Here is a 72,089-nt window from a genome sequence, read left to right as displayed (position 1 = left end):
GAGCAGCTATTCGGACCCAAGTTCTAGTATTGAATACATATGGTTCCTAGAATAATGCAACTAAGTTTCCAAACAACTCCTAAGAACGTAATGCATAAAGAGATATATATATATAAATAAATAGTATAGGTTGCAGTGTAATAAAGTAGGGGTTATGTCCGGGGCTTGCCTTCGTTGGTGGGGCTAGGGTTAGTCAAATTATTTTCTTCCGAACCTTGGTTCGGGGCTTCAGAGAAATCCGCGACGAGAGTTCCGGGGTCTTCAGAATAACCTCCTTCTTGTTCCGGGATCAGCTGATAATCCCCGTCAGCGAGAGTGGTCGAGTCTACATGATATGCAAGATGAAGTTTAATGGATGCATACATTTGTATTTCAATTCACGATAAAGTTGCAATTCCATGTAAAGGATGTTATATTTCGATAAATAACTTAGTTACCCTGTACTGGGCAGTCATTTATCGAGCATTATATGTTTTATCTAAATCCATTAAACAACAGGGTGAATTACATTGATTAACTAACTAGTAGCATGAAGCAACAAGTGGGGTGGTTCTTAATATTTATATTAAAGAGCTTTATAAATTGACCTCATTAATTATTTATATGAACTTTAAGTTACTATTACATTATAAATCAATTACATTATATCCAATTTATTTAACATCTAATTCTTAGTTGAAAACTTAATAATATGTTGCAATAATACAAAACAGAACCATAATATATTTTTCATGATTTTTGAACATTTTGAAAGTGTGTTTATTAATTATATTAAGGAAACTACACATTATTTCTAATAAAACTAGTATAATAAAGAAATAATACTAGAGCACTAGGTTAATTATTTTTCTTTAATTCTACATATTGAAAGAAAATTATCATCACTGATTTTACCATTTTATAATTTTTCTATGAATTACTATGTACTTTTAAAGCCTACAAGCAACTAACTTTGATATTTAAATTAGATCATCAAACATTCAAAAACTGAAGTCGACCTTTAAAGCAAAGTTGCAGATCTTTGTCTAAAGATTCCAGCAAAATTTAGTTTACTATTTTATGATTTTTCCTTGAAGAGATATAGTATTTCTAAGTTGGCAGCCATATTTACATAAGGAGGTCCCTCGGCACTATTCAACTGAGTCTACTCCTTTACACAAAACCCCCTGGACTTCTATTTCTTCTAACCCGAAGCCCTTGGCCGTGAACTCGAACAGGGCAAGGTGGAGGCGACCGTGTTCCGGCGACGGTGGTCACCGGCGGCGAGGTTCAAGGGCAGGGAAAGGCTCAGGGTCTTACTGTGGTCTCATTGCGCTACTTGTCGTGGACGGGGATGGCCGGAACAGTGGAGTTCGACTTGAGCCCGAGGTGACGGCGGAGGGGTCACCGTCAACGGCGGAGCTCCGGTGGCGAACGTTGGCAACCGACCTGTGCAAAAGCTTCAGTGAGACACGGGGAATGTGTAGGTGCCATCAATTGGATGAAAACAAGCTGGATCGAGGGGGATCGACGGAGACCGATGCGGCGGCGGCGAGGAAGAACGCCGGCGAGCGTCGGGGAGGCTCTGTAGTGCACTAGGGAACCAATGGATGGGTCGAACAGCTTCAGGACGATGATGTGGTGCTGGCCAGAGAGTTGTGGTGGCGTGAGAGTGCCCGGAGCGAGCTGCCCACGGTGGAGGCCGAAAGCGGCGGCGGTGGCGCTCGTCGGGAACAAGGCTTCAGTGGAAATTGGGGAAGATCAGTGGGTCGTCGAGCACGAGCAAGACACGGGGAAGCTGGTGCGGATGTTGGTTGGGGCGGAGGAGGTCCGGTGTGGGCTGCCCACGGGCGTGCTGTGCGCGGCCGGAGAGGAAAAGGACGACGGCGAGGAAATGTAGCTCGGGTGATGGGAAATGGACGCTGGAAGTAGCAGAACAGCACATAGGGGTTGATGTGGTGCTGCTGCGTGCGAGAGGGAGAAGGTTGAGGCTCTGTGGTGAGCGTTCCACGGCGGTGAGGAGGTGGCGGCCGGAGGAAGCTCAGGGATGTCGTGGCGCGCGCGCGTGCGGCCAGGAAGGGAGAAGGAAGCGGCCGGAACGGAGGGGAGATGACGTGTGGAGGGTGTAGCAGCTGGAGGTGGCGCTCGGGAGGTCTGCGCCGACGGTGAGCGGCGGTGGCAGGGCGGAACAGACGGGGAAGCGGCGGTGCCAGAGGAGGAAGAAGGCAGACGGGAGTCAGAAGGACTCGTTTGTAGTTCCCAAAAATTCCAGGGACTCCTCTGTAAACTAAAAATTCCCAATGATACAAAATCCTAATGAGAAAAATGTCTAAAGCAAAGTTGTAGAGAATTTCAAATCCTACAAGAATGCTTTAAGGTTCAAGTTCAAAATCTCAAAGAATATAGTTATATTTTAAACTTTAGAACATAATTCAAATTATAAACTTTGCCTTGTAATTCAAACAAAATGCTTTAATGTTTGGGGTCTCTTTGTAAGTTTTTCTGCAGTAATCATGACTAGCTCTTTTTACACTTTAGTCCTTAGGTAAAAACTAAGTTTTACTTTTATCTTTTTACCCTTTCACATGTAAATCCTTATATCTTTATATTAATTACATAAAGGTCCTTAATTTCATATAAAGTCTATTCCCCTTAGGTTTATTTAACTTTGGCTCTTTTCTTTTCTATAGCCATCTGAAATTTGACACGTAAGAACATTTCCACACACTTGCACATGAGAATTTATAAAACTCATAATTTACAAATATACCCTTATTGCTTTGTACAACTTGTATACACTATAACCTGCTTACATATAATACACCCAAACTTAGTATCTAGTTGTCTAACTACCTGGATATTACAATAACGAGAAAAGAGAAAGAAAGGTGATCAAGTTTTCATAGAGCTGAGATCACAATATGAGATCAGAACATGAGGACGATAAATATCGGTGATATTCATCACAAAACTTTGGGGATAACAAGTAAAGATAGCACAAGAGACTGATAAGTGATGTTTGAAACATTTCTGCTTAGAGTTTATTATCTGAATGACTTAGATGATATTGATTGCAAAACATGCCTATTTATACCAATGCAATCAAGGAATAATGATAAAATGCTTCAGTTCAAAGTGCAATGCTCAATATGTAACTATGAATGTGATGCACTGTTGAGATGTATGATTGCAATGATGGTGCAACATGAGGATGGAGAATTTCATGCATGACTGAAATGGTGCATATGACACAATGCAATTATCATGATGCTGACCAAATGATGCATACACTATGATGCAAGGATGATGATATTTGCAATGTATGCACATATGAAATGCATGAAGTATGATGCATACCCTCATGAGTTGATGATGCACGTGACTCGCACCCTACAACCGTTCTCTCACAGCTAACACCTGGACAGTCCTATATCCTTAAATGAGGATCAAAAGTTAGGACACTAGTAAGGTTGCATAGAAAGAGATTGCAGTGGGGTTACGTCACATAGACCTAGTCACCAGTGCGCTCCTAATGGCTCAATCATGTGACTGCAGTGCACATGAGGCCTTAGGTTCCGACACGGCATCATGGTCATGTGATTAAACACCACCACAAAAGAGGAATAACAACCTTATAGTGCCAACAGCAGCAAGATAGGTCTTAAGAAGCCGAAGACAACCTAAAGCTGTACAGGAGGCACACTCGTTAGTTAGTCTACAGGCTTTCGATGATGATGCAACACCATGCATTGACCAAAATGGTATATGTTATGATGCATGACTTTTTGCTGGGAGAATTGTATCCAAAAAGTAATTATGGTCATACATCTTTTTAATTTATCCAAAATCATCTGAGCAAAAATGGAGGGTACAATTTTTCGGATGTTGTAACCAGAATAGCCAACAAGATATGGTACAACATCGAGAGAGGACAGATGATTCACTAAATATTGGATCCAAGGGTTTGTTGACAACTATCAAGATTTAACCCTCAAGGAAAAGCAAGATCAAGGGTTTGATTTAGTTGTCAAGCTAAGATCGGTGATAGGATCAAACATAACCCATTCCACTTGATTCACAAAAGGCGTTCTCAACTCTAAGTTAGCCTAGCAGATTACGTTGGCTCCTACCACACAAATCAAAACAGGCATTCAGATACAAGCACATATTTCAGTACATCAACGTAACAAACAAAGCAATTAGGTCAATCCAAGACAACATGATGTATGCACGTTCTATCGTCCTCACAAACAAAAATAACTGCCAAGTAATCTTGGTCTTACGTGGTTAAGTACGGTGGCATCATATAGATACGTCTCTCCCTATATATATACTAGTCGTTCTTACGTTCAAGCTTACGTAACGAGGTATATATATATATTGAACCTTTCATGCCAGCATGTCATGAAAGCGCCCCCAATCATTACTGTTCACTATAGAAACAGCATCTGTACAATTACCGCCGTACAGACAACGTTAGCATACGTTATCGAAACAACGTATTCATGGGGGTACCGCAAAATGCGGGGGTATGATCTGCGATCACCATACCCTGCGCCGAACCATATACTCCCAATGTAGTCAATCGAAATTGGTACATTGGCAGCATCTCAAGTAGGCCACTGCTTGAGAAACAGCGTTCGGTTCGCATCACCGACGGGAAGGCCAAGCTCCCTCAGTTGGCTGAGGATCCTTACCTTCTTACCTCATCGTCGAAGGTGTCGTTACAGAATGTAAAGTTGGATTGTGCATGAATTTAAGTTTTAACAGAAAAGTAATGCTGGTAGTTAGAGTTATATATATATATATATATATATATATATATATATATATATATATATATATATATATATATATATATATATATATATACAGCCACCTCTATTTCCCTCATAAGCATTACCCTAGGGCTTTACGTACTAAGCTCAATCCTTAACGAATCCAACGTAGTTTTGCCAAACATTTTGTAGGTCAAACTTTTATACTGAAAGCATTTTTAAGGTAAAATGTATCTCCAGAGTAACCTTATAGCTCTGATACCAGCTGTGGCAGAACCAACCTGAATTATACCGGCTCAAGTACGCGAGTCCACCCCAGAGGGCTCCAACGTGCTTCAAACGGTATAATCCCTTGGCCTGTCGGGTAACGTCCCGATAAACCACCGATACACAGGATCAAATAAGGTTACCTCACACGAAGGTGAGTCCAGAGATACAATCACCATCACATTTTACATTACAGAGAATTACATTACAAGAGGTTCCAAAAGAAATATGAAGTTTCAAATCTAGAGAAAAGAGTACAAACCATTAAAGCTATGGTTCTTGGCAGCGGAAAACATACGCGATGATTACAACACGTCATCAAGACGGATGTCATGCTAAGCTCGGGCACGACATCACTCGGTATCATCAATGTTGGCCGAGGACGGATCCCATTCCACGGACCAATCTTCTGGAAGAGCACAGGGCCAAGATAGGGGAAGAGTAGGACCTTCAAAGGCTTTGCCTGAAAAACATAAAACTAGCAAGGCTGAGTATACTAATACTCAGCAAGGCTTACCCGGGATTGGGTATACTTTAGCCCATAACTAGACTCATGAAGGCATTGTAAAGGCTCTGGGTTTCTTTTCAGCTGAAAAGCAACAAAGAGTATAAACTATTTTTAAGTTTTAGCTTTCATCTTCTAGTTGAGTATTTATTCTAGATTAGCACCTACACTAAGCAAGCAAGGTAGTGATTATCATCCATCAAGATTATCCATCATTAGTTCCACTTCTTACTCAATGTGGCAGAAGGGATAAGCAATCTCAATCCTCGTGAGAGGCGGACGATTCGAATCGAATTTAACCTTGCAAGGTAAACCTAACACACACGCTTGGAATACCAACAGGGCATTCTGAAGCAACCGTTTGCCTTTCATTCCGGGTCGTGGATCAGGTCCACCACAAGCGACTGCAGGACCGTACGCACACCCAATGTGTACAGGACATACGTCTGTAGCGCGACTACAAAACCCGTATTCCTGTCTGCCTTGCAGAACGTACTCCCGCACGTCGGTGCGTGTACACATAACATAAAATCGAGTGGTGGGAGGTATGTCCACTTGCCGGGCCGATTGGTTACTAGGCTTACCGCTTACCATATTTCGCGGCATGTGGCTAGTACTTTCAAAAACTTAGCCACCACTACCACACATTCCGACCTTAAGACTTTTATCAAAATAGATAGGGTAAAACCTCAGGTCATGATACAACACATGACCCTGTCCGTCATCCTTATAGTGGTTGCAGAAATGTAAACATGCAACTCCTATATCGCGCGAGTGACAGGAAATCACCCGACTTCTACCGGTCCTATTAGCGAAGCATCTAACCGATAAGGACTCGGGAGCATTACATTGGATTCCTAGGATTCATGCATCTAGGGTTTCACCTCAATTCTTAGACTTAATGCAAGATATAATATAGATAGACATAGATTGCAGTGTAAATAAAATAATGGGATATGTCCGGGGCTTGCCTTTACTGGTGGGTCTGAAGTCAGTAAGTCAACATCTTCCGAACTTTGGTTCGGGGCTTCAGTTAATCCCTTGGTGACGTTCACTTGATCTTCAGAAACATCCTCTGTAGACTCCAGGGAGATTTCGCAGGTACCGTTGCCGAAAGTAATCGTATCTACATGTAATGCAACATTACATTCAAGTGTGCACACGAAACTATTTTACTTCACAACAAAGTTGCAATTCAACACTCATTTAACACACTATTCACATAACAACTAAAAAGATTTGAAACTAAACTTAAACAGAGCTTTAGGAGGACAACTAATTAGGATCGGCTATTCGTTGAAGATTACAACAGAGCCGATTGAAAATAACAGAGGTTTAGCTGATGGAAAGGTGCATCGGATTCCTAGATGATCGATGAAAGCATTGCTTATTTTGGCGGAAGGATGATTCCTAAAGCAATGGTCTTAACTAAGATGTGCTTAAGTGTGATTCTAGGTAACTAAGTGTGGTTAAGGGTATATGGCCGATAGATATATAGCCGATCTCTCAGTCGATAAATCGGCTGATAGCAGTGTGTGGATATGGAGATGGGAAGACTAAGGATCGATCGGCTATAACCGATATGGAAAAGCAATCAAAATTCGCTTGGATAGGTCGATGGCAAGAACCCTAAGATTGAGTATACACCTTTGATATATCGACTATATGCAGTCGATGTAGGACAAAACAAAAGGATTGTATCGGCCGTAGCCGATACTAGAAAGGTAACAATCGTATCAGCTAATCAGCCGATGGTAGAAGTATCGACTGACAGCTGTTACGCAGAAACGTCATAGACTTAAAGAAAACAGATGCTAAGTGGCTGGGCTGATAGTCTGACACTGAAACACAGCTGCCGAGATGTAGTGGCTAAGCAGCAGATACACAGGGACTAGCAGGAATCCTTATACGAAAAAGGCCTTAAGAAGATTGCAATCAAGACGAGAACAATGTCTTGATGGCAGGGATATGAGCACTCATATGAAAGATTTTAATGAAACATCACATATTTCTATTTAAGATCTATATTCTATGGCTTACTTTTTAGTTATAACACAAGCATACAATATAAAGCACAATAAAACATTCATTCCCTAACATTTGACCTAAACCACACATCAAAGATTTTCAATTCAAGAGCACAACATAAAATTTGTAGGGTTTGACTTAGGATTTCAAACAAAACTGATTTTACCTTTTTATGAACTTCCTACGAAAATCTATGAAATGTAGAAGTTCATCGATTTGAAATACGGAAAGCTTTGGAAATTTTACAAAGAACACCCTAGAATTTTCTAAAACATAGCAATCAAGTCCCTGGTCGGGGAAAACAGATAACAGGAAGTTAACGGCGATATTCCGGCAAAGGAATCCCCGGTATTAAGAAGATTCAATGAATTAGGGCAAACCTTGGGGTAGCCTTAGTCGTGGAGAAGAACAAACGGAAGTGAATTCTCGCGGTGAATAGGATTGGCGAAGAGAAAAACTCGACAATGACGAGACTCCATGGATGACGAAGGGGTCTGCCGAGCATGGTTGCCGTGGGTGGAAAAATAGCCGAAGGAGTAGTCTCCGTGGTGACTCGTGGTCTTGCTCGGCGATCGACGAGAGAAAGGTGTTGCTGGATGTCGTGGACTCCTGGGACGAGATGATGGAGCCGAATGGGTTCGCTATGCCAAATCCTCCGCGAACCTCAAGATCCTCCTGCTCACGGGTTAAGCCTTCACTGCCCATGCGCGTGTGCCGTTGAGACACGGTCGGCACACCCGCGCAGTTGCTCCTTTCGATATCGCCACGCTATAACCGCCGCCTTCGTTTCACCGCTTCTTCTTCCGACTCGCCATGTTACACTCCCACCTCCGCCTTCGCGAAGACCGTGATCTACTTGCATTAGGGCCATGCCTTCCGTTGTCCTCTCCTCGACGGCCTCCGATCAATGCATTGCACATCAACTCGGTCGCGGCCTGAGCTCGCCCAGTTGGAAACTGTCATGCGCTGCACGCCGTCGCTCCGCACGCCGCGCAACTGCTCCTCCTCTTCCTGCTGCTGGACACGCGCTCGTTTCGGCCTCGCCGTATCACATCTGCACATGTCTGAGCCGCGCGCATCCTTGACCCGTTCCCACTTTGCAGGCTCAGCTTCACTTCTCCCGTGGTTAGCATTTCGTCGAACACCTTGGCTGCGTCCTCGATACGGCTACCGTGTTCCTGCATCTCGCGCAACAGATTTCCGCCGCTACTCCTCCTGCGCGTGCCGTTGCTCGGCACGTCGCACTCCAGCATCGCCTGCTCGCGCTCATGGGCCCGCTCTGTTCCGGCCGCCCAACACTTGCGCACACCGCCAGCTTTCGCGTGTCATCGCGCGCACGCTCGCGTCACCCGTTCAGCGTCGCTCAGGTTAGCTCCTGCACCGCCCGCGAACCGCTCCAGCGCCGCTTGGCTCGCGTGCCACTCACGCGTCAGCGTCACGCCTCCCGCGCGACCACTGTCGCCTGCGCTGCACCCTTGGTCCATTCATATCGCATTCCAGTGTTGCCCGAGCTACGCCGGCTTACGCGTGCCGCTCCGCTCCTGCACGCCACCGGTCCCGTGCACCGCTCATGCCGCGCACCTCGCACCAGTGCTTACCACCAGCGCCCGCGTGCTCCTGTGCTCGCATGCCCACGCCCACACACTCCTGCTCTGACGTGTTCCTGCGCCGAGCTACAGCCAGAGCCACCAACTGCTCGCCCAGCTCCCACCGCGGCCGTCTCTCCTGTTCGCGCCGGCTCCCGCCCGCTCGGCTCACACACCTGCCGCGCGCACGCTCCACTTGCGCGCTCAAGCCGAGCTGCCACCGCCGGGAGTCGCTCGCCTGCGCCCTGCTGCTGCCACAGCCCGCGCGCCGTCACCGCCCCAACGCCCAGCGCTGCCGCCCGTTGCACCCACCGCGGCCCGCGCTGCGCGCCTGCGTTGGCTTGCTCCCGCCCGGGCCCGCCGCTCACCTGGGCCGCTCGTCCTGCCGCGCGCTGCCCCAGCGCCGGCCTCCGCTCGCCAGCCGCCGCGCCGGCCCGCGGCTGGCCGCCCGAGCCGCGCGCGCTCGCGCGCACCCGCGCCGAGTCGCGCCGCCGGCCGCGCAGCGCCCCGCGTGGGGCCGCCTGCGCTGGCGCCCGCAGCTGCTTGGGCCAGCCTCTCTCTGCCGCCCGAGACCAAGCGCCTGGCCAGCGCCTGCTGCTCCCTGTGCTGTCTGGTTGGAGGAGAGGAAGGGGAAAAACAGGAAGGGATAGAGATGGAGAAGAGGAAAGGAAAATGGAATTGAACAGAGCTGCTGCCGTGAGGAAGGAGATAAGGGTGCCGGAGATAAGAAAATAGAGGAGAAAGGGGATTGGTTTTCCCCAAGGGCTTATATGTAAAAACAGAAAACTGCAAGGGCCTGACTGTAAAACAAAATTTCCCGTTGATTTAAAACCCAAATGAAGAAATGCCCAAAATGAAAGTTGGAGAGTTTTTCAAACTCTACAACATTACTTTAGGGCTCAAGTTCAAAAACTCAAAACTTTTATTTGTACACATGAATCTTTGAACAAAAGTCGGATTTGTATTGCTTTTGTCCTAAAGAATGAAACTTTATAAAATTCAGGACCTAAATGCAAGCATTTATGACATGTCATGATGACGGGATAGACTCGTCACAATGGTTGGATAGACATGTCATGATGACTTGCACTTTTACACTTTAGTCCTAAGTAAATTTAAAAGTTACTTTTGTAAATCAAACATTTGCATAAAAGGACTTGTACTTTTATAAAATTACGTAAACACCCTTATTTTTACCATTTTACCCAAATTTTTTTACACACTTCAACACACACATTTCAAATGAAACTTTTGGATAAATAAATATATATTTTTACAAGGGATAAAATAAGAAAAGCATGTTTACAAAACCATCTTTTACTCATTTTGAAATTACCTTCATCCAAATACATTTTTACAAAAACAACCCTAGGTTTTTTCTGTAATTACAAAAATACCCTTTTTACTTGTATTTTTAAATTTTCAAAAGTTTCCCATAAACACACATAAGCTTTATACAAACAAACACATATTTCACACTAACAAAATATTTGCCTAGCATTGCAAATACATGAACTGTCACATCATTATCTTCCTATTATCTGTTTTCCCGAACCAGGGACTTGATTACTTCGTTTTAGAAAGTTCTAGGGTGTTCTTTGTAAAATTTCCAAAGCTTTCTGTATTTCAAATCGATGAACTTCTACATTTCATAGATTTTCATAAGAAGTTCATAAAAATGTAAAATCAGTTTCATTTGAAACCCTAAGTCAAAACCTATAAGTTTTATGTTGTGATCTTGAGTGAAAGTCTTTGATGTGTGGTTTAGGTCAAATGTTAGGGAATGAATGTTTTATTGTGCTTTATGTTGTATGCTTGTGTTATAGCTGGAAAGTACGCCATAGAATATATGTCTTAAATAGAGATGTGTGATGTTTAGTTAATCCTTTCATATGAGTGCTCTTATCCCTGCCATCAAGACTTTAACCTTGTCTTGATTGCCGTTTCCTTAAGATCCTTTTCGTAAAAGGATCCCTGCTAGTTTATGTGTTTTTGCTGCTTAGCCAAAACATCTCTGCGGCTATGCTTCAGCGTTGGCTATTAGTTCAGCTGCTAAGCATCCGCTTTCCTTGAGTCTAGGATGTTTCTGTATAACAGCTGTCAGTCGATACTTCTATCATCGACCGATTAGCTGATATGGTTGTTACCTTTCTAGTATCGGCTACTGCCGATACGATTCTTTTGTTCTGTTCTATATCGACTGCACAGAGTCGATGTATCGGAGAGACACCCACAATCTTAGGGTTTTTGCCATCGGCCGACCCAAGCCGATTTTGATTGCTTTTCCATACCGGTCAAACACGGCCGATCGATCCTTAGTTTCCCCATCCTTATCCACACACTTCTATCAGTCGATTTATCGACTGAGAGGTCGGTTTTATACCTATCGATCATATACCCTTAACCACACCCCAATCGGCTGTACGTCACTCAATAGTTGTGCTGACGTAATCGAGTCGATACAACCACACTTAGTTACCTAGAATAACACTTAAGCACATCTTAGTTAAGACCATTACTTTAGGAATCATCCTTCTGCCAAGGTAATCGATGCTTTTATCGATCACCTAGGAAACCGATGCACCTTTCCATCGGCTAAACCTCTGTAGTTTCCAATCGGCTCTGTTGTAATCTTCAACGAGTAGCCGAATCTAATTAGTTGTCCACCTAAAGCTCTGTTTAAGTTTAGCTTCAGATCTTTTTGGTTGTTAGGTGAATAATGTGTTATATGAATGCTAGATTGCAATTGTATTGTGAAGTAAGGTAGTGTTATGTGCACACTTTGAATGTAATGTTGTATTACATGTAGATGCGACTACTTTCGGCAACGGTACCTGCGAGATCTCCCCGGAGTCTACGGAGGATGTTCCTGAAGACCAAGTGAACATCACCAGGGGATTAACTGAAGCCCCGAACCAAAGTTCGGAAGATATTGACATTTCTGACTTCAGCCCCACCAGTAAAGGCAAGCCCCGGACATATCCCATTATTTTATTTACACTGCAATCTATGTCTATCTATATTATATCTTGCATTAAGTCTAGGAATTGAGGTGAAACCCTAGATGCATGAATCCTAGGAACCAATGTAATGCTCCCGAGTCCTTATCGGATAGATGCTCCGCTAATAGGACCGGTAGAAGTCGAGTGATTTCCTGTCACTCGCGCGATATAGGAGTTGCATGTTTACATTCCTGCAACCACTATAAGGATGACGGACAGGGTCATGTGCTGTATCATGACCTGGAAGTTACCCTGTCTGTTTCGTTAAAAGTTGATAAGGTCGATATGTGTGGTAGTGGTGGCTAAGCGTTTGAACAGTACTAGCCACATGCCGCGAAATATGGTAAAGCGGTAAGCCTAGTAACCAATCGGCCCGGTAAGTGGACATACCTCCCACCACTCGATCTTTATGTTATGTTCACACGCACCGACCTGTGGGAGTACGTTCTGCATGGCAGACAGGAATACGGGTTTTGTAGTCGCGCTACAGACGTATGTCCTGCACGAGTGATGTGCGTACGGTCCTACAAGTCGCTTGTGGTGGCCTGTCCACGAGTCGGAATGAAAGGCAAACGGTTGCTTCGGAACGATCTTTGGATGTTCCAAGCGTGTGTGTTAGGTTTACCTTGCAAGGTTGAATTTCGATTCAGGAATCATCCGCCTCTCACGATGAATGAGACTGCTTATCCCTTTTACCACATAGAGTAAGAAGTATAACTAATGATGGAACAATCTTGATGAATGATAATCTTTATCTTGCTTGCTTAGTGTAGGTGCTAACCTAGAATGGATAATCAACTAGAATGTGAAAGCTAAAACTTAAAAGTAGTTCATACTCTTTGTTGCTTTTCAGCTGAAAATAAACCCAGAACCCTTACAATGCCTTCATGAGTCTAGTTATGGGCTAAAGTATACCCAATCCCGGGTAAGCCTTGCTGAGTATTAGTATACTCAGCCTTGCTAGCTTTATGTTTTTCAGGTAATATCTTTGAAGACCCTACTCTTCCCTGCCTTGGCCCTGTGCTCTTCCAGAAGGTTGGTCCGTGGAATGGGATCCGTCCCCGGCCAACATTGAGGATACCGAGTGATGTCGTGCCCGGGCTTAGCATGACATCCGTCTTGACGACGTGTCGTAAATCATCGCGTATGTTTTCCGCTGCCAAAAGGCATGACTTTAACAGTTTGTAACGTTTTCTCTAAGTTTGAAACTTCGTACTGCTTTTAGAAACTCTTGTAATGGAATTCCTTGTGATGTAAAATGTGATGGTGACTGTATCTCTGGACTCACCTTCGTGTGAGGTAACCTTATTGATCCTATGTATCGGTGGTTTATCGGGACGTTACCCAACAGGCCAAGGGATTATACCGTTTGAAGCACGTTGGAGCCCTCGGAAGTGGACTCGCGTACTTGAGCCGGTATAATTCAGGTTGGTTCTGCCACAGATCCAATCTGTTACGGCTAGTTTCTGGTTATTTGGAGATTTAGTTCAATATGTGCATGATTAGGCCTTGCAAACGAGTTGAAAGTTCCGGCAGTATGTTTAGTATCGGATCGTAGCTCGAATAGAGGTTGCTCTAGGAATCGGCTCTCTGGCTGGTTCTATAGTCTCTGTTTAGATCGTCTGTTCTGATGCTTTTATGTATTCGTTAGGCTCAATCACGTGTAGGATGTTCCGATCGTGCAATGAGGGCTTAGTCGTTGTAGATTGGATTAGATTTATATTTATAAAGCAAGATTTGTTTTGTCGATAAGCATATATATACATTGCCTGTTCCAAAGATCTGATCCGGTATTGATGCAATCGGCTCTCTATAGCCGATACCGGGGAGGAAGTGATGAGCCGATCACGGCTCGGACTAATCTTTACACATGTCTGTGCATACAGGAATTTGATACGTCACACCTTCCTGATCAGGTGCAGGATCAGGTGGCACGCCTAGCGACTTCAAGCCAGGGTGCGCGCCGGATCGCTGGGCCGTTGACCGAGGGACCGGGGCCCACCAGCCGTCCCGGAAGCCTCCCGGCTCCTCGTGTTGCGTGTCACTGCTCGCCGGCGGGTTTTGGCTGACAACAGCCACATAGAGTAAGAAGTGTAACTAATGATGGAACAATCTTGATGAATAATTATCTCTACCTTGTTTGCTTAGTGTAGGTGCTAACCTAGAATGGATAATCAACTAGAATCTTGTAAGCTAAAATTTGAGAGTAGATCATACTCTTTGTTGCTTTTCAGCTGAAAATAAACCCAGAACCTTTTCAATACCTTCATGAGTCTAGTTACGGGCTAAAGTATACCCAATCCCGGGTAAGCCTTGCTGAGTATTAGAATACTCAGTCTTGCTAGTATCATTTTTAGGTATAAGCTTCGAGAACCCCACGGATAGTTCTGCGTGGCCAACTTCTGTTCCACATGGCTGGTCCGTAGAGTAGGACCCGTCCCCGGCTGGCAGTGACCCTCCTGAGTGACACCAGGCCTTGGACTGAGCATGGTGTCAACCTTTGCGACGTATGTAGTCGCGTGTTTATTTTTCCTTCCGCTGTGAGTATGGACAAGCTGTTTGGCTTGTCGGTTTAAACACTGTTTGTATAAGTTTTACTTTGAGTTTGAACAAGGTTTGTAATAATATTTGAATATCTGTAAATTAAAAGTTGATGAGCTGTACTGTGATTGTAAACTCGCCTTCGTGCGAGGTAAACCTGCTTCGATCCTGTTGAACCGTGGTTGTATCGGGCGGAGACCCGACAGACCAATGGGTTGTTGAAGCGTCCTCCCATCAGGGAAGACTTAAAAGTGTCACTTTATCAGTCCCAGGAGGCTGATAACACTTTTATTACATCAGATGGTACATCACCGTACAACTCTACGCGGTAATGGGCAGTGAAGCGCCACTATCGCGAGGATTACAACCAGAACCCACATGACTACACTGGCTACGAACAAAGGATCATCAGAGTCTTGCGCCATGCGGAGCTCCAACGGTGACCTCACCCACAGGCAAGACTGGGTGCAGGACGGAACCCTACTCGTCGTTCTCGGGGATGTAGTCGGGATCCTCCACTGTAGAGTAAAAACGGGGTGAGTACAAACGTACTCAGCAAGTCCAATCACACCCACGGGGGGGGGTTATAACAGAATTAGATGCACAGGATAATCCAAGGATAAAGTTACGGTTCTTTTGCGGAAACACAATTATATGCAAAGGTTCGTTTTAAAAGCATTTTTCAAAACAAGATTTCAAGTGTCTAAGAACGCACAATGTCGATCCTCACGGATCCAAGTTTCAAGCCGCTACCGGACTCCCCGTCCGTCGTAGCACACCGCATCATTGCCGGATACTTTTCAAACAACTCACACCAGTTCAACCATTTCCCAGAGAGAAACACTAGTTATGTGACCACACCGTAACTTGCCCAGTACCGTGGGCACGGCTATTCGAATAGATTTTAACTCTGCAGAGGTGTGCAACTTTACCCACAGGCGGGGTACCACAGCACGAACACCTTAGTGCCGGTGCAGATCCCATCGAAGCCCTTACCCACCGTAGCTAGACCTGACTAGCCACCACGGGATCTATCAAGGGGTCATTCGACCTAACACCGAGGTTTAACCGGGGCATAAGTCACACAGAGCTTATCCCGTCTCCTTGATCACCCGTTGCTCCCAGCTCTCCTGGTGGCTATCAGACTAACTAGTGGGGTTAGGCCAAGCCGTTGCCCATACAACGGTCAAGTGGTTCGCACGACAGGAAGCTAGGTGAGATGTCACAACAACTCGGTCCTTAGGGGTGACAGGACGGACATCTCCCTCCCTTGCCCTACCACACAGGTACGAGCACACCAGCGGCAATCCACACAGAAATGCCGTCCATCCCGTCTGGCTCACTTTCCAAAACCACATTTTATCCCTTCCCACACACACACGCATTTCCTTTATAAACTTGGGTATTCAAGGTATGGTTATCACAACAAGGGTGGCTATCCTACCGTGTTTACGGCACGCAAAACCATGCAGTTTCATAAAACAGGCCACTAGGTTGTATTTATAAAAACTAGGACAAAGATATGCATCAAAGGGCGGAATTGAACTTGCCATCGTCAAACCCTTGCGGAAAGTCCTGATCGGAGCACTGTCCTTCGGGTTCGGGGTCGCAGTACTGGTCCTCAGTTGCTTGGTCGCGGTCGGGAACCTCGTCGTTCACTCCGTGTCCTACGACGCAAACAAACAGACACACAATCAAGCGAAAGAACTAAAAGCTTTTACCGATAGGCTTGAATCGGAAATAATTTAGTTACGGGGTTAGGGGCAATATCTCTGGGTGGTTTCTTAATGGCATGGCTAAAACTATACTAGAAAGGGCGTGGTAAAGTTTCGGGTCAATCGGAGGTCGTTTCGCACATAAAATGACGCGCTAAAGGTGGTTTCAGGGCTTAAACGGGGGTCCAGGGGCTTGCTCGTAAACTTTCTAGAAACAGAAGGGCCTTTTCGTAAATCTTGGAAATATAGAAGGCATAACAAAAAGTGCGAGGGATCTACTTGAAATTAAATTTATATCACGGGGGGGTCTAGTTTTGGAAATAGCAAAAGGAATAGGTTCTTTTCGCAAAGGTGTCAAAGGGTGGAGAGGGCTTTTAACTAAGTAGAGGAGAAGGGAGGGGGTTTTGGGCAAAACTGCCCTTCTTCTTCCTCCCCTCACCACGTGAAACAGAGGAGGGATGGGGAGGCTCGGCCGGCCCCAAATCCGGCGGCCCTAGGGCCTAATCGGCTCGGGCGCATGGGGGAAAAGGGAGAGGGGAGCGAGGGGATCCCGTTCCTACCCTCTCCTTGGGCGGGGGCGGCGCGTAGCGGCGGGCCGGCGTGGGGCAGGCGGCGGCGGCCGTGCGGCTCGGGTGGCGGCGGTCTGGGCGCGGGAGAGGAGGCAGGCAGGGGCGGCACAGCTTGTGGAGGGGCGGGGGCTGCGGCCGGGCCTATTTATAGGCGGCCGGCGGTAGGGGGAAGGCGGTGGCCGGCGGGCGGCTCCTCGGGCGGCCATTAATGGCGCCCGGGGCTCAGTCGTGCACGTGGGGGGGGGGGGGGCCGGGCGGCGGTGTGCGGCACAGAGGGGGGGGGGCGCGAGCGGCGAGGCGGCACAGGGGAGGCGCGGGCGGCAAGGCGGGGCGCGGCAGCGGCACAGCGGCGGGGGGGCGCGGCGAGGCCGGGGCGCCAGCGGCGGTGGCGTGCGCGAGTGCGCGTGCGCGTGGAGCGCGTGCGCGCGCGGTCCGGCGGCGCGGCCGTGTACGGCGGCGTGCGCGCACAGGAGCAGGTGGCGTGCGTGCGGTGGCGTGCAGGTGGCCGGTGCGGCAGTGGGGCTCGGGAGCAGGGGAACAGGGAGGAAGAAAGGAGAAGGGAGGAGGAAAGGAAAAAGGAAAAGGGAAAAGGAAAAAGAAGAAAAAGAATAGGAAAAAGAGAGAAAGAGGGAGAGAAAAAGAATGGGGAGAAAAGAAAGGGAAGGAAAAGACGCGCGCGCCGGCGGAATTCACGGCGGCGACCGCGCGGCGGAACTCGCGGCGGTGACCGCGGCCGGTCGGCCATGCGCGCGCGGCGCTTGCGCGCGGAACGAGGAAAAGATGGCATGAATGCGGTTGGATTCGGTTGCCGGTTTCGGGTCTCGGGAAGGTTAGGGTTTCGAGGGGGTTAAGGATTTCGGCGAAACGAAGAATTTAGCGTGAAAACTTCGGGCGAAAATTTTCAGGGTGTTACAAACCTACCCCACTTAAATGAATCTCGTCCTCGAGATTCGGCTGGCTCCTAAATAGATGGGGAAATTCTTTCTTTAGAGCCTCTTCGCGTTCCCAGGTGGCTTCCTCTTCTCCGTGTCTGCTCCATTGAACTCTACATATCCGTACCTCGGAGTTTCGTGTCCTCCTTGTGACAGTGTCCAGGATTTTGACCGGTACTTCCTGGTATCGCAGATCCGGCTGTAGATCGATCGTTTCCGCAGGCACATGTTCTCCCTCGGGTACTCTTAAACACCTCCTTAATTGCGAGACATGAAATACTGGGTGTATATCTGACATTTCTTCTGGTAATTGCAATCGATATGCTACGGCTCCGACTTTCTTTAGGACTTGATACGGCCCTATGTATCGAGGGGCCAATTTTCCTTGCACTTGAAATCTTCGTGTCCCCGAATGGGTGAGACTTTGAGATAAACAAATTCTCCCGGATTGAAACTTATTTCTCGCCTTCTCTTATCTGCGTAGCTCTTTTGTCGGGATTGAGCTGCTTTCAATTTCTCGCGGATCTCCGCTACTTTTTCTTCTGCCTCTTTTATAAGTGCGGGCCCTACTAGCGCACGTTCTCCAACTTCCGACCACATTAAGGGAGTTTTGCACTTTCTCCCATAGAGAGCTTCGAATGGCGACATGCCCAGGCTGGCTTGGTAACTATTGTTGTACGAGAATTCTGCATAGGGCAGACTCTGTTCCCAATCATTTCCATAGGTCAGGACACATGCTCTCAGCATATCTTCCATGATCTGATTCACCCTCTCGGTTTGACCATCCGTCTGTGGGTGGTATGCGGAGCTAAAATCTAACTTAGTGCCCATGGCTTTATGTAGGCTTTTCCAAAACCTAGATGTAAATTGGGTCCCTCTATCCGAGATGATTCTGCTGGGCACTCCATGTAACTTCACTACATTTTCCACGTAAAGTTTTGCCAGTTTTTCTCCGCCATAAGTGGTCCTTACGGGTATGAAATGTGCCATTTTAGTGAGTCGATCCACAATTACCCATATGGAATCGTGTCCCTTCTATGTCCGGGGTAGTCCCACTACAAAGTCCATTCCTATCTCATCCCACTTCCACACCGGAATAGGCAAGGGTTGCAATAATCCCGCCGGTTTCTGATGCTCGGCCTTGATCCTTTGGCAAGTGTCACAATGAGCCACGAATCTTGCAATATCCGCCTTCATTCCGTTCCACCAATATTTTTGCTTTATGTCCATATACATTTTGGTGGATCCCGGGTGGATAGAGTAGGCCGAGTTATGGGCTTCGTCCATGATCAATTGCCGGAAATCTCCATTCTGGGGTACACAAATTCTATCCTCGTACCATAATGTTCCCCTCTCGTCCACTCTGAAACCTGGCGCTTTGTTTTCTCTAGTTTGCCTGCAGATTTTTACTAACTCCTGATCCGAGCTTTGAGCCTCTCTAATTCTATCCTCTAGGGTTGATTGGACGCTTAACACATGGCTGGAACCTTGAGGGGCAATGTGCACATTTAATCGTGCCATTTCCTCGCGCAGGTTGTCATCCTTGGGTCCATAGGACTTCCGGCTTAAGGCGTCGGCTACTACGTTGGCTTTCCCAGGGTGATACTGAATTTCTAAATTGTAGTCTTTGACCAATTCCAGCCATCTTCTTTGCCTTAGGTTTAGATCCGGCTGAGTGAAGATATACTTTAGGCTCTTGTGGTCGGTGTAAACCTCACACTTATTTCCAATCAGGTAGTGTCTCCAAATCTTAAGGGCATGCACTACGGCTGCTAGTTCCAAATCATGGGTCGGATAATTCTGCTCATGAGTCCTGAGTTGGCGGGAAGCATATGCAACGACTTTCCCGCCTTGCATCAGCACACACCCCAACCCTTGTCGGGATGCGTCACAATAAATGACGAAGTCCCGATGAATGTCCGGCAGGGTCAGCACTGGGGCGGTTGTCAACCTTTGCTTCAGTTCTTGAAAACTTCTCTCGCAGGATTCCGTCCAAGCGAACTTCTTCTCTTTCTTAAGAAGCTCCGACATGGGTCGGGCTATCTTAGAGAATCCTTCAATAAATCTCCGATAGTATCCGGCTAATCCAAGAAAACTTCTGATCTCACTAACGTTAGTAGGTTGCTGCCAATTGGATACGGCTTCAACCTTCTCTGGGTCCACTGCTACTCCTTCTGCGGTTAGAATGTGACCAAGGAAAGCTACTCTCTCCAACCAGAATTCGCATTTGCTAAATTTTGCATATAGTCTGTGTATCCTTAATTTTTCCAACACTACCCGCAGATGTTGTTCATGTTCCTGAACACTCTTGGAGTAAATAAGTATGTCGTCGATAAAGACTATGACAAACTTATCCAGCTTGTCCATAAACACTTTGTTCATGAGGTTCATAAAGTAAGCAGGGGCATTGGTCAGTCCGAAGGACATTACGGTGAACTCAAACTGCCCGTAGCGGGTGACAAAAGCTGTCTTAGGGATGTCACTTTCCCTAATCTTGAGCTGAAAATATCCTGACCTTAGATCGATCTTGGAAAAGTACTTAGCTCCTTTTAGCTGATCGAAAAGGTCATCAATCCTAGGGAGGGGGTACTTGTTCTTAATGGTAACTTCATTCAGTGCCCGGTAATCTACACACATCCTCATACTCCCATCTTTCTTTTTGACAAACAGGACTGGGGCTCCCCAAGGCGACGAGCTTGGTCTGATGAAACCAATCCGTTGCAGTTCTTCTAGTTGCTTCTTTAATTCGTCAATTCCGAGGCCGCCATCCTATAGGGTCTCTTGGCTATAGGGGATGTTCCGGGGATGAGGTCTATGACGAACTCTATATCTCTTTCTGGCGGCATGCCAGGAAGTTCTTCGGGGAATACATCTGGGTATTCGCTTACTACCGGGACTCCTTCTAAAGGCTTGGCTTCCATGCTAAATACCATTGGATCAATCCTACTATCTCGGGTTCGGCAGATCACTTGTACTCCTTCGTGGTTTGTTAGGTGTACCACTTTGTCGGTGCAGCCTATGAGACCATCGTGTCGGCTTAACCAATCCATCCCAAGGATCACGTCTATTCCCCCAGGCTTAAGTACTACCAAATCTGCTAGAAAGTCTACCCCACTTAAGTTGATCCTTACCCGTGGACAACCTAATTGACAATTGATGTCGCCTCCAGGCGTCCGGGTTAATAGGGGTGTTTTTAGTAGTACTGTAGGTATTTGGTGTTTCTCCACATAGCTCGAGGATATAAACGAGTGTGATGCTCCAGAATCAAATAATACTGTCGCCAGAGCTGAGTTAACTAAGTACTCACCGAGCACTACGCCCTGAGCTTCTTGAGCCTCCTGCGCGTCGATGTGATTGACGCGGGCTCGTCCAAATGATTGTTGCTTCACTTGCTGGCTGTTGTCGTTGTTGCGGACGGGCACTCGGTTGGCACCGGTCAGGGCTGGTCTGGGCCCATTCACTGTGTTGGAGAAGGTCGACGTTGCCGGCTTATTCTTGGCGTAGGGGCAATTGGCGATGAAGTGCCCTGTCTCTCGGCAGTTGAAACAAGCCCTAACATTGTTGTTGTCGGGGGTGGCCTGACTTGCATTGCTTTGCGGGGCCCTCATGGTGTTTTGACTCTTGGGCTGTGCTTCAGAGGCTCGTGACCCGGTCACTTGGGACTGAGTCCTATACTGCATTGGGGCCTGGGATCTTGGTGCAGTGTAGTTGGAGTTTCTCGACTTTTGGAAGCGGTCCTGCTGGCGAGCCTTACTTTCCAAGAATTTGCGTTTGTTGTCCTTTCTTTCTTCGGCCTTGGCCCTTTCTGTGAGGATGGCCTTATTCATCAGGGTGTTGAAGTCCGGATAGATCTGAGGAGTAAGCAAGGTCCGGAGCTCTGGGCTTAGCCCCTTCTTGAACATGTCTTGCTTTTTGTCGTCGTCGTTCACCTCTTCCGGCGCATATCGGGCCAGTTCTATGAACCGGTGGGTGTATTCTTCCACCGTCATATTCCCTTGTTGTAGGGCGCGGAATTCATCCGCCTTGCGCTTCATAGTGGCCGAAGGGATGTGGTAGCGGCGGAACTCCCTTACGAATTCCCCCCAGGTGATGGTAGAGGCATCTTCGGCTGCAGCACAATAGTTTTCCCACCAGGATAATGCTGTTCCGGTGAGCTGGTGAGCTGCCAGAAGGACTTTATCCCGGTCCTGGCATTCGAATGGTTCGAGCTTCCTCTGGATTACTCGCAACCAGTCGTCAGCATCCAACGGGTTGCAGGATCCGGCGAAGGTTGGTGGCTTGGTCCTTAGAAAGGCCGTCAGCTTATCGTTCATATTCTGCCCTCGCGGTTGCCGGTTCATGAGGGCATTTGCCAGAGTCTCCAGTATGAGGGTCTGGTTATGGATGATTTGTGCCAGGTCCCCGAGGGGTGGGGGTGGTGGTAGTTGTTCTCCTTCTTGACTTCCCCCTCGGTTCTGGCTTACTTCCTGTTCTCCTTGGGGAAGATCTTGTTCAACAGGATGTGCTCCGACACTAGCAGCTACGGGGTTCCGGCCACGGGAGGCCCTCGCGACGTTCCGGGGGGTCACCTGTTGATTGGGTAAATCGGGGTTACGTTTATGTGATGTTTAAGTTGTTTAATACGTATATGCGGCGGAATCTACTTCCTGCCAGTAGTTATATAAACAAGCAGCACACAACAACACAACACACAATCATCACAAACAACAGGCACAAACACTTTATTACTGCGGAAAGGGGGTACAGCTTGGGGTAGGGCTAGGTCTCGCACTACTCGTCCAGGGTCATGCCCGAGGGCACGATTTAAACAAAAGGGGCTGGGGTGTACACCGCTAGGGTGGCGTCGGTCATTCTACTCGCGGGGCAGGCCTTCCTCTGGGGCGGAAAGCGTGAGTGATCCTTGGTCGCCATCCTCTGGATTTCCATCGGTCGAGGGTTGCGCCGCCGCATTTTCTTTAGCGGCAGCAGCGGAACTTTCAGGGTTCTCGGGTGGGGCTTGTGTGCTTCTGAAGAGTGTCCCCCATCCTATGACGGGTGTCCCGAGTAAAACATGGTCTTCCCCAATTGCCGGGACTGGTGTTCCACTTTGGGTCCAATCTTGCATACGCCGGTCTCGGGCCTGCCTGAGGCTCTCTTGAGCGACTGCTTCGTTACTGACCGCGGCTGCGGCTCTTGCCTCGGCATGGGCGGCTCGGATCTGCTGTATCCTCACCGCGAGCTCTGCTTGCTCGGCTCGGTGAGTCTGCTCCCTCAGAAGGTTGGCTTGCTCGTCAAAGAGTTGGTCCAGGGCGGCTAGGTAAGTAGCCACTTGGTACAGGGGGCCTTCTTCGTGGCGACGCCGCTCCAGGTTTCTCATGCGCGCTTCCCAGACTGGGGTTCTGATGGCCGGTGGAAAGAACTTCGCTGGTGTAGGGGCGAGGTGTTCTTCAAAAATCCGGCACAAGTAACGGAGTGCTTTTCTGATGGCCAAGGGGTAGGTGTCTTGGTGTCTAAACCCTGTGGTGGTCGCCCGCCAGGGCTGGATGTCGGGGTAGCGGTTGCTCCTGGCGATGACCAGGATCACCCTGCAGCGGAGGGTACCATGGTGCTCGTACTCTCGGCTGTAGTACCTTGGACGCTCCGTAACGCCAAGGTCTTCCAGGGTGTTGATCAAGAGGCTGGGGAATCCAGGCGCAGCTTGGCAATCGCCCTGGGTCCATCCTTCCTCAGCCATCTGAAACAGAAGTAGGGTAAACAGCCTGGTACAGGTGCAAAAGAGAGTAGATGATATTTATTATTACAACAAGGGTGGTACAGTTTTCATGGACACGTGGTCATTAAGGTGGGGTTTTTGCTAGGGGTGCTAATCCTATCATGGGGATTCTTCCTCAGTCCTGATAGAGCGCTTCTTTATTGGAAGGAACCGATCCATCTCATTTTCGGTCTGAGTACCCTTGTCCCAATGGGTCTCCATGGGTTCTTCTTCTTCTTCTTCGATCCACCCGCCTATCCCGTTGCGGTTCTCGTATTCTTGCATCTGGGCTTGGAGGGCGGCTAAGGAATACTCGGCGGTTGCAGCTCTTGTCCGTTGTTCCTCCAGCTCCTGGGTTATCTTTTCAATCCCCTGGATTAGCTTCTTCAGTTGTGCCGACTGTTCGCGGCAGAGTGCATCCAAGCCAGTGAGGTAGATGGACAGGTGGGAGACCGTGTCCTCCAGGTCTTCTTCTTCTCGTCCAAGTCCCCTCATTCGGGCAATCCAAGTGCGTCCACTCCTTTCAGCGGGTGGGAAAAATCCCATAGGAGTCCGCTGAAGATGGTGCCTGTAGAGCACACGCAGCCGTCGCAGGGCTTTGCGGGCGGCTTTTCGATAGGTGTCGGGGAAACGGAAACCAGTGGTGGAGATGAACCAAGGGTCCACATCCGGGTAGCGGGTGCTTTTCTCCACAAAAAGCATTGTGTCACATCGAAGGGTGCCTCCGGCGATGTACTCACGGTAGGCATACTCCGGTGGTTCCATAACCCCGACGCGTTCCAGGCTGAGCAATAGCAACTTGGGGAGGCCGGGCTCTGCGTGGCAGACTCCGCTAACCCATCCATTGCCAGCCATCTGGAACAAGGCAAAGACCAGTGGTGAGTGATTGTGCAGAAAGTTTCTAAACCGGGACAGTTCTAGGGCCTAAAAAGTGGTCTCGCTCCTAGGGTCACGTCCTACGGCCAGCCTACGGCTCTGATACCACCTGAAGCGTCCTCCCATCAGGGAAGACTTAAAAGTGTCACTTTATCAGTCCCAGGAGGCTGATAACACTTTTATTACATCAGATGGTACATCACCGTACAACTCTACGCGGTAATGGGCAGTGAAGCGCCACTATCGCGAGGATTACAACCAGAACCCACACGACTACACTGGCTACGAACAAAGGATCATCAGAGTCTTGCGCCATGTGGAGCTCCAACGGTGACCTCACCCACAGGCAAGACTGGGTGCAGGACGGAACCCTACTCGTCGTTCTCGGGGATGTAGTCGGGATCCTCCACTGTAGAGTAAAAACGGGGTGAGTACAAACGTACTCAGCAAGTCCAATCACACCCACGGGGGGGGGGGGGTTATAACAGAATTAGATGCACAGGATAATCCAAGGATAAAGTTACGGTTCTTTTGCGGAAACACAATTATATGCAAAGGTTCGTTTTAAAAGCATTTTTCAAAACAAGTTTTCAAGTGTCTAAGAACGCACAATGTCGATCCTCACGGATCCAAGTTTCAAGCCGCTACCGGACTCCCCGTCCGTCGTAGCACACCGCATCATTGCCGGATACTTTTCAAACAACTCACACCAGTTCAACCATTTCCCAGAGAGAAACACTAGTTATGTGACCACACCGTAACTTGCCCAGTACCGTGGGCACGGCTATTCGAATAGATTTTAACTCTGCAGAGGTGTGCAACTTTACCCACAGGCGGGGTACCACAGCACGAACACCTTAGTGCCGGTGCAGATCCCATCGAAGCCCTTACCCACCGTAGCTAGACCTGACTAGCCACCACGGGATCTATCAAGGGGTCATTCGACCTAACACCGAGGTTTAACCGGGGCATAAGTCACACAGAGCTTATCCCGTCTCCTTGATCACCCGTTGCTCCCAGCTCTCCTGGTGGCTATCAGACTAACTAGTGGGGTTAGGCCAAGCCGTTGCCCATACAACGGTCAAGTGGTTCGCACGACAGGAAGCTAGGTGAGATGTCACAACAACTCGGTCCTTAGGGGTGACAGGACGGACATCTCCCGCCCTTGCCCTACCACACAGGTACGAGCACACCAGCGGCAATCCACACAGAAATGCCGTCCATCCCGTCTGGCTCACTTTCCAAAACCACATTTTATCCCTTCCCACACACACACGCATTTCCTTTATAAACTCGGGTATTCAAGGTATGGTTATCACAACAAGGGTGGCTATCCTACCGTGTTTACGGCACGCAAAACCATGCAGTTTCATAAAACAGGCCACTGGGTTGTATTTATAAAAACTAGGACAAAGATATGCATCAAAGGGCGGAATTGAACTTGCCATCGTCAAACCCTTGCGGAAAGTCCTGATCGGAGCACTGTCCTTCGGGTTCGGGGTCGCAGTACTGGTCCTCAGTTGCTTGGTCGCGGTCGGGAACCTCGTCGTTCACTCCGTGTCCTACGACGCAAACAAACAGACACACAATCAAGCGAAAGAACTAAAAGCTTTTACCGATAGGCTTGAATCGGAAATAATTTAGTTACGGGTTAGGGGCAATATCTCTTGGTGGTTTCTTAATGGCATGGCTAAAACTATACTAGAAAGGGCGTGGTAAAGTTTCGGGTCAATCGGAGGTCGTTTCGCACATAAAATGACGCGCTAAAGGTGGTTTCAGGGCTTAAACGGGGGTCCAGGGGCTTGCTCGTAAACTTTCTAGAAACAGAAGGGCCTTTTCGTAAATCTTGGAAATATAGGAGGCATAACAAAAAGTGCGAGGGATCTACTTGAAATTAAATTTATATCACGGGGGGGTCTAGTTTTGGAAATAGCAAAAGGAATAGGTTCTTTTCGCAAAGGTGTCAAAGGGTGGAGGGGGCTTTTAACTAAGTAGAGGAGAAGGGAGGGGGTTTTGGGCAAAACTGCCCTTCTTCTTCCTCCCCTCACCACGTGAAACAGAGGAGGGATGGGGAGGCTCGGCCGGCCCCAAATCCGGCGGCCCTATGGCCTAATCGGCTCGGGCGCATGGGGGAAAAGGGAGAGGGGAGCGAGGGGATCCCGTTCCTACCCTCTCCTTGGGCGGGGGCGGCGCGTAGCGGCGGGCCGGCGTGGGGCAGGCGGCGGCGGCCGTGCGGCTCGGGTGGCGGCGGTCTGGGCGCGGGAGAGGAGGCAGGCAGGGGCGGCACAGCTTGTGGAGGGGCGGGGGCTGCGGCCGGGCCTATTTATAGGCGGCCGGCGGTAGGGGGAAGGCGGTGGCCGGCGGGCGGCTCCTCGGGCGGCCATTAATGGCGCCCGGGGCTCAGTCGTGCACGTGGGGGGGGGGGGGCCGGGCGGCGGTGTGCGGCACAGAGGGGGGGGGCGCGAGCGGCGAGGCGGCACAGGGGAGGCGCGGGCGGCAAGGCGGGGCGCGGCAGCGGCACAGCGGCGGGGGGGCGCGGCGAGGCCGGGGCGCCAGCGGCGGTGGCGTGCGCGAGTGCGCGTGCGTGGAGCGCGTGCGCGCGCGGTCCGGCGGCGCGGCCGTGTACGGCGGCGTGCGCGCACAGGAGCAGGTGGCGTGCGTGCGGTGGCGTGCAGGTGGCCGGTGCGGCAGTGGGGCTCGGGAGCAGGGGAACAGGGAGGAAGAAAGGAGAAGGGAGGAGGAAAGGAAAAAGGAAAAGGGAAAAGGAAAAAGAAGAAAAAGAATAGGAAAAAGAGAGAAAGAGGGAGAGAAAAAGAATGGGGAGAAAAGAAAGGGAAGGAAAAGACGCGCGCGCCGGCGGAATTCACGGCGGCGACCGCGCGGCGGAACTCGCGGCGGTGACCGCGGCCGGTCGGCCATGCGCGCGCGGCGCTTGCGCGCGGAACGAGGAAAAGATGGCGTGAATGCGGTTGGATTCGGTTGCCGGTTTCGGGTCTCGGGAAGGTTAGGGTTTCGAGGGGGTTAAGGATTTCAGCGAAACGAAGAATTTAGCGTGAAAACTTCGGGCGAAAATTTTCAGGGTGTTACAACAGGCGTTGTCGTTGTTGTGGCTAGGTTGAGGTCAAGGACGACCGCCAGCCGTTTCGGCTGTGAACCTGGCTCCGGCTCTCACCCACGCGCTCCTCTCGGACGTAGATGCCGGATTTTGCTGATCCAGCTGAATCCAGGCCCTCTGCGCGTAAAGAAGTGCTTGACGCACATTTGGATCATTACTGTGCTCGAGTATGGCCGTGACCCTGGCGATGTTGGCCACCAGAGTCCTGAAGCCCCGCTCGCCTACGGCGGCGAATTCAGGGTCAAGCTCGCGATGCATAGATCGCCTGCGCTCGTTGACCCTCCTCCGCCGGATTGTGCGGGCCCTGTTCCTGGCCCTCCGCGCCTCGCGATCAGCGTCGTTCTCGTCGCCAGCATTGGCTGTGGCCTCATCTTCGAAGACCGCATCGAAGTCGACGATGGGAAAACCACCATCATCCTCGCCTTCTTCCGCCATTAGCACCTGGCCGGAGGCGAGCTCATCAGAGCTCGCGTCGACTAGTTCAGTCGACTCCTCCACCATGGTGGCCAGCGGCCTGCCCTCCTGAAAAGGCAGAGGTTCGAGGTGGGCCACAAGTCGGCCCTCAGCCTCGAGTAGATCGGAGAGCTCCATGCCCCTCCAATGTACGAAGTGCCCCTTCGGTGTGGAGGTGACCATTAGATTACTGGCGCCAAAACAACCCGAAGCCCCCCGACATGCGGTGGTTTCAGGCCCTTCAAGTTGGAGCAAAAAATCCAGGTCCTTCTCTAACGTAGAGAGAGACTCGGAGATGTCAGCCTCCTGAAGATCAGTGGCCAAATTGCACGAAACGAGTCGGGATCAGTTACGTGAATCCTTAGATTGGAACCGAGTTGTTGCAACACTGGATGAAGTCACACCGGAAGCAGACTCCATCTCGATCTTTGCAGTAGAAGCATGGATCGATAAGTCGTCGAGATTATCGATGAACTTGTCGAGGTTGCTGCAAGGACCCGCCGCGGAAGTCTTTGGCTTCATGTCGACGAGGAATTGACGAAAATTGCTCGCACCATCTGCGATGCAGACCCACGAGCCAAAAACGAAGGTTGTACCTTGAGAAGGTACTGACCTGGTGAACCGGAAAGATGCCATCGAGTTCGCCGGTGGATCTTCGATGCACTCCCCTACCTGGCGCGCCAGCTGTCGGTGTTTTACCGGCTGCCCACCGAGGGGTATGCCCAAGGTGGTAAATTTAGGTGAGGAGACGCCGAGATCAGGAACTTGAAGGTGCAAGGAACACAGGATGTAGACAGGTTCAGGCCGCGAGGTGCGTAATACCCTACGTCCTGTATGGTGGTTTGTATTCCTTTGGGTGTAGGATGATCTGATGATCTTGTTTTGAGAGGGTCCCTGCCCTCCCTTATATATCCGGGAGGTCAGGGTTACAAGGATACTAACCAACACCAGCTAAGGAATCGCACCAGAACATATCTCGAGTAGATTCCTTCTGTATTGGTTAGCTCTATCTCCTACTTAAATGGGATAAATAAGAGATAAACGAGATAAATAAGAGATAAGACGGACTTAATCTCTTAAATCTCTTTAAACTATGTTATGTACACAGTCCCGTGGCCCCGGGTCTGACAGGGTGTTCCCCGGTGCAGAGTCAAGATGACTATTCCTTAGCACCCTTTTCGCTCTCAGTGGCAGCCCATCGAGGTTGATGTGGTTGGTTATCATCTCGTCGACACCATCGAGACTGCAGCTCTGGAGGCCATCCACATCTTCTGCAACCAGCACCCCATGGAAGTTGCAGGGTATCCTATCGGCCTATTCCCTGCAATAGATTCTAGTGATCCTGAGTGGAATTTCAGGATAGCCCATTATGGTCACATGTTGGGAGATTCAGCTGAAGAAACACTCCGTGGTACCATCAGGTTTATGAATGTTCAACATCACTATCAAATTGTGCTACGCCGTGGTATGGGTCAATTGACTGGTATAGCTCAAGGCCACTATCGAAATGCTGATCGACAGGTCACCCAGATAATAGAGCTTCAAGCCTTGGTTACCGAGAAGGAGGAAATTATCGCAGCACGTGAGGAGACTATTCTTCACCGGGAGGATCAGATCAATGAGAGTGATGCAATAATCAGTCAATGCAGCACAATTATCGAGTTCCTCCAGGAGCTAGTCCACGACCTTATCCTTGAGGTTGACGACGCCCATGCTCACATCGATGAACTTCAGCAACAGCCAGTACCTCCTATTGTACCCGTAGCACCTGAAGGCGAAGAAGAAGAACCATAGGAAATCGAGGGAGTTTCTGATCTTGACTCCGAGCATAAAGGCCCAGAACCCAATCCTCAGCCAGATCACTCCTCTTCTGGTTGCCAGTCCTCCGTAGGCAACCTCGACGATTTCTAGTCCCTCCAAATCATCGATCTTTTCAGATGTAACTAGTGTAAACTGTTGTGACATAGGTAGTAGGTAGTCTACCAGACCTAGAGCCACTTGTTGTACTATATGTGGCAGGTGTATATATGGCTTGACCCGTAGTAATCGAACCACCCGGATGTCATATGTTAAGGACAACCAGTGTCTGCTTTGTAATCTAAGCCTCGTGTTCTGTTATCTTGATTCAATATCTTCACACCTGGAATGAGTTGATTGAACAGAATATGTGACTTACAAACCTGTTAGCGGCAGTACATCATCTGAAAATAGGAGTAAGAATATGGTTGATAATGGATATCTCCTTTGTTTCAGATGGTTGGAGCTACTCGTGGAACCCCGGAAGGTTTCCGGGCAGATCAAGATAGCGGTTCTCAGCAACCGCCACTAGCCCTGCCAAATCTAGCAGAGGTCATGGCCCGACAAACAGAACTCCTCAACCAGCTAGTGCAGGCTCAGATGGGCCAATTTCATCACCAGTCCCGAGGTCGTGATGAACACCCATCAGCTAGTTACCAAGATTTTCTCACTACTCAGCCCCCGCTGTTCCATAAGGCAGACGAGCCCCTCGATGCTGACGCATGGCTCCGTACTATAGAGTCTAAGTTCACATTGTTGTCTGCACCATGCTTAGACGAGAACAAGGCCCTCTTCGCAGCCCAACAACTTCGCGGCACTGCCCGCATATGGTGGGACCATTACCATGCCATGCAGCCAGCTGGTCATGTCGTCATATGGGATGAATTCCGGACCGCTTTCAAAGCACACCACATTCCAGAGGGACTCATTGAGCGAAAGCTCAATGAATTTCTGAATTTGACTCAGGGAACCCGCACAGTTCTGCAATATGCACAGGTCTTCAATCACCTGTGCCAGTACGCGGGTTATCATGCAGAAACTGACGCCCGCAAACGAGATCGCTTCTGTCGAGGCCTGAATACCAAGCTTAAGGAACGGTTAAATCTGGTAAGGGCCGACAACTTCAATGAATTGCTCAATATGGCCATTACCCAAGAGGATTGCATCTCAGCCCACAGGGCAGAAAAGAAACGGAAGACACCCACTAGACCCTCAACTGCACAACCGTCAAGGTATCCGTTGGTCTAGAACCCTGCTACCCGAGCACTGCCCCGGAATAATCTACCAGGCAGATGGGTAGCCAGGCCACCCCAGCAGGCTCGATTCAATCGGCCACCGACACCACAACCCCAGCAACAACAGCAGCAAGGCCCACGGCCGAGCTTTCCGCCATCCAATCAAGGAAACAACAACTATCGTTGTTTCAATTGCGGCAGCCCGTCCTATTTCATTAAGGATTGCCCTCAACCCAAGAGATCTTTTCAAGGGCAGACATCCAACCCGAACAGCAAGGGCAAGGGCAAGAAGCAGATGGTACAAGTCCGCTAGGGAAGGATGAACTTCATGACTCTTTCCGAACTCCCCGAGGGTGTGCCAATAATGACGGGTACTTTCTCTATAAACTATCAACCCGTGATTATACTTTTTGATTCTGGTGCCACCCATAGTTTTGTCAGTTCAAAATGTGGACCAAAGTAGGCTTGGATCTTTATCCTACTAGTGGAGCCTATATGATAGCGACTCCTGGCGGTAAAATTTCATCAAATCAAATCTATAAAAAGGTGCCAATTCAGCTGGGTAGTAAATTGATCAAAACAGATTTACTGTTATTGGACCTAGAAGGAATGGATGTCCTCCTAGGCATGGATTGGATGACTAGGCACCGAGTATCATTAGATATCTTTTCCCGAACTATGCAGATAAATTCACCTGATCATGAAGCTACCATTCTCTATCTTCCACAACGGGAGTGCAATAACTTTTGTGCCTATGCTGTAGAAGGGATCAAGTTAAAGGACATCCCTATTGTTTGCGAATACCCAGATGTTTTTCCAGACAATTTGCCAGGAATGCCCCCGGACAGAGATATTGAGTTTATCATAGAACTACAACTCGGCACAGCCCCCATATCTAAGAGACCCTATCATATGCCACCCAATGAGCTGGCAGAGTTAAAAATCCAACTCCAGGACCTCCTCGATAAGGGTTACATTCGTCCAAGTGCTTCACCATGGGGTTGTCCAGCCCTATTCGTGAAGAAAAAAGACAATAGCTTAAGGCTATGTGTAGATTACTGTCCCCTCAATGCGGTGACCATCAAAAACAAGAATCCTCTACCCGCATTGACATTCTATTTGATCAATTAGCCGGAGCCAAAGTATTCTCTAAGATTGATCTTTGTTCCGGCTATCATCAAATCAAGATCAGGCCAAGTGACATTCCAAAAATAGCCTTTTCCACCAGATATGGACTCTACAAATATCTGGTCATGTTGTTTGGTCTTACCAATGCTCCAGCATATTTTATGTATCTCATGAACTCTGTCTTCATGCAAGAACTCGACGAATTCATAGTGGTATTCATTGATGACATTTTGATCTATTCCAAAAATCCGAAAGATCATGCAAACCATCTTCACATTGTTCTTCACAGGTTAAGAGACCACCACTTGTACGCCAAATTCTCTAAATGTGAGTTTTGGCTGGATACCATTAAATTTCTGGGTCACACTATTTTCAGTAATGGTATATCCATTGACCCCAGTAAAGTACAAGAAGTGATGGATTGGAAACCTCCAACATCAGTCCATCAGATCCGTAGTTTTCTTGGTCTAGCTGGCTATTATCATCGTTTCATTCCTGACTTCTCAAGAATAGCCAAGCCTATGACTGAACTACTAAAGAAAGGCGTTAAATTCTCCTGCGATAAAAAATGCGAAGATGCATTTCACACCCTCAGAGCACATCTCACTACTGCCCCAGTTCTGGCTCAACCGAATGTTTCAAAACCTTTTGACATCTATTGTGATGCTTCGGGAATCGGACTTGGTTGTGTGCTTATGCAGGACAACCGAGTGATTGCGTGTGCATCGCGAGCACTTAGGACTCATGAGCAGAACTATCCTACCCATGATCTTGAACTCGCAGTTGTCATCCATGCACTTAAGATTTGGAGACATCATCTGATGGGTACAAAGTACCATATCTATACTAACCATAAAAGCCTCAAGTACATCTTCACGCAAGCAGACCTAAATATGAGGCAAAGATGCTGGCTAGAGCTTATCAAAGACTATGATCTGGAAGTACACTATCATCCAGGCAAGGCCAACGTCGTGGCAGATGCACTTAGTCGCAAGGTACATTGCTCTTGCTTATCAGTAGAGGCTTTCAATGAGACGCTTTGTTGGGAGATGAAAAAGCTCAATCTTGAGATCATTCCTCAAGGTAGCCTGAATCATCTCTCAATTGAAGCTACACTTTGGGATAATATTGTTCTGGCACAACAGCGTAACAAAGGGGTCAGAATCATTAAGCAGAAGTTGGCACAAGGAGAAGGAAAGTACAAATGCTTTCGAATAGATCACGAAGGGGTTCTATGGTTCAACGAACGTGTCGTTGTACCTAAGGACCATAAGCTTCGTAAGCAGATATTGGATGAGGCCCACTTGTCCAAATTTTCTATACACCCTGGAAGTACCAAGATGTACCAAGATTTAAAATAGAACTTTTGGTGGACTCATATGAAGCGAGAAATTGCAAAGTATGTCTCGGAGTGTGACATCTGCCAAAGAGTTAAAGCCAGTCATCTCAAAACTGCTGGTATTCTTCAACCTTTACCCATTCCCTCTTGGAAGTGGGAGGGTCTCAGCATGGATTTTATTGTTGGTTTACCCAACACCTCCCAAAGACATGACTCTATTTGGGTAATCGTTGATCGATTAACCAAGACTGCCCATTTCCTTTGTGGTAGAACCAACCTAAGTTACACTGGCTAAAGTACGCAAGTCCTCTCTCAAGGGCTCCAATCCTACTTCAAACAGTGTAACCCCTTGGCCTGTCGGGTAATGTCCCGATAAACCACCGAATGCAGGATCAAACAAGGTACCTCGCACGAGGGCGAGTCCAGAGATACAATCACCAATATATTTTATATCACATACACTTATATTACAAGAGTTTGCAGGAGTAGCAAACGTTCTAAACTGAGAGTCATTCTTACAAACCAGTTTAAAAATTCAAGTTCACCACAGCGGAATTCAAAGTATGATAACTATACATGTCGCTAGTATGGACATCATGCTAAGCCATGGCATGACATCACTCGTTATGATTAGTGTTGGCCGGGGACGGGTCCCACTCCACGGACCAACCATCAGGCAAAGCATATGGCTAAGGTATGGGAAGAGTAGGGTCTTCAGAGACATTACCTGAAATAAAATCATATTGCAAGACTGAGTACTCTAATACTCAGCAAGGCTTACCCAGAATTAGGGTATATTTAGCCCATAACTAGACCATGAAGGCTTTGCAAAGGTTCTGGGTTCAGCTTTTGCTAAAAAGCAACAAAGGGTAGATCCGTAATTTGTTATTTTAGCTTTCAGTTTCTAGTTCTTTTAATCATTCTAGGTAAGCACCTATAACTACTCAAGCAAGGTAGAGTCTCTTTAAAGCATATATCAGTATTACTCATCATAATATTTCTCTTGTTACTCTATGTGGCAGAAGTATTAAGCAGTCTCAATCACCGCGAGAAACGGACGATTCTGAATCGAATTTTAACCCTTGCAAGGTAAACCTAACTCATACACTTGGAACACCGATAGGTCTTTCCGAAGCAACCGTTTGCCTTTCATTCCGGGTCGTGGAACAATGCCACCACAAGCGACTGCAGGACCATACGCACATCCAATGTGCAGGACGTATGTCTATAGCGCGACTACATGACCATACTCCTGGTTGCCCTACAACACGTATTCCCACACGTCGGTGCGTGTAAACATAAAATAAAAGTCGAGTGGTGGGAGACGAGTCCACTTGCCAGGCCGATTGGTTACTAGGCTTACCGCTTACCATATTTCACGGCATGGGGCTAGTACTTTCAAACGCTTAACTGCCACTACCACACACTGTGACCTTAACCAAATTCATCAACACAGATGGGGTATTATTCCTTTCCATGATACTGCATGTAACCCCGTCCGTCATCCTTATAGTGATTGCAGTATTGTAAGTAATCAATTCCTATATCGCGCGAGTGACAGGAAATCACTCGACTTCTACCGGTCCTATTAGCATAGCACTAGTCGGACTTAGGTTCTAGTATTCAGTACATTGGTTCCTAGGAATATACAACTAGGGTTTCCAAACAATCCCCATGAACTTAATGCACTAGTATATATATAAATGTAGATTGCAGTGTAAATAAAGTAGTGGGTTTATATCCGGGGCTTGCCTTCACTGGCAGACGTTAATAAATCCTTCCGAACTCGGGTTCGGGGCTTCAGTTAATTCTCCGACGATGTTCTCGGCGTCTTCAGAGACTTCTACTTCGAGTTCCGGAAGAATCTGATAATCACTGTCGGCGAGAAGCGTCGAGTCTACATGTGATGAAAATGATGCAGTTTAGAAAATGCATAGACTTTTATTCTATTTCGCAATAAAATTGCAATCCAACGAACTTAACATTACATACTAGCAAACAACACAATTTCCCTCTTACTGGGTAGTCATTTATCGGGTATTAACCCATTTACTTAGTTACATTAAGTAACAGGGGTGGTAACCCTAAACATTTAACTAACTGCATGAGGTAGCATATTTGGTTATCTTAAACAATTAAACTAATTACACTTAATAACTTTATTTATTTACCTAGCTAATTATCTTTAATAATTCTAGGTTATCATTTAATTATGGGCTTACCTTGATTAATTAGGAATATAGCATTATTATATCAAGTTCTATTTATTCTAGTTGTTCTACATCTGATTACGGGTTGAAAGTTTATGGACCTGACACTCTACTTAAGAATAACACCACAAAATATTTTCATAATTTTTCATGAACTAGAGCTATTGTTCATGAATTTTCTTTGAATCTAAATTTAAATTCACTACTGGAGCTACACTTGGATTCTGACTCTCAAAGTTTTATCTTGGATTAAGCATGCTGAAGCAAAGCTAAGGTAAAATTTTCAGCTTTAAACATGAAGGAATGCATCTAGAATTAAATTATGAAATTTCTATCAACATACAACAAAGGTACTCGAATTTCTAAGTAATTGAGCAGTAAAGAACTCAAGATTTCTACACAGAGCTACACATGGAACATACAACCTAGGTTCCAAAATTCAGCCACAACACATGCATATAACATGAGATACAAATAAAACACTCATTTCCTAGTATTTAATTTACATTAAAAATTACATACATCCAGCTCAAACTTACTATATAAAAGTAGTCGAATATAACTTAAGGATTCAAACAAAACCAGTTTGGTATTTTTCTGAATTTTCTATAATTTTCTATACATTTTTGAAGTTTACAGCTTTTGAATTGGGGGGGTTCTGAAATCTTGCAGGAAGACCCTTAGAACTTTTGAAATCTTCACACATATGCCCTTGGCTTGTCAGGGAAGAAGAGCAGGGATGTCGCCGGCCAAATTCCAACGAGAGGGATGGCGGGGGGGGTGGAGAAGGGCTGGCCTACGGCCACCATGGGCTCACGGCGCATCCATGGGTGGACTTGGGAGGAAGAGGGGGTGACCGGAGGTGAGGTTCCCACGGCGATCGAGGCGGTGACGGAGAGGAGCTCATCGGCGAGGGGCTTCCCGATGAGGAGGGCGGCCAAGCTCGGGCCTGGTAGCTGCAGCAGGACGAGGGGAAGCTGTTGGGGTGGTCGGAGGAGGGGCGGAGGTAGAGGCTCGACGGCGACAGGAGCTTACCGGCGAGGAGGGGATCGGCGGCGAGGTAGCCCCGGTGGAGGTCTGGCCACGGGGGTGGCTTTGGAGCATCAGTGAGGTGAGGGAAAGCTTCCCAGGGGGTTGTAGTGGTGCGGGGTGGATTGGAGTGGGCTGCCCACGGTGAGCAGGAGGTCGCCGGAGTTGAAGAAGGTGGCGGCAGTGGTGTTCGGGACTCTGAGTGCTCACGGCAATGGAGAGGGAGGGAAATGGGTTTAGTACCGTCTGCTGGTGCTACTGGGCAGAAGAGGAAAGGAAGAGGAGCAAGCACGGGAGCAGGACACGGCGGTGACGAGGTGGCGGCCGGGCGGCGCTCGGGTTGGCGTGGCGCGCGCGCGAGAGGGCCAGGGAGGAGGAGCTAGGGCGGTGCTCGGGCTGGGGGCGACGCGTGGAGGCGAGGGCGGCAGGAGGTGGCACCGGGGAGGAGCTGGTGCGGTGGTGAGCGGCGCTGACGGCCGGCGGCAGAGGAGCAGAGGGCAGAGCAGAGCATGTGCCAGAGGAGGAAGAAGAGGAAAGGAGGTCCGAAGGACCTCATTGGAATTTACAAAAATCTCAGGGACTTCACTGTAAATAGAATTTTCCCACTGATCCAAAACTCTAATGAAGAAATGACCAAAATAAAAGTTGTAGAGTTTTTCAAATTCTTCAACTTTGCTTTAGGGTTCAAGTTCAAAAACCCAAAGCTTGATGCTTTATTTTATCCTTTTGCACTCAAATCAATCTTTATAAAGTTTGTGTCCTTAGTAAGGTGAATTTTATGTAATTTTGGGCTTAACTGCAAACATTTATGACTAGTCATGATTACTTGCATTTTTGCATTTTAGCCCTTAGTAACTTTGAAAGTTACTTTTATAATTCAACTTCTTACATAAAAAGGACTTGTATTTTTGTGAAATTACAAAAATTCCCTTATTTTCATAACTTCACTCAAATTTCACACAATTCAAACCATACACAACATTTTTCCTATTGGCTTGCTATATTTAACACCTAGGGTGTCACAACCTTCCCCCCTAAAAGGAATCTCGTCTCGAGATTACAGGAATGATATAATGAGAGGGTAGATACCTAAGAATTCTTAAGGAAGTTTGGGAAGTTCTTCTGAAGATAGTCTTCGGTTTCCCAAGTAGCTTCTTCTTCCATAGGATGATTCCACTGGATCTTAAACATCTTGATTGTTGCTTTTCTGGTACTTCTTTCCTTGGTATCTAAGATTCTGATTGGATGCTCCTTATAGGAAAGTTTGGGTTCGATGTCGATGCTTTGTGCATCAATAATTTCGGTAGGAACACTGATACATTTCTTCAGTTGAGATACATGGAAGACACTATGAATGGCTGCTAGTTGAGGAGGAAGTTGAAGTCGATAGGCTACGGATCCACATATTTCAAGAATTTCAAAAGGACCAACGTAGCGAGGAGCGAGTTTGCCTTTGATACCAAATCGTTGAACACCTCGAGTAGGAGACACTCGCAGGTATACAAAATCACCTACTTCAAACTATATTGGTTTCCTCCTTTTGTCTGCGTAGCTCTTTTGTCTTGATTGACCTGCTTTTAAATTGTTCCGAATGATCTTTACCTTTTCTTCTACCTCGGTGACAAGATCAGGTCCAAAGATTTCGCGTTCACCAGTCTGAGACCAATTTAAAGGAGTTCTGCATTGGCGACCATATAAGGCTTCAAAAGGAGCCATTTTGATACTTGACTGATAACTATAATTATAGGAGAATTCTGCCAGAGCTAAGTATTTGTCCCAATGCTTGTCGTACTGGATCATGCAAGCTCGAAGCATATCTTCTAGGATTTGATTGATCCTTTCGGTTTGCCCATCTGTTTGCGGATGATATGCGGATCTTCGGATTAATTTGGTCCCAAGAGCTTGTTGAAATTGCTCCCAGAAACGAGCAACAAACTGTGCTCCATGATCAGAGATGATCGTTTTAGGTATCCCATGGAGATGAACGATCTGATCTTGATAGATTTCAGCATACTTCTTAGCATTGTAAGTGGTATGTACTGGAAGGAAATGAGCGGTCTTAGTTAGTCTATGCACAATCACCCAAATGGAATCATGCCTTTGGGAAGTGTTGGGTAAACCTACGATAAAATCCATACTGATATCTTTCCATTTCCAAAAAGGAATAGGTAGAGGCTGCAGTGTACCAGAAATCCTTAAGTGACTGGCCTTAACTCTTTGGCAAATATCACATTCAGAGATGTACTTTGCTATTTCTCTTTTCATATGAGTCCACCAGAAATTCTGTTTCAAATCCTGATACATCTTCGTACTGCCAGGGTGTATAGCAAATTTAGATAAATGTGCTTCATCCATTATTTGCTTAGGATCCCTTAAACCGTAGAATTCCCTTAGGATCCTCTTGGAAACATTTATACTTCTCTTCTCCTTGGGCTAATTGTTGCTTGATAATTTTGACTCCCTTATCATGTAGTTGTGCCATAATGATACTATCCTGGAGTATGGGCTCAACTGCTATATGATTCAGACTACCTTGAGGGACGATCTCTAGACTAAGCTTTCTCATTTCCCAACAGAGAGTATTGTTGAAAACTTCTACTGATAAGCAATGACAATGTGACTTGCGGCTAAGTGCATCCGCAACCACATTGGCTTTGCCTGGATGGTAGTGTACTTCAAGATCATAATCCTTTATCAGCTCTAGCCAACGTCTTTGCCTCATATTCAAGTCCGCTTGTGTAAAGATGTATTTTAGACTCTTATGATCCGTATAAATATTGCACTTGGTACCCATAAGATGGTGTCTCCAAAGTTTAAGTGCATGTATAACGGCTGCAAGCTCAAGATCATGAGTAGGATAATTTTGCTCATGTGTCCGAAGTGCTCTAGAGGCATATGCAATCACGCGATTATCCTGCATAAGTACACACCCAAGTCTAGTGCTTGATGCATCACAATAAACATCAAAAGGTCTGGATGTATCTGGCTGAGCCAAAACTGGAGCTGTGGCAGAACCAACCTGAATTATACCGGCTCAAGTACGCGAGTCCTCTCTTGAGGTCTACCTCGTGCTTCAAACGGTATAATCCCTTGGCATGTCGGGTAACGTCCCGATAAACCACCGAAAGCAGGATCCAACAAGGTACCTCGCACGAAGGCGAGTCCAGAGATATAAACGCCATTACACTTTACATCACAGGCAGATATATTACAGATGCATGTAAAAGTATCGTAAGTGTCCAACGAGGGACATTATTACAAAACAGTTCAAGTTTTAAGTCACAACAGCGGAGTTTGAAAACACAAACACTGTACACGTCGTTATTACAGATATCATGCTAGCCCTGGCATGATATCACTCGGCGGAATCGGTGTTGGCCGGGGACGGATCCCATTCCACGGACCAACCATCAGGCAAGGGTAGGGCCACGGGGTAATAAAAGCTGGCTCATCAGGGAGATTACCTGAAGGAGATAGTTACAAAGCAAGATTGAGTATGCTAATACTCAGCAAGACTTACCCACTCATGGTATACTTAGCCATGTACCTAGACTTATGCAAGCTTTTCAGGTTTTGGTTAGAGTTTTCAGCTGAAAAGCAATAAAGAGTAGATCCTTAATTTCAACTTTTAGTTTTCAGGTTCTAGTTGATTAACCATTCTAGGTAAGCACCTATGTCTACTCAAACAAGGTAGAATCTTTAATCAAACATCATCCTTGATAGTCATAAAATTGCTCTTGTTACTCTATGTGGCAAAGGGATTAAGCAGTCTCAATCTCCGCGAGAAACGGACGATTCCTGAATCGAATTTCAAAACCTTGCAAGGGTAAACCTAACACACATGCTTGGAACACCAAAGGGTCGTTCCTAAGCAACCGTTTACCTTTCATTCCGACTCGTGGATCAGAGCCACCACAAGCGACTGTAGGACCATACGCACTTCCAAAGTGCAGGACGTACGTCTGTAGCGCGACTACAAAACCCGTACTCCTGGTTGCCCAGCAACACATATTCCTACACGTCGAACCAAGTAACCAAAAGAAGCAAATACATGTGGTGGGGGGTATGTCCACTCCTCGGGCCGATTGGTTACTAGGCTTACCGCTTACCATATTTCACGGCATGTGGCTAGTACTTTCAAACGCTTAACCACCGCTACCACACACTGCGACCTTATCCAGTTCAACAACACAGACGGGGTATCATCTCAACCATGATACCTCACAAAACTCCCGTCCGTCATCCTTATAGTGATAACAGGAATGTAAACATTACAATTCCTATGTCGCGCGAGTGACAGGAAATCACTCGACTTCTACCGATCCTATAAGCAGAGCAGCTATTCGGACTCAAGTTCTAGTGTTCAATTCATCGATTCCTGGAATTATGCAACTAAGGTTTCCAAACAATTCCTAAGAATTAATGCATAAAGATATATATAAATAGTATAGTTTGTAGTGTAAATAAAGTAGGGGTTATGTCCGGGGCTTGCCTTCTTGCGTAGGATTGGGGGCAGTAGGGTCAAAGTTGTCCGAACTTTGGTTCGGAGCTTCAGTTAAACCTTCGACAGCGTTCCCGGGGTCTTCAGCTGATTCCACTCCTTGTTCCAGAATGAGCTCGTAGTCACCGTCGGCAAGAGCGGTCGAGTCTATACGAGATGCAGAGTTACAAGTTATGGAATGCATATACTTTTATGTTATTTCACAATAAAGTTGCAATCCAAACAAAAGAACATTACATTTCAACAAACAACCTAACTACCCTGTACTGGGCAGTCATTTATCGAGTATTAATTATGTTATCTAGATACATTAAATAGCAGGGTTAACTATGTTAAATTTTCTAATTAGTGGCATGGAGCAACAGGTTGGGGTGATGCCCAATAATTAAATTAAATCATTTCATCTATTGCTTGTACTATTTATTTATGTGAATTCCATATTGATATTAAATTATGTACTTATAATAACATGTTCAATTGTTTTAGTTGTTTCCCACCTAACCTTGGGTTGTAAATTTATCAAAAAGACTACACAATTATAGAACAACATCAACAAATACTTTCATGATTTTAGAGCATTTAAATTTATGATATTAATTATACAAGATTAACTTATGCATTAATTAAAACTAAACTCATATACTAAGAAATATCACTTAAATGATAGGATAATTATTTTCCTTAAATTCTACATGTTAAAGGAAAATTAACCCAACTGATTTCACATTTTTATCATTTTTCAATCAATTTCTAAACATTTCCTAAGCCCATAAGTAACTAAACTTAACATTTAAATTAAAGTACAAAACATACAGAAACTGAAGTTTATCTCTTAAGTAAAGTTGTAAATCTTTAACTAAGGATTCCAACAAAATTTTGTTTACATTTTTATGATTTTTCCCTGAATTGATATAGAATTTCAAAGTTGATAGCATAATTACATAAGGGGGTCCTTCGGGTACTATTTGTCTAAGTCTAAGGGTGTGCAAATAGCCCCCTGGACTTTCAAGTCTTCTAACATGAGGTCCTTAAGCTGAAGGCAGACGCAGAGCAAGGGAAGGACGGCCGTGTTCCGGCGAGGCAGGTCACCGGCGGCGAGGTCCAAGGGTAGGAGAGGATGCAGGAGCTCACGAGGGTTCTGTTGCACCTCGCGTCGAGGGCTGGGGTGGTCGGAAAGATGGATCTCGACGAGGACCCGAGGTGGCGGCGGAGAGGTCACCGTCGACGGCAAGGCTCCGGCGGTCAATGTCGGCAGGGGACCTGCGCACGAGAACCAGTAAGTCACGGGGAAGGTGTACGTGCAACCAATTGGATGAATACGTGCTAGATCAGAGGTGACCGACGGAGACAAGTGGCGGCGGCGAGGAGAAAAGCCGGCGAGCGTCGGGAAGTCGATGTGTTGGACTAGAGGGCTAATGGATGGGTCATGGAGCTTCACAGGGATGATGTAGTGCTGGCTAGGGGGTTGTGGTGGCGTGGGAGAGCTCGGAGTGAGCTGCCCACGGTGAGACCAAAGGCGGCGGCGGCGGCGCTCGTCGGAGGCGAAGCTCCGGTTGCAATCGGAGGACAACTGATGGTCGAGGAGCACTAGTGAGCTACGGGGAAGCTTGCGCAAGGGTGGATTGGGACGGAGGAGGTCTGGTGATGGCTGCCCACGGGCGTGCCGTGCGTGCCCGGAGCAAGAGGAGACGGCGACGGTGGAATGTGGGTCAAGTGCTCGAAATTGGTTACTGGAACTGGCAGAATAGCATGTAGGCGTTGAATTGATGCCGTTGCGTGCAAGAGATAGGAAGTTATGGCTCTGTGGTGAGTGCTCCACGGCGACGGCTCGGTGGCGGCCGGGCGGCAGTGGCGCGCGCGTGGCGAGCGCAGGAGACGCCAGGGAGGGAGGGGAGCAGAGTTGGGGGAGGTAAGGGGCGACGCGTGGGCACGTGCAGAAGCTGGAGGTGGAGCTCGGTTACTGCGCCGGCGGTGAGCGGCGGTGGCAGAGCGAAGCAGAGGGAAAAGCAGGGCGCCAGAGGAAGAAGAAGCAGGCAGGAGTCAGAAGGACCTGTTTGCAAATTGAGAAAATTCCAAGGACTCCTCTGTAAAGAAAGATTTCCCATTGATACAAAATGCTAGTGAGAAAAATGTCTAAAGTAAAGTTGTAAAGCATTTCAAACCCTACAATAATGCTTTAGGGTTCAAGTTCAAAAATCTCAAAGGATACAGTTTTATTTTAAATTTTTGAACCCAACTCAATTTATAAAGCTTTTGTTATAATTAAGCAAAATGCTTTAATGTTTAGGGTCTTTTTGCCAGATTGCATGCAGTGTAATCATGACTAACCTTTTTTTACACTTTAGCCCTTAAGGGTTTTTACTTTTATCTTTCAACCATTTCACATGTAAACCCTTATACCTTTGTGTTATTTACACATAGGTCCTTAGTTTCCAACAAAAGTCTATTTTTCTTAGGTTTTACTTAACTTTTGCACTTTTCTTCTCTATAATCATTTAGGTTTGACACTTAATAATATATTCACCAAATTACACTCAAGGACTTTTACAATTCACAATTTATAGATATACCCCTAGTTCTTGTAGAACTTGTATGTATTATAGCAAGCATACCTATATCACAATAATACCTAGTGTCTATATCCCTAATTACCTGAATGTTACAGGAGCAGTGGTAAGATGTGCTCTTAAGGCGTGGAAAGATTTTTCACATTTCACATTCCAGGAGAATTGAACTCCTTGGCTATCCGGGAGAAATCTGGAATGAAACGACGGTAGTAGCCAACAAGACCAAGAAAACTGTGAATTTGATGGACCGAAGTAGGGGGCTTCCAATCCATCACTTCCTGAACTTTACTCGGGTCAACAGATATACCGTCCTTAGAGATGGTATGACCCAAAAATTTGACGGTATCAAGCTAGAATTCACATTTAGAGAATTTGGCATACAGGTGGTGATCTCACAAACGTTGAAGGACAATATGAAGATGTTTAATGTGATCTTCAAGATTTTTAGAATAGATCAAAATATAATCGATAAAAACCACGATGAATTTATTGAGTTCTGGCATGAAGACAGAGTTCATGAGATACATGAAATATGCCGGCGTATTGGTAAGATCAAAGGACATAACCAGATATTCATAGAGTCCATATCTGGTGGAGAAAGCTGTTTTCAGAATATCACTTGGCCTAATCTTTATCTGATGATACCCAGAGCGAAGGTCAATTTTTGAGAATATCTTGGCTCCGGCTAACTAATCAAACAGAATATCAATGCGGGGAAGCGGGTACTTATTCTTAATAGTAACCGCATTGAGGAGGCGATAGTCAACACATAGTCTAAGACTATGATCCTTTTTCTTAACAAATAGAGCAGGGCATCCCCAAGGTGAAGCACTTATCCAGGAGTTCCTGAAGTTGAAGTTTTAACTCTGCTAGTTCATTGGGCGGCATAGGATAGGGTCTCTTAGAAATGGGGGCTGTGCCAGGTTGTATCTCTATAATAAACTCAACATCTCTATCTGGGGGCATTCCGGGTAACTCGTCCGAAAAAACATCTGGGTACTCACACACAACAGGAATATCTTCTAACTTGATCCCTTCTATAGCATATACACAAAAGCTGATATACTCCTGTTGTGGAAGATGAAGGATGGTATGTCCATATTCCGGGGAGTTTATCTCAACTATTCGAGAAAAGGTATCTAGAGATACCCGATGTCTGGTCATCCAATCCATACCTAGGAGAATGTCTATTCCTTCTAGGTTTAATAAAATTAAGTCTGTTCTTATTAGAGTGCTACCCAACTGGATTGGTACACCTCTACAAATTTGATTTGATGCAATTCTACCTCCCGGGTTTGTTATCATATATGTTCCATTAGCGGGGTAGAAATCCAAACATATTTTGGTCCCAAACCTTGTACTGATAAAACTATGGGTTGCACCAGAATCAAAAAGTATAATAGCAGGGTGAAGTGTAGAGTGAATGTACCCGTCATCACTGGTGCACCTTCCGGAAGTTCCGATAGAGTAGTGAAATTTACTCTTCCTTGACGGACTTGCATAACTTGCCTCTTGCCTTTGTTCTTGGGGTTGGAGTTGGAGTTGGAGTTGGAGGCCTGTCCGGGGAATGTTCTCCTTGGTTGTGGGCAGTCTTTAACAAAATGTGTTGGACTACCGCAGTTGAAACATCGATTGATGTTATTCCCTTGATTAAACTGCGGAGGGTTCGGCCTTGGACCGAATTGTCGTTGCTGCTGTTGAGGTTGAGGTACCGGTGGCCTGTTGAATCGGGGCTGCTGAGGAGGTCTAGCTACCCATCTGCCTGTTGGAACATTTCTAGGTGGAGCTCGGGAAACTGGGTTCTGAATTAACCGATACCTCGAAGGTTGTGCATTCGAGGGTCCAGTCGATATTTTTGCCTTTTCTCAGCACGATGGGCTGAGATACAGTCCTCTTGGGTAATGGCCATATTGACCAACTCATTGAAGTTGTCAGCCCTGACCAGATTCAAGCGTTCTTTTAGCTTGGTGTTCAGTCCACGACGAAATCGATCTCTTTTCTTGGCGTTCGTGTCAGCATGATAGCCCGCGTACTGGCACAGGTGATTGAAAGCCTGTGCGTATTGAAGTACAGTGCGGCTTCCTTGAGTAAGTGCCAAAAATTCATTAAGCTTTCGCTCAATGAGTCCTTCCAGGATATGGTGTGCCCTAAAGGCGGCCTTAAATTCTTCCCAAGTGACAATATGTCCATCCGGTTGCATGGCATAGTAGTTGTCCCACCAAATGCGAGCAGTACCACAGAGCTGTTGGGCTGCGAAGAGAGTCTTATTTGCTTCGGAACATGGGACGGAGAGTAATGCAAATTTGGACTCGATGGTACGGAGCCATGCATCTGCGTCAAGGGGTTCTTCAGTCTTATTGAAGAGCGGGGGCTGCGTACTAAAGAAATCTTGATAACCAGCCGATGGATGTTCTTCACATCCACATTGAGGAGAACGGAACTGATGTTGCTGGGCCTGCACTAGCATGTCCAGGAGTTCGGTCTGACGGGCCATCACTTCCGCTAGATTTGGCGGTGCCGGAGGTGGTTATTGTGAACCACTAGCCTGGTCTAGTCTGAATCCTTCCGGGGTTCCGCGCGTAGCGCCAACCATCTGAAATATAGAAGTTGTCCATTAGCATTTACCAATACTTGCTTCTACCTTCAGAAATCACATGGTGCCAAAATAACGTATACTGAAACTGAGCAGGGTAATAATCCAAGTCTCAAAGTATTAACTCAACAATCCAAACAGCAACTCAGATTTACATTACCAACTGAAACTTATTCCATCTTACATCATGTTGTTCCAAACCAAACCGTACATAGGTTTGCCACATATATTACAACAAGTGGCTCGCAGGTCATTTAACTACTCACTCCCATGTCACACTATGTCACACTATCTACACCTAGGATGTCGTCAACTCAAATGAGACTAGAAGTCATCGAGGTTGCCCACGGATGACTGACTACCGGAAGAGGAATGATGGGGACTAAGAACAGGATCTCCATGCTCAGAATCGATCTCGGAGACTCCTTCGACTTCTTCAGGGTCTTCTTCTTCTTCTTCACTCTCAAACTCATCAACATCGGGCTGCACTGGTTGCTCATGAAGCATGTTGATATGGTCAATAGCTTGGCCAAGATTAAGATTAAGCTCATGAACTTGCTCCTGGAGAAAGTCAATGATAGTGTCGCGCTGGACAATGAGAGCATCACTCTCAACAATCTGTTCCTCTTGATACTGAATAGTTTCTTCCCGTTGAGTAATAACCTCTTCTTTAGCCGTGACAGTGGCTTGGAGTTCCTCAATCTGTGTATTCTGCCGGCCAACCTGATTACGATACCCTTGGGCTATGTTAGTCAATCGGTATATACCGTGCTGCTGAAGTGTCTGGTAGCGGCACTGTGCATTCATGAATCTGACCGCAGTGCGTAGAGTCTCTCTGGCCAGATTTCCCAGTAAGTGGTCACAGTATGTTACCCTGAAAGTCCATTCTAGGTCATGAGAATCCATTGCAGGAAATAACCCAATAGGATATCCTGCAACTTCCTCAGGATGTTGATCACAAAAGATGTGGATAGCTTCCATAGCTGCCACTTCAAAAGTATCAGCGAGGCGATGCCCAATCACATTAACTTCAATGGGTTGCCATAGAGATAAAGTAGGGTGAGGAGGAACAGTCATCTTCACCCTGCAATGAGGAACACCTTCTTCATCATACTCTACTCCATCATAAGGTGGAGGTTCCGTGTAGCCAAACACCTGGAGAGATTCCCACAAAAGACGAGGAAAACCCTCCCAATGCAAGGCATTGGTATGAGCGTGTCCTGCGGAATCACAAAAGAATCTTGGAAGCTCAGCCATCTGAAACAAGGATTCGAATGGTGAGATTACAAGTTTTCAACCATACACCTTGAGAAGACTGCGGAAAAATGTGAGTTAGTCTGATGGAATGATTGGAATGCCTCTAGCCGGCTAGGAACTCACAAGGTAAAAGAAACAAGATGACCTATTCCGATAACAGTAGAATCTGAAAATCGGAGGATGGTTCTAGATATTGAGGAGGAAACGATAGAGGGCGAATCACTATAACCCAAGGCTGTTGGTATGACTATTGCAAGGCGACACTAGTGACTAACAACACTCTAGTCATCCATAAAACAACAAACCATGCCACTCATTCAATCAAATCAAGGAATATGCATGCACGTGCTATGCGTCCTCACAACTCAAAATAATTGCCAAATATGTTTGGACTTACGTGATTAGTTTCAGTGGCCCACAATATATTCGTCTCTCCCTATAATAGCTAGTCGGATATCCTTATTCGTCTTGACCTATTTAACCGTGGTTAGCGTACCTACAGAAAACCATAATATATATGAACCTTCCATGCCAGCACTCATGAAAGCGTCCTCAAACATTACTGTTCACTATAGAAACAGCATCTGTACAATTACCGCCGTACAGACAACATTAGCATACGTTATCAAAGCAACGTATTCACGGAATACCGCAAAATGCGGGGGTATTATTGCTCATACCTTGCACCTAACCATATACTCCCAAAATAGTCAACCGAAGTTGGTACATTGGCAGCATCTCAAGTAGGCCACTGCTTGAGAAACAGCATTCGGTTTGCATCACCGACGGGAAGGCTAACTTCCCAGTTAGCTGAGGATCCTTACCTTCTTACTTCATCATCGAAAGCGTCGTTACAGGATGTAAAGTTGATTGTGCATGAATTTAAGGTTTAACAGAAAGTAGTGTTGGAAGTCAGAGTTATCTATATACTATAGCCACCTCTAATTCCCTTAAATATCACCCTAGGGCTTTACGTACTAAGCACAATCCTTAACGACACCAACGTAGTTTTGTAAAATACTTTGTTGATCAAATTTTATACTCAAAGCATTTTTAAGGCTAATCATATCTCCAGGGTACACTTGTTAGCTCTGATACCAGCTGTGGCAGAACTAACCTAATTACACTGGCTCAAGTATGCAAGTCCTCTCTCAATGGCTCCAATCGTACTTCAAACAGTGTAACCCCTTGACCTGTCGGGTAACATCCTGATAAACCACCGAATGCGGGATCAAACAAGGTACCTCGCACGAGGGCGAGTCTAGAGATACAATCACCAATATATTTTACATCACAGACACTTATATTACAAGAGTTTGCAGGAGTAGCAAAGGTTCTAAACTAAGAGTCATTATTACAAACCAGTTTAAAAATTCAAGTTCACCACAGCGGATTTCAAAGTACGATAACTATACATGTCACCAGTATGGACATCATGCTAAGCCATGGCATGACATCACTCGTTATGATTAGTGTTGGCCGGGGATGGGTCCCACTCCACGGACCAACCATCAGGCAAAGCATATGGCCAAGGTATGGGAAGAGTAGGGTCTTCAGAGACATTACCTGAAATAAAATCATATTACAAGACTGAGTACACTAATACTCAGCAAGGCTTACCCAGAATTAGGGTATATTTAGCCCATAACTAGACCATGAAGGCTTTGCAAAGGTTCTGGGCTTAGCTTTTGCTGAAAAGCAACAAAGAGTAGATCCTTAATTTCTTATTTTAGCTTTCAGTTTCTAGTTCTTTTAATCATTCTAGGTAAGCGCCTATAACTACTCAAGCAAGGTAGAGTCTCTTTAAAGCATACATCAGTCTTACTCATCATAAGATTTCTCTTGTTACTCTATGTGGCAGAAGAATTAAGCAGTCTCAATCACCGCGAGAAACGAACAATTCTGAATCGAATTTTAACCCTTGCAAGGTAAACCTAACTCACACGCTTGGAACACCGATAGGTCGTTCCGAAGCAACCGTTTGCCTTTCATTCCGGGTCGTGGAACAATGCCACCACAAGCGACTGCAGGACCATACGCACATCCAATGTGCAGGACGTATGTCTGTAGCGTGACTACATGACCATACTTCTGGTTGCCGTGCAACACGTATTCCCACACGTCGGTGCGTGTAAACATAAAATAAAATTTGAGTGGTGGGAGACGAGTCCACTTGACGGGCCGATTGGTTACTAGGCTTACCGCTTACCATATTTCACGGCATGTGGCTAGTACTTTCAAACGCTTAACTTCCACTACCACACACTGCGACCTTAACCAAATTCATCAACACAGACGGGGTATTATTCCTTTCCATGATACTGCATGTAACCCCGTCCGTCATCCTTATAGTGATTGCAGTATTGTAAGTAATCAATTCCTATATCGCGCGAGTGACAGGAAATCACTCGACTTCTACCGGTCCTATTAGCATAGCACTAGTGAGACTCAGGTTCTAGTATTCAGTACATCGGTTCGTAGGAATATGCAACTAGGGTTTCCAGACAATCCCTATGAACTTAATGCACTAGTATATATATAAATGTAGATTGCAGTGTAAATAAAGTAGTGGGTTTATGTCCGGGGCCTGCCTTCACTGGCGGGGTTGGGATCAGAGATGTTAATAAATGCTTCCGAACTTAGGTTCGGGGCTTCAGTTAATTCTCCGACGATGTTCCCGGCGTCTTCAGAGACTTCTACTTCGAGTTCCGGAAGAATCTGATAATCACCGTCGGCAAGAAGCGTCGAGTCTACATGTGATAAAAATGATGCAATTTAGAAAATGCATAGACTTTTATTCTATTTCACAATAAAGTTGCAATCCAACAAACTTAACATTACATACTAGCAAACAACACAATTTCCCTCTTACTGGGCAGTCATTTATCGGGTATTAACCCATTTACTTAGTTACATTAAGTAACAGGAGTGGTAACCCTAAACATTTAACTAACTGCATGAGGTACATATTTGGTTATCTTAAACAATTAAACTAATTACACTTAATAACTTTATTTATTTACCTAGCTAATTATCTTTAATAATTCTAGGTTATCATTTAATTATGGGCTTACCTTGATTAAATAAGAATATAGCATTATTATATCAAGTTCTATTTATTCTAGTTGTTCTACATCTGATTATGTGTTGAAAGTTTATGGACCTGACACCCTACTTAAGAATAACACCTCAAAATATTTTCATAATTTTTCATGAACTAGAGCTATTGTTCATGAATTTTCTTTGAATCTAAACTTAAATTCACTACTAGAGTTACACTTGGATTCTGACTCTCAAAGTTTTATCTTGGATTAAGCATGCTGAAGCAAAGCTAAGGTTAAATTTTCAGCTTTAAACATGAAAGAATGCATCTAGAATTAAATTATGAAATTTCTATCAACATACAACAAAGGTACTCGAATTTCTAAGTAATTGAGCAGTAAAGAACTTGAGATTTTTACATAGAGCTACACATGGAACATACAACCTAGGTTCCAAAATTCAGCCAAAACACATGCATGTAACATGAGATACAAATAAAACACTCATTTCCTATTATTTAATTTACATTAAAAATTACATACATACAGCTCAAAATTACTATATAAAAGTAGTCGAATATAACTTAAGGATTCAAACAAAACTGGTTTGGCATTTTTCTGAATTTTCTATACATTTTTGAAGTTCACAGCTTTTGAATTGGGGAGGGGGGTTCTGAAATCTTGCAGGAAGACCCTTAGAACTTTTGAAACCTTCACACATATGCCCTTGGCTCGTCGGGGAAGAAGAGCAGGGATGTCGCCGGCCAAATTTCGGTGAGAGGGGTGGCGGGGGGTGGAGAAGGGCTGGCCTACGGCCACCAGGGGCTCACGGCGCATCCATGGGTGGACTTGGGAGGAAGAGGGGGTGACCGGAGGTGAGGTTCCCATGGCGATCGAGGCGGCGGCGGAGAGGAGCTCGTCGGCGAGGGGCTTCCCGGCAAGGAGGGTGGCCAAGCTCGGGCCTGGTAGCTGCAGCAGGACAAGGGGAAGCTGTTGGGGTGGTCGGATTGGATGGAGGAGGGGCGGAGGTAGAGGCTCGACGGCGATAGGAGCTTACCGACGAGGTGGTGGCCGGGCGGCGCTCGGGTTGGCATGGCGCGCGCGCGAGAGGGCCAGGGAGGAGGAGCTAGGGTGGTGCTCGGGCTGGGGGCGACGCGTGGAGGCGAGGGCGGCAGGAGGTGGTGCCGGGGAGGAGGTGGCGCGGCGGTGAGCGGCGCTGACGGCCGGCGGCAGAGGAGCAGAGGGCAGAGCAGAGCATGTGCTAGAGGAGGAAGAAGAGGAAAGGAGGTCCGAAGGACCTCGTTGGAATTTGCAAAAATCTCAGGGACTTCACTGTAAACAAAATTTTCCCACTGATCCAAAACTCTAATGAAGAAATGACCAAAATAAAAGTTGTAGAGTTTTTCAAATCCTTCAACTTTGCTTTAGGGTTCAAGTTCAAAAACCCAAAGCTCAATGCTTTATTTTATCATTTTGCACTCAAATCAATCTTTATAAAGTTTGTGTCCTTAGTAAGGTGAATTTTATGTAATTTTGGGCTTAACTGCAAACATTTATGACTGGTCATGATTACTTGCATTTTTACAGTTTAGCCCTTAGTAACTTTGAAAGTTACTTTTATAATTCAACTTCTTACATAAAAAGGACTTGTATTTTTGTGAAATTACATAAATACCCTCATTTTCATAACTTCACTCAAATTTCACACAATTAAAACCATACACAACATTTTTCCTATTGGCTTGCTATATTTAACACCTAGGGTGTCACATCCTTCTCGTGCATACTACGTATAATGCCAAAAAGTATGCTGAGATCTATTTAGATCAAATCGTTCGTCTTCATGGAATGCCCAAGACGATCATTTCTGATCGTGGAGCACAATTCATCGCTCGGTTCTGGGAGCAACTTCAATATGCTCTTGGAACTAAGTTAATCCGAAGCTCCGCATATCACTCTCAGACACACGAACAAACTGAAAGGGTAAATCAGGTTCTGGAGGATATGCTTAGAGCCTGTGTACTTCAGTATGACAAGAATTGGGACAAATGCTTGTCATTGGTAGAATTTTCTTACAACAACAGCTATCAAACCAGTCTCAAGATGACTCCATTTGAAGCATTGTATGGTCGCCGCTGCCGAACTCCTTTGAGTTGGTCACAAATCGGCGAACGTAAAATCTTTGGACCCGACCTTGTCACTAAAGCAGAGGAAAAGGTGAAGACTATTCAAAACAATCTAAAGGCAGCCCAATCTCGACAGAAAAGCTACACTGACATACGAAGAAGACCATTACAGTTTCAAGTTGGAGACTTCGTATATCTTCGAGTATCTCCCACTCGAGGTATTCAACGGTTCGGCGTAAAAGGAAAACTCGCCCCTCGATATATCGGACCCTTTGAAATTCTCGAAATCTATGGACCCGTAGCTTACCATCTTCAACTTCCTCCTCAGTTAGCGGCCATCCATGACATCTTCCATGTATCTCAACTTAGGAAATGTGTCAAAGTTCCTACTGAAATCATCGATTCCCAAGTCATCGAAATCGAATATGATCTAACCTATACAGAACATCCAATCAGAGTGCTAGACACTAAAGAAAGAAACACTAGAAGAGAAACTATCAAGATGTTCAAAATTCAGTGGGATCATCATACTGAAGAAGAAGCGACTTGGGAAACCGAATCCTATCTTCAACGAAATTTCCCAGATTTCCTTCAAGCCAACTCCCAAATCTAATCATCCAATTCCATTCTTTTCTGGAATCTCGGGAGGAGATTCTTTTCAGGGGGGAAGGCTGTGACATTCAGGTATTAGGATTATAAACACACTAAATTCTAGTATAAAGTGTGCATGTTTGATCTTGTGTATGTGTGTTCAAATTTGAATGCAAAGGGAAAAAGGATATTTATGTAATTCTAAAAAAAATTAGGTCCTTAAGTGTTAAAAGGGTGAGAAGGGGAGGTAAAAATCAAAATATACGGAGGTTGTTTTGCAAAAGTCAAGAACTTGCTTTTAAATCGCAAATATAGGTGAAACTACTCAAAGGATGCAAGTGTAGTGTAGTTTTTAAATAGGATTTAATTAAAGTTTAAAATTTTGCCAAGTTTTATGTTAGTTTCAAATCCTTAGCTCTTTTGCAACTAAACCTTAAAGAAAAGTTGTAAATATTGTTAAACCCTACACTTTTTCTTTTGGGCATATTTTCATTTGAGCTATGGTGTGAAAGTTATCTAGGCTTTATAGTTGGGTCCCTGCATTTTCAGGAAATTGCAAACAGGTCCCCTTCGTCTACCTCCAGCCCTCGGCTCCTCTGTTTCTCTGCGCCCGACGCCCCGCCGCCCTCGCTAGCCATGTGCCACGCACCGGCCGCCCCCACGCCGCTCTAAGCCGTGCCACGTGCCGCCCCAGCACCCGCGCCGCCGCTTCCCCGGCCCGCGCTGGCCTACTCCTGCCTCTCCATGTCGCGCCGCCGCCGCCCGAGCCGCCACACCTCCCGCCGGCTTGCCAGCTCCTGCTCCCATGTAACCACGCCTTCTTCTGGACCCTGAGCACATCATGGAGCTCCCCACACACTCGCTCTTGCATTTGCACATGCCCATTTTGCTCATTTTTCTCTATCCCGACCATCGCACCTCACCGGACCTCCGCCGCAGCCTCTGGCCGCTGTCGTCAGCCGCCCACGCCGCCTCCCAACCGCGATCCAGTGCTCCAGTAGCACCGCCGCGACTCCCTGCAGCTCACTGACCCATCCAATTCCAATTTCCCGCACCCGAGCGTCGTCCCCCGCAGCACCGGTGAGCTCAAGCTCCGCCGCCGCTCGGCCTTGCCGTCGTCCCGACGATCCACTGCCCCTTAGCCCCGGCCAAGCCCACCATCAGCACCACATCATCCCGGGGAAGCTTTCTAGCTACTCCTCCACCGCCCTCCTGCCCTCCGGCCACTGGAACGCCGACGACATCCCTCGAAGCTCCGCCGCCGCCCCTGTTCGCCGTCGATTAAGCCACCCTAGCCCTTCTCTTCCTCAACACCGGCCACCCCCGTGACCGCCGTGAGTCCCTGAACATTTCCCCTCACTTGCCCCTCGTCGCCGGTGAGCCCCCTTGCCGGATTTGGTCGCCGTCGATCTGCCCCCTCTGTAACACCCGGCTAAGGACCTATTTGTAACAATTCAAATGTTTCCAAGGGCCTATCTATAGGAAATCAGTACCCACTCCCTAATTCAAATCAGCCAACTTGTAAAATCCATAGGAATTTGTAGAAAAATCCAAAAATTCCCAAACCTATTTTTTTGGAATCCAGAAGTCTAATTCTACAACTTTTGTTAATAAAGTCTGGTTTGAAACTAAATAATTTTTGATTTATTTTAAACTTTAGCAAAAGGGTATCTTGTGCATAACTATTGCATGCTAGCTCTTTTTCCTTTGACTTTTGGTGTATAGTCTTTTTAAGGTGAATAAAAGCTTGTGTAAAAATTTCAGCACCAGTATTGCACCCTAGTTTCAGCTACTTTAATTTTGTGCAAATCAAACTTGAAAGGATTTGAATTTATTCAAACATGTTCCTAAGCTTTTCATGCTTAGATCTTTTTACCATATGCTGATATATTGATAGTTAGTTCAAAAATAATTTTTGAAGAATTTATAGCACTGTTTTACCTAAGATTTGAATTTAAACCTAACATTTGAACTAAATTCAAATACCCTCGTGTCTATTTTCAGAAAATTATGAAAAATTCATAGTAAGCTTATCCACAAAAATTCAAGGACATATCCTTTATGAATTTCAAATTAAAAAGTAAAGTTGTTAACCTAATTCAATTAATTCAACTAATTGGAATAATTGAATTAGGATACCAATAATAAGTTTATATTTAAACCTCTTGCTTTATGAATTTATGTGTATCAATCTATTGGATTAAAACTTTATCGTGAAATAAAACTCTTAACTCGAGAACCATCTAAATCAAATCCTTGCATATCATGTAGAGTCAACGACACTCAACGATGGAGACTACGAGCTAGTCCCGGAACAAGAGCAAGGATTTTCTGAAGACCCAGTAAACATCGCCGAGACTCTAACTGAAGCTCCAAACTAAAGTTTGGAAATCTTTGACACTTCTGCCCCCAGCCCCGCTCAAGAAGGCAAGCCCCGATGCATAACCCAGTATTTCAAATTACTACACTTATGCAGTTTTATCTTTGTCTATATTATGCATTTAAGTCTAGGAGTTGATATGAAACCCTAGTTGCATGAATCCTAGGAACCTTTGTATTGTGCCTGAGTCCTGATTGAATAAATGCTCTGCTAATAGGACCGGTAGAAGTCGAGTGATTTCCTGTCACTCGCGCGATATAGGAGTTGAATGTTTACTATTCTGCAATCACTATAAGGATGATGGACGGGGTCATGTGCAGTATCATGACTCGGAAGGTTACCCTGTCTGTGTGATAAAAGTTGATAAGGTCGCAGTGTGTGGTAGTGGTGGCTAAGCGTTTGAAAGTACTAGCCACATGATGTGAAATATGCTAAAGCGGTAAGCCTAGTAACCAATCGGCCCGAGGAGTGGACATACCTCCCACCTTTTGTAATTTGGTTTTTCACACGCACCGACATGCGGGAGTATGTTCCACGCAGCGGACAGGAGTACGGTCATGTAGTCATGCTACAGACGTATGTCTTGCACAATTGGTGTGCGTACGGTCCTACAGTCGCTTGTGGTGGCCCTATTCCACGAGTCGGAATGAAAGGCAAACGGTTGCTTCAGAACTATCGTTGGATGTTCCAAGCGTGTGAGTTAGGTTTGCCTTGCAAGGTTATGAAACTTGATTCAGAATCGTCCATTTCTCGCGGAGATTGAGACTGCTTATTCCTTCTGCCACATAGAGTAAGAACAGTAACCACTATGGAATAATCTGGATGGATGTTAATCTCTACCCTGTTTGTCTAAGTATAGGTGCTTACCTAGAATGGTTAATGAAACTAGAATCTGAAAGCTAAAATATGAAAGTTAGATCACACTCTTTGTTGCTTTTTAGCTGAAATTAAACCAGAACCATTTCAAGCCTTCATGAGTCTAATTACATGGCTAAGTATACCATGAAGCGGTTAAGCCTTACTGAGTATTAGTATACTCAGTCTTGCTAGTGAATTTTTCAGGTATGACCTTTGAGAACCCCACGGATAGTCCTGCATGGCCAACCTCTGTTCCGTTTGGCTGGTCTGTGGAGTGGGATCCGTCCCCGGCTGGTAGTGACCCTCCGGAATGACTCCAAGTTTCGGGCTAAACATGGTGTCAACCTTCGCGACATAGTATTCGCGTGTTAATTTCTTCCGCGATGACTGTACACAAGCTTGCATAGCTTGTGGTTTTCAAACAATGTTTGTATAAGTATACTTAAGTTTGAAACATTTATAATAATCTTTAATATTCTGTCAAGTAAAAGTTGGTGAGCTATTGTGCGATTGTAAACTTGCCTTCGTACGAGGTAAATCTGCTTCGATCCTGTTGAACCGTGATTGCATCGGGCGGAGACCCAACAGACCAATGGGTTGTTCCGTTAGAAGTGCGTTGAGTTAGTATCGGCTGTATAGCGATGACTAGCGCACTTGAGCCGGAATAATTCAAGCGGTTCTGCCACACCTTGCTGGTCCTCTCCCCCTCCGTGCCTATCTTTGAGTACTCCATCATCATCTCCATGATTCCTAATTATAATAATATTTTTAGGTAGCAATCTATTCTCAAAATAAGTAAGCAAATAACATAGGAACAAGCTCACCTTGTCTTTAGCACGAATGGTTGTACATAAGCATATCACATACTCATCATCCATGTCTCTCCCCAAACATGTTCTTATTATGTTTGTATCCATACGAGTCATGTCCTCATCATTCTCCCCTTCTTGAAAGCAAACCATCCTCGGTTTGAGTGCAGGTGTTGAAGAGGTCCTATTTAATAGCCAACAATGCTCCCCTTCTTGGAAGTGAACCTGTTTCTTAAAAACTAAACTAGAGGAACTTGATATTATAGGATTAGTGTTACTGTAGCTCTATATGACCATGTTGGTGTTCAACAAAAGATGGTTTTAGATCTGAAAAAATATAAACTCGATGTACCATATATTGTCCATTATAATCATACCTTCCAATAAAATGATATGTATGATTATGCAAACGTGTCAATTTAGAACATGCAAAAAGTGTATCCTCCAAACAATTCAGATTACACAACATATCAAATTCAATATAACCCAAAGTATTTAAGGAAGATAACAATTTGAGCTCATCATGCGCACTAGTTATAGGAACAAAAATATTATTTTCAGCACATGTGGTTGTTTTAGAAACAACAATATCAATCTCTGTCATAAGATGTGGCACCAAAACAACATAAGCATCATCACACAACTTTTCTTTATCACAAGGAATATCAAGACAACCATCTTGTGATAAAGACAAATTAAGAAAATATTTCACTATAGATTGCTCTACAATAGCATGAATTGTGGGAAAATCTAGCGCATTAAAATTATGCTCACCTCGAGTTGTAGCACCAATATCATTACCTTTGCTTACAAGTGCTTTCTTCTCCAACGGGTTATCTCTCGCATCCTCGCTCTCAACATCCTGTATACAATCTGCGGAAGAAGTTGTAGGCTGTGGTAGATGAGTTGCCATCGTGTCTATCCATTCAACAAGTCCTGAAACTCTCTTCAACTTTTCAGTGCCCATGTTGAATGCATCACACAGAGCTCTCATCATGTGACAGTTCATGTGTCTGTAAGCTAGGCTTATAATTTGATAGTGTGAAGTGTATGCTTGTTAGTGTAAAACTTTTGTGTGTTTGTGTGAAACTTTTGAAAATTTAAAAGTGCAAATAAAAAGGGTATTTTCGTAATTATGGAAAAACTAGGGTTGTTTTTGCCAAATGTAATTTGATAAGAGGTAACCTCAAATTAAGTAAAGGGTAGTTTGGCAAATATATTTTACTCTATGTCGTGTAAAAATTTGAGTAAAGTTGTGGAAATAGGGTTATGTATGTAATTTTATAAAAGAACAAGTCCTTTTATGCAAAATAGGTGATTTACAAAAGTAACTTTCCAAAATTACTAGAAGTAAAAAGATAATAATGTAAGTAATCATGACTTACATAGCATCTTGCAAACAGGTCCAAGGTTATATGTAATTTACACTAACAATGACAAAAATTTTATAAAATTCAAGTTTAGTCCAAGTCTTAAAATAAAACTTCATATTTCAAGTTTTGGAGTTCAAACCCTAAAACAAAGTTGTAGAGTTTGAAAAGTTGTACAACTTTCATTTTGGTCACATTTATGTTTGAGCCCTAGAACAGTAGTTAAATTTGTTTTTACCAAGAGGTCCCTGAAGATTTCTAAAATTACAAACCAGTCCTTGGGAAATCCCCTTTTTCTTCCTCCTCTGGCGTTGCTCTGTTTTTCTCTGCAACCGCCGCTGTCTGGCCACCATTGCCACCTCCTGCTGCTGCGGTTCGCCGCTGTTCCCTCAACCTTGCCACCTCCTGCTGCCAATTTTCCACGCGCCGCCCTAGCTCGAACGTTGATTCAATCCTCTCCTCCACCGTGGCCATATCCCTTCTCCAAACATGCCGGTCTACCATGCCTTCTCTCCCATTTTTCTTTCTTCTTCCATCGGCCAAGAAACAGAGACAAACCAAGCCGAGCTTCTTTGGTCCGCCGGCCAAATTCCCAGTCTTCGCTCCACCATCCTCAAATCGCCGCCTTCCATGGCCGCCCCACCTCCCTCTCTACTCCCTTGGCCACCACTTGCCGTTGCCGTAACTCCTAGCGCCGGGAATTCAAGATTCCCGCGGCAGCCATTGCCGCCGGTCATTCTTCCGTTCTCGGCGAGCTCCCGTCGCCATCCTCCCTTCCCTCTTCAATTCCTCTTGCCCAAAGACGTGTGAGCTATCCACCAAACCGTTCCTCCACCTCTGAAGCCGCCTCGGCACTTGTCTTCACCGGATTTTGGCCATTTGTTCCGTTCCGAGCCGCCGCCGACCTACTCCGGTGAGCAGTTCTTTCCCGGTCCTTTGGGTTTGTTCTGGGTAGCTTGGGGAGATGTGTGCGAATGGTAGATCGTGGTTGAGCAGGTTTATAGCTTGCTCCGTACCTTGGGCGGCCGGAACGCGTGCTGCGCCATGGCCGAGCTGTGGCCATGGGGCGCCGCCGTCGAGCCGCGAGCTCCGGCTGTCCCGAGGCTTGGCTTGGCTTGGGGCGTGCTCAGGGAGTGAGGGTGGTGCTCGCTAGTCATCTCTTTGGGGGGCCTATGGCCCTGGCATCGCCGGCCACCATGGCCGGGCTTTAACTCGTCGCCGGCCGCAGCGTTCCTGGCCGGCGAGGGAATATGGGATGGGGATAGGGATGCCCCTGTGTGGGTCTGTGCGCGGGGTTGTCGCATGGCCAAGCTCCATCTCAGGCTGGGTCACCGGTGGGAGTAGGCCGCCGCGCCGGCCTCAGCGTTCTGCCATGGCAATTGCACGGGAGAGAAGAAGCAGAGGTGGGATGGCCAGCGTGTAAGAGAGGGAGAGGGTGGAGGGACTGGGTTGAGAGAGGGTAGTTTCTCCAGGGGGTTTTCTGCACTGTCATACGTTCATCTGTATAATCTTTTATGGACCAAATCGCCTAAGGCTTTGAAAATCCGTAGAAAACAGTATAAAAATCGTAAAATATCAAATGAAGATGTTATGGAATTCTTGTGAGTAGATCTATGCAGTATGTGTATAATTTTGTATGTGTTAGTAGAAAAATCTTGCTTTAGATTTTGCCTATACTTATTAGGGTTAAATTCATATCTGTAGTTGTACTGCTCTAATTGCAATGAATTACAATTCATTTATATAATCTTTCCAAGTTGTTAAAGAACAACATCCTTAGTAGGTTAGACATCTAGCTATGAATTTCTGAAGTTCCCCGTCAGGTTTTGCTTATGTGCTGTGTAGTCCTTAATGTTTGTGTTGTTTGGCTCAAGTAAACTTTGAATCATTGCTTAGTAACAACTACTGAGTTGTATTACGTTTCTTAAGATTTCTAAAAAGTAAGAGAACACCTCTTTTAATGATTTGTAGCTCTAAATATAGCTGTAGGTCAGAATCTGTCCAATTCTGGATAAAAATATTTCATTACGTTGTTCACTCTGGTTAACTTTTGAATCACCTAAAATGATAATAAAATTATATAAGAAAGTTATAGATTATTTACTAAGCTTTCTAAAAAGATAAAAACCATGTTTGTTAAATTAATATCGGTTTTCGGTCCATGTTTGTACAAATCCGCCTATCTTTTGTGCTAGTGTAGTGTATCATGTGTTGTATTGTTGATAAATTTGGTAGTGTTAGCTCATATTTTTTTAGAGATATGTGATGTTTGGTTAACCTTTATTCATATGGATGCTCATACCTTTGCTTTGGACTTGATTACAATTTTGTCAGAGCCCTTCCTATGTAAAGGTTCTAGTCTACCTCGTGTGTCGACTACTTAGTTGATACACTTTTGTAACTAGGCTTAGCAATCGGCTACTAGTTCAGCCGATTTTCGATAGGTGTAACCCTATCAGCCATGAGCCTTTTGACTTCTTCCCTATCGGCAAAAACCCATCGGCCCGATGTTAACCACCCTATCGGTCCGATCCGATGTTAGTACCCTGACCGACCTAGTCCGATCTAGACAACCACGCCGGCTATGCATCAATCGGCTGTTTGCTGATATCATCAAACCATTCCAACACTGATTACTTCGGTTAACACTCTAGTCAAGAGTCGGATAGGCACATTCAATAGAGAACGTATTTATCAGCTAAGCACAGCCAGTACAGCATAGGGAATCGGCTACTTATGCCGATTCACAAATCTAACGCATGTGCACATTTTAGCTCGGTCGATGCTCACCCTCTCGACCAATTTACCAATGCGCAACCAAATAGTACCTACCCTGTTTGGCTAGCATGCTGATGTTCATAGATCAACTAGTTTGCTAAAAACACAAATCGGCTATGCCGATGCGCACAGTGATCAGCTAGCCATCCGATTTAGATAACATATCGGCTGCACATAGTCGATGCACACACAATCTTAGGATTCTTGTTATCAGCCGATTTATCGGCTGAGAGATCGGCTATATGCTTACCAGTTACATACCCTCAACCACATCCTCTTTAGTCTAACTCCACACTTATGGTCTCACCAACCTAATTTAAATATTAGTGTTCTGTTACATCTAAATCTTGAAATAGGTCTAACTTAGATAACCCCATCGGCTGTACGGCACTTAATTATTGTGTAGAGATAATCCAGCCAATGCAACCACACCTAGTTACCTAGGATAACACTTAAGCACATCCTAGTTAAGACACAATTACTTTAGGAATTATCCCTCTGCTAAAGTGATCAATGTTTTCATCGATCAATCCGGAAACCGGTGCACCTATCAATCAGCTACCCAGACCAAAATACACAACCCTAGATCAATAAGATCGTACAGTAGACACGCCTCTATTAGACACGACCAAAGCACATCAGTCAGCTAAACCTGATTCATCCTCATCGGTTAAAGCCAAGACCTATACACCAACTAATTAAATAACCAAACATGCTACCTAATGAAGTTAGTATAGATGTTTAGGGTAAACCCCCCGTTGCCTGACGAGACTAGTTAGTTTAGTTAATACTCGATAAATGACTGCCCAGTACAGGGTAGTTAGGTTGTTTGTCGAAATGTAATGTTCCTTTATTTGGATTGCAACTTTATCGTGAATTGAAATGAAAGTGTATGCATTCATTAAACTCCATCTTGCATATCATATAGATTCGACCACTCTCGCCGATGGAAATTGCCAACTAATCCCGGAACCAGAAGGAAGTTATTCTGAAGACCCCGAGAACTTCGTCGCGGGATTATCTGAAGCCCCGAACCAAAGTTCGGAAGATATTGACTTACTGACTTCAGACCCACCAATAAAGGCAAGCCCCGGACATGACCTCTACTTTATTACACTGCAACCTATAGTATTTCTATATACTTTATGCATTAGGTTCTTAGGAGTTGTTTGGAAACCTTAGTTGCATTGTTCTAGGAACCAATGTATTGAACACTAGAACTAGAGTTCGACTAGCTGCTCTGCTCATAGGACCGGTAGAAGTCGAGTGATTTCCTGTCACCCGCGCGATATAGGAATTGTAATGTTTACATTCCTGCTATCACTATAAGGATGCCGGACGGGAGTTTTATGAGGTATCATGGTTGATGATACCCCGTCTGAGTTGATGAATTGATAAGGTCGTAGTGTGTGGTAGCGGTGGCTAAGCATTTGAAAGTACTAGCCACATGCCGTGAAATATGGTAAGCGGTAAGCCTAGTAACCGATCGGCCCGAGGAGTGGACATACCACCCACCACATGTATTTGCTTCTTTTGGTTACTTAGTTCGACGTGTAGGCATATGTGTTGCTGGGCAACCAGGAGTACGGGTTTTGTAGTCGCGCTACAGACGTACGTCCTGCACTTTTGTAGTGCGTATGACCTACAGTCGCTTGTGGTGGCCCTGATCCACGAGTCGGAATGAAAGGCAAACGGTTGCTTCGGAATTACCTTGTGGTATTCCAAGCGTGTGTGTTAGGTTTACCTTGCAAGGGTTGAATCTCGATTCAGAATCGTCCGCCTCTCACGATGTATGAGACTGCTTATCCCCTTTATCACATAGAGTAATAAGAGCAATTATGTGATTATTAAAGATGATGTTTGAATAAAGATTCTACCATTTTTGGATAGCAATAGGTGCTTACCTAGAATGGTTAAACAACTAGAACCTGAAAGCTAAAAACTGAAAATAAGGATCTACTCTTTGTTGCTTTTCAGCTGAAAACCCTACCCAAAGCTAAAAGCCATCATGAGTCTAGTTATGGGCTAAGATATACCCAATTCCGGGTAAGTCTTGCTGAGTATTAGTATACTCAGCCTTGCTTTCGTTGATTTGCTTCAGGTAATCCTTCTGATGAGCCAGCATTCATTACACCGTGGCCCTACCCTTTGCCTGATGGTTGGTCCGTGGAATGGGATCCGTCCCCGGCCAACACAAACTCCGCCGAGTGATATTATGCCAGGGCTAGCATAATATCTGTAATGACGTCGTGTATATTAACTACGCTTTTCAAACTCCGCTGCTTTAAACAGAAACTTGAACTTGTGTTGTAATAAACTCTCCTCAGTGAGAACAAATGTTATTTTGTATATTTTTGTAATATAACTGCCTGTGGTGTAAATTATTTTGGCATTGTATCTCTGGACTCACCTTCGTGTGAGGTACCTTGTTGGATCCTGCGTTCGGTGGTTCTTCGGGACGTTACCCGACAGACCAATAGCTTTATACCGTTTGAAGTGCGAGGTAGCCCTTCATTGAGGACTCGCGTACTTGAGCCGGTATAATTCAGGTTGGTTCTGCCACACATCATATCGCGGAGCTCCAAACGGGATATTCCTATCATTTTAGTGAAAATAAAAGAAGACAACAATGATATGACCCCTACGACTACTCAATCGAGTGGATGTGAAATCACACAGTATGAAGCATCTTACCCCGCTCTTACAAGGTTCTTACCAGCACTGCAAGTGGCAAACGGTGGCAAGAGTGATAACACGTAGAGCGTGGGTGTGATTGCAAAGGAGTACCTATTCTAGTCAAGAGAAGATTATATATGTGGAGCTTTTGGAGGCCAAATATAGTGGTGAGGTTGAACACAATTTGATAACAGATAGCAAAGATGAATAAGTGCCCCAAGTACTTGTCAAAGTTGCTAGCCTAAACGTATTTCTAGAATAGTTTAAGCTAGGTCATACACTGAATCACAAGGGACACAAAGAATGCAAGCACTTTTGATTTTTTATCTTCTTTTTTTGGGCAGATCTTTTTTTTGCACTTGCCTTTTTTTAATATCTTTGTTTTCTCAAAAGTGTCGCAAGAACAAGATACAATTGAAGACAAATCACAAAATCCTCGTCTGTATAGCACAGATTTTCAGGTTCAAATTCAACAGACTATCTGACCTTCTTAACGGCCTCAAATGTCAAAAAGCATAATACCACAGTTGTAGATCTACTTTTTATCTTCAATTTCAGTATATGGAACACCCATTTTGAAGTAAGGAAGCTAGAGATATGGGCCCCGAAATACAGAGTGCTCAAAAATTTCTGGGTCACAAATAGATTCTGTTCCTATGCATATTACTCCCTGATATCTATTTTTCTGGACAATCTCACTATTGACAAAGTTATAGATAATTTCACAAGCTTTCCATAGAGTATAAGAACACTCAAATCTGAGTTCTTATGACAGAGTTATGATCAAAATACCGAACTGGATAGAAACAAATCTAATCTGGACGCGACGATGAGATTGAAACGGATAAGATACGACCATGCAAAACGTAAACTAAACCAAAAACACGACCCAAACTAGCAAAAAACTATTACTAGGACACAAATTCAACGATGCTGTGGCAGAACCAACCTGAATTACACCGGCTCAAGTACGCAAGTCCTCTCTCAAGGGCTGCAATCGTACTTCAAATGGTGTAACCCCTTGGCCTGTCGGGTAACTCCGATAAACCACCAAAAGCAGGATCAAACAAGATACCTCGCACGACGGCGAGTCCACACATACAAACACCGACCATTTTTACATCACCGGCATATGATTACATTAGTATTCAAACTGAGTATTAGCAAACCTAACTAGTATGAATTTATACAAAACGGTTAAGTTTTAAGTAGCTGCAGCGGAAATTCAAAATACGACACTACCAGACATCGCACAAGGGATGTTTGAGCTAAGCCCATGCTCAACATCACTCGGAGGAACCTGTGTTGGCCGGGGTCGGATCCCACTCCACGGACCAACCATCGGGAAGAGCATAGGGCCATGGTACAGGTGGGGCAGAGTCCTCAGGAGGATTACCTGAACAAAAGTCACAATGCAAGACTGAGTATTCTAATACTCAGCAAGTCCCACCCGTTTCGTGGTATACTTAGACATGTAGCTAGACTATGAAGGTTGGTAATGGTTTTGGGTGAAATTTCAGCTGAAAAGCAACAAAGAGTAGGTCCTTAATTTCAGTTTTTAGCTTTCAAGTTCTAGGTAATTATCCATTCTAAGTAAGCAACTATAGATACTCAAATAAGGTAGAGCTTTCTTGACAAACATCATCTTTAATCATCATAAAGTTGCTCTTATTACTCTATGTGGTAAAGGGATCAAGCAGTCTCAATCTCTGCGAGAAACGGACGATTCTAAATCGAAATTTACAACCTTGCAAGGCAAACCTAGCTCACACGCTTGGAACATCCAATGATCGTTCCAAAGCAACCATTTGCCTTTCATTCTAACTCGTGGATTAGTGCCACCACAAGCGACTGTAGGACCATATGCATATCCAATGTGCAGGACGTATGTCTATAGCGTGACTACATGACCGTACTCCTGTCCGCTCTGCGGAACGTACTCCCGCACGTCGGTGCATGAAAAAAACCAAATTACGAGTGGTGGGGCGTATGTCCACTCCTCGGGCCGATCGGTTACTAGACTTACCGCTTACCATATTTCGCGGCATATGGCTAGTACTTTCAAACGCTTAACCACCGCTACCACACACTGTGACCTTATCAAATTTTTATCAACACAGACAGGGTTTCTTACCATGGTCATGAATCATAATCACAACCCCGTCCGTCATCCTTATAGTGGTTGCAGAAATGTAAACATTGCAACTCCTATAAAGCTTGCGAGTGACAGGCAATCACTCAAATTCTGCCTGTCCTATTAGCTTAGCAACTAGTCGGACTCAGGTTCTAGTATTCAATACATAGGTTCCTAAGAATATGCAACTAAGGTTTCAAAGTAATCCTTGGAAACGTAATGCACAAATAGACATATATAAACAGATGTAATTGCAGTGTGGTAAATAAAATAGCGGTTTATGTCCGGGGCTTGCCTTCTTGGGTGGGGCTGGGGTCAGGGATGTTAAAAATCTCCGAACTTTGGTTCGGGACTTCAGTTAATTCCTCGGTGATGTTTTCTTAGCCTTCCGTAATGCTCTGCTCGGGTTCCGGAATCAACTCGTAGGTTCCGTCGGCGAGTGTAGTTGAATCTACATGATATGCAGTGATTTGAAACAATGGTCGTTGATTTAAGACTTCATTCCACGATAAAGTTGCAATTCAACAAAGCTAATTAACCTTTTCTATGGACAGTCATTTATCGAGTATTAATATACATTAACTTCATTAAATGGCATGTGGAGTTACTCTAAACAATTAAGCTAATTACATTAAGTACTATTGAAAAAGATCCTAATTTATTTATATCAGAAGTTCTATACTAGGTCTTGTGTTGAAATTTGGTGAGCATATTATACTACTTAAAAGTAACACTCTTATTAAATTTCATAAATTTTCATAAATCAGAACTATTATTCCTGAATTATCTTTGAGTCTAAGCCTAATTTCATAACTTAAGTTACTCTATTCTACTGATGTTCAAAATTTAATCATGGATTACTCATGGTGAGAGAAGATTAGGGTAAAATTTTCAACCACTAATACTAATGGATTCACTCTTGAATAAATCCTAAAGCTTTCATCAACTTAAAACCAAAATACTTGAAAACTATAGCTAGGAAACAGTTCTGAGTCTACAAATTTTTCACGAAGCTATACATGGGATACACATCCTATGTTTCAGTTTTCAGCATCAGCACAATTATGGATCTAGAGATCTAATTAACATACCCATTTCCTAGTATTTATTTTTACTTCAAAATGTTCTCCTAATCAACTCAAGGTTATAACACAAAAGTTGTAGAATTCACTTCCAAGATTCCAACAAAACTGGTTTGACATTTTTCTGAATTTTCTACAAATTTCTAAAGATCACTGATTTTGAAAAGAGGGGAGGGACTGGAATCTTGCAGCCAGGCCCTCGGAAAGATCTAAATCATAATATTTGGGTCCTTGCTCATCGGGACAGAGAAGCCGAGAGATGCCGGTCAAATTTCGACGGCGGTCACCGGCGGCGAGGGGGAACCGGCCAGGAAGGTTCAAGGGACTCGGGCGAACCTTGCTGGGGGTGATGTGCAGGTCGGGGTGACTGGAGGGGGTGGAACGGCGGCGACCCGAAGTGGTGGTGGTGGCGCTTGATCACGGCGGCGGTGTTTCGGCGCACTGGAGCTTCGAGATGGGTAGGGGTGTGGTCTAGCAGTTGCACCGGGGTAATGTGGTTCGGGTGGTATGCTTGTCGAGGGCGGAGAACGACGGGAGCGGCGGGTCGACGGTGAGCCGAGCGGTGGCGGAGAAGAACCGCGACGGCGAGCGTCGGCAGAGCAATCTGGTGAGGATTTGGCGTTGGGGTAAGTTTGAGAAGCACCGGTGGGCTATGAGGAAGCTTGCTCAGGGGTCAATTTGAGCAGGGGCAGGCTGACGGCGGCTGCCCACGGTGAGCAGAGCTCGCCGGGGATGAAGGATGGGCGGCAATGGCGGGTTCGGGGCTGCGATCTTGTTCTGTGCTTGAGAAGTGGTGGACTAGCACGACAGTAAGCTCAGGAAGCGCCGGTGTGGCAGAACCAACCTGAATTATACCGGCTCAAGTACGTCAGTCCATTCCTGAGGGCTCCAACGTGCTTCAAACGGTATAATCCCTTGGCCTGTCGGGTAATGTCCCGATAAACCACCGATACACAGGATCAAATAAGGTTACCTCACACGAAGGTGAGTCCAGAGATACAATCACCATCACAATTTACATAACAGGGGATTACATTACAAGAGTTTATAAAAGTAGTACAAAGTTTCAAACTTAGAGAAAACAATACAAACTATTTAAGCTAAGACCTTTAGCAGCGGAAAACATACGCGATGATCTATAGCACGTCGACAAGACGGATGTCATGCTAAGCCCAGGCACGACATCACTCGGTATCACCAATGTTGGCCGAGGACGGATTCCAATCCACGGACCAACCTTCTGGAAGAGCACAGGGCCAAGGCAGGGAAGAGTAGGGTCTTCACAGATGTCACCTGAAAAACATACAACTAGCAAGGCTGAGTATACTAATACTCAGCAAGGCTTACCCGGAGTTGGGTATACTTAGCCCATAACTAGACTTATGAAAGCTTATAATTGTTCTGGGTTTAGTTTCAGCTGAAAAGCAACAAAGAGTAGATCCTTAATTTCAAGTTTTAGCTTTCAGATTCTAGCTAATTATCCATTCTAAGTAAGCACCTATATCTAAGCAAGCATGGTGTAATCTTTGGTCAAGCATCATCTTTGATAACCATAATATTGCTCTTGTTACTCTATGTGGAAAAGGGGATAAGCAGTCTCATTTCATCATGAGAGGCGGACGATTCCTGAATCGAGATTCAACCTTGCAAGGTAAACCTAACTCACACGCTTGGAACACTACAGGGTCGTTCCGAAGCAACCGTTTACCTTTCATTCCGACTCGTGGATCAGATCCACCACAAGCGACTGCAGGAACATACGCACATCACTCGTGCAGGACATACGTCTGTAGCGCGACTACAAAACCCGTATTCCTGGTTGCCCTTGCAACATGTATTTCCTAAGTCGAACATAAGTAACCAGAAGAAGCAAAACAAGTGGTGGGAGGTATGTCCACTCCTCGGGCCGATTGGTTACTAGGCTTACCGCTTACCATATTTCGCGGCATGTGGTTAGTACTTTCAAACACTTAACCCGCACTTCCACACGCTGCGACCTTAACAGATTCAACAACACAGACGGGGTATCACCTCAACCATGATACCTTACAGAACTCCCGTCCGGTATCCTTATAGTGATAACAGGAATGTAAACATTACAACTCCTATATCGCGCGAGTGACAGGAAATCACCCGACTTCTACCGGCCCTATTAGTATAGCAGCTAGTCGGACTCAAGAGCTAGTATCCATCACATTGGTTCCTAGGAGAATGCAACTAGGGTTTCAAGCAATTCCTAAGAACTTAATGCATAGAATACGTAAATAGATATAGATTGCAGTGTAATAAAATAGTAGGTTATGTCCGGGGCTTGCCTTTACTGGTGGGTCTGATGTCAGTAAAGTCAATATCTTCCGAACTTTGGTTCGGGGCTTCAGATAATCCTTTGGTGACGTTCATTTGGTCTTCAGGAACATCCTCCGTAGACTCCGGGGAGATCTCGTAGGTACCGTTGCCGAAGTAATCGTATCTACATGCAATGCGACATTACATTCAAACGTGCACACAAAACTATTTTATTTCACAGCAAAGTTGCAATCCAGCACTCATATAACACACTATTCACAAAACAACCAAAAAGATCTAAACTAAACTTAAACAGAGCTTTAGGTGGATAACTAATTAGAATCGGCTGCTTGTTGAAGATCACAACAGAGCCGATTGGAAACAACAGAGGTTTAGCTGATGGAAAGGTGTATTGGGTTCCTAGATGATCGATGATAGCATCGATTACTTTGGTAGAAGGATGATTCCTAAAGCAGTTGTCTTAACTAAGATGTGCTTAAGTGTTATCCTAGGTAACTGGGTGTGGTTGTATCGACTCGATTACGTCAGTACAATTATTGAGTGACGTACAGCCGATTGGAGTGTGGTTAAGGGTATATGACCGATAGATATACAGCCAATCTCTCAGTCGATAAATCGGCTGATAGAAGTGTGTGGGCAAGAATGGGGAAAACTAAGGATCGATCGGCCATAACCGATATGGTAAACAACTAGAATCGGCTTGGATTGGCCGTTAGCAAGAACCTTAAGATCGTGCGTGCATCTCCGATACATCGACTATGTGCAGCCGATGTAGGACAGAACGAAAAACTGTATCGGCAGTAGCCGATACTAGAAAGGTAACAATCGTATCAGCTAACCAGCCGATGGTAGAAGCATCGACTGACAGCTGTTACACATAAACATTATAGACTCAAGGGAAACGGATGCTTAGCGGCTGAACTGATAGTCAACGCTGAAGCATAACCGCAGAGGGGTAAAAACTAAGCAGCAGAAACACGTAAACTAACAGGGATTCTTTTACGAAAAGGATCTTAAGGAAACGGCAATCAAGACAAGGATAACATCTTGACAGCAAGAATATAAGCACCAGGGTGATAAGATCAACTAGATATCACACTCTATAATTTATCTTCTAGCTATATCACATGCATACAATATAAGGTACAAATAAAGCATTCATTCCCTAACCTTAACCTAGACCACAAATCAAGACTTTCAATTCAAGAGCACAACATAAAACTTGTAGAGTTTGGCTTAGGATTCCAAACAAAATTGATTTTACATTTTTATGAACTTTCTACGAAAATCTATGAAATGTAGAAGTTCATCGATTTGAAATACAGAAAGCTTTGGAAATTTTACAAAGAACACCCTAGAACTTTCTAGAACGAAGCAATCAAGTCCCTGGTTCGGGAAAACAAATAACAGGGAGTTAACGGCGATATTTCGGCAAATGAATCGCCGGCATTAAAAAGATCTAGCAAAACAGGGCAAACCTTGGGTAGCCTTGGTTATGAAGGGGAACACGCGGAACGTGAATTCTCGCGGTGAACAGGATCGGCGAAGAGAAAAGCTCGACGATAACGAGATCCCGTGGATGACGAAGGGGCTTGCCGAGCATGGTTGCCGTGGGTGGAAGATAGCCGAAGGAATAGTCTCCGTGGTGACTCGTGGTCTTGCTCAGTGATCGACGAGGAAAAGGAATTGCTGGGTGTCGTGGACTCCTGGGACGAGACGACAGAGCCGGATTGGTTCGCTATGCCAAATCCTCCGCGAACCTTAAGGTTTCCTTGCTCACGGCTAAGCCTCCACTTCTCACACGCGTGTGCCGCTGAGACTCGGCCGGCACACTCGCGTAACTTCCTGCAGGACTACCATGCTTGGTTGCATCGAGACTCCTCCGAGCTCGTCACGCCTAACTGCCGCCTTCGCTCCACAACTCCTCCTTCCGACTCGCCTCGCCGTAATTGTCACCTTCGATTTTGCCTCCTCTCCTTCCAGCTTGCTGCCCCTCGTGCATCTCACGAGGAAACCCTCCACCGTAACTCCTCCTGCGCGTGCCGTTGCTCGGCACGTCGTACTCCAACATCACCTGCTCATGCCCATAGGCCTGCTCTGCTCCGGCCGCTCAACAGCTACCCACACCGCCAACGCCCGCACGCCACCGCGCGCACGCTCGCGCCACTCGCTCGGTGCCGCTCACATTCCTGCCGCCCCAGCAC

Source organism: Panicum hallii, chromosome 1 (assembly GCF_002211085.1).
Source record: "Panicum hallii strain FIL2 chromosome 1, PHallii_v3.1, whole genome shotgun sequence".
NCBI classification, from domain to species: Eukaryota; Viridiplantae; Streptophyta; class Magnoliopsida; order Poales; family Poaceae; genus Panicum; species Panicum hallii.
This window is presented reverse-complemented; position numbering follows the sequence as displayed.